The 72,089-nt window shown below is 46.2% G+C and overlaps 1 protein-coding gene across 1 annotated transcript; it reads left to right on the top strand.

The window, feature by feature from the left end:
* Positions 1-14,803: 14,803 nt before the first annotated feature.
* On the top strand, positions 14,804-65,771 carry LOC125942124 (uncharacterized). Its single transcript, XM_049660220.1, has 6 exons — positions 14,804-14,978; positions 19,006-19,236; positions 35,814-35,957; positions 38,117-39,331; positions 40,118-40,328; positions 64,983-65,771. Exons 2-5 carry the CDS (start codon positions 19,029-19,031, stop codon positions 40,252-40,254), a joined length of 1,704 nt encoding a protein of 567 aa, XP_049516177.1. The 5' UTR covers positions 14,804-14,978; positions 19,006-19,028; the 3' UTR covers positions 40,255-40,328; positions 64,983-65,771.
* Positions 65,772-72,089: the final 6,318 nt, after the last annotated feature.

Raw genomic sequence — 72,089 nt, 5'->3', positions numbered from 1 at the left:
TTTATATTTCTGGGACACGAGACGCAAGGATGACACTAAAGTCTTTCGCGTTGGGGGTGACACACATGCCAGCGATCCGCGCACAAAAATGATTAGCCACCTGAAGTTGCATCTGGCAGTGATGTAGGGCTAGGGCCATGAAACGATGTCGCTGTTGCGGAGACGAGCGTAGGCCACGAACAGTCCTCCAGATGTATGACAGTGGTTCCTCGGACGGAGCTCTTGAATATAGAGTGTCGAACTGAACCCGAACCACACTTTTGGGCGGAACTGAACCCGAACTCGAACTGCAAAAATAATAACTATTAACGGTTCGGTAGGATATGGTTCTTGCGTATGGGGCGACAACGGGTGCCCAATAGTTTGCATAACTGTTCGAATAGCTACTTCTTGAATGGTCGCACACAGCTAGCAGATTGTTACGACTCTCGAGTTGCGCTTAGTACAAGAATGGGGATAGACTACGGGTATGTGCTGGTAACTACGCCACTTCGGCAGAGACGCTTGCACTTCTGAATTCGGCCCTGCCTGTTGTGTTCCGCGGCTGAGAAGTTTCAGGGGCTAAGCAGAATGAACACTTCTGGTGACGCTTCCGATTTCGTCGTCAGGTCAACTTCTTACTCAAACTCGATAAAATAGATAAACATGGAGGGCGGAAAAAACAATTTCCTCGAGCGGGGATATCAAGGAGCATGACTTAATATAACCATAACACCATAGATAGACAAATTCAACCAGAGTGGATACTTCGAAATAGCCCCGTGGCGGAATTGACTGTAGCGGACCCAGCGGCTGATGTGAACACCGGAACTACACTTCCGGTTTAGGTTTTTGGCCGCGCGCAGTTTGAACGCTGGCTAGTACGCGTTATGCCGGCTGCACTGATCGGTGCAGCATTTTAAATGCGTAAGCGTTTTTACGCCTACCCAACGAGGAAACCCGTCCGTATGTCGCGTAACACGATCGCTTTCAAGACAGGACCCGCAGCAGCGAGCGAACTGACCTTCGTGCTGCCTCTCGCTTCAACGCGAACTAAGCGGCGTACCCATCGCAGATCGCTTTCAATATAGGGCCCGCGCGTCACACTTCAACGCGAACTACGCGGCGGGAACACAGCTCACACGAAGCTATCAGCACTCGCCGCACTCTGCCCCCAACGCAGATCGCTTTCAAGATAGGGCCCGCGCGGCCGCTCCATACGCAGCCACGGCCGGAGTACGGTTGATCACTGTTCATAGTGGTTCGAGGCCGATGGGCAATGCGCTAAAGAGCGATAACGGCTTATAATGATTGGAACGTCATCAGCGCACCTGGCGCCACCACATGCAGTAGTTTGCTTGCATCAATTCACCTTGCAGCGCCGTCCGCAGCAGCTCGTGCCGCCGAAGTGCGGTCATTAATACTGGTCGGATCAAGTTTCATAATATTGATAATGATACCAGAATGCGTGGAGATAAGCAAGTGGCACAATGTTTACGCATACTTAGACAACTCCCTGATAAGTTTCGGCGTGCACCTTGTTTTTTGCTTCCACTGCTCAGCTGCGCGCCGTCTTGGTGCGGAATCGATTTTAACGCGATAGCGTTAAGGACCACCCCGTGTCGCAGACAATCCGGCGTCGGCGTCCGTGTCGGCGTGGGCACGGGCTCGCCGGCGTCGTTGGCGGAAATTATCATCCTGAACTATCCCGACCACGCAGGATCTCCGCGTGGCGCAAGGCCTTAGTGAACAAAATTTATTTTTCTCAAAGTATAATACGTCAGAAAAATCGTCAAGTACGACCTAACCACAACCTACAGACGTGATAGCGTCGGATTGTAATTTTATTATAGGAGAAAATATAATTATCTTACGCGGAAACTGAAACACAAACCCCCTTTCCAGCATTTCTACAATTCATACAGCGGCGTTCCGCGGTAGTATATGCCAAAACCACCATCCAGATGGCGCTTCCCTCCTTAGTAGCCGCGCGCTGAGGCGAAGTTGGAGGAAAAAGACTCCGGGACTCCGGACTCCGGGAAGCCTGATAAGCAGCCACATATCTTTGAATGCTATCGTCTTCCACTCTTAAAGGCAAAGCTTAAGCGCCCACCACATTTTTTTTATTTCGTAAAATAAACATGATAGCGAGCGATATTTACAAGCCTCCATCGAATCTCTGCAACGTGCAATTTCATAAGGTAGACGCAAGACGACTAGTGAAATGAGTAAATGTTTTTATTTTGCTCTGTATAAATGCTCGTTCCAGGTTTTTGTGGCTTCATCCAAAGTTGTGGCACCAGGTAAGCAGGAGTAGTTCCCCGTACGAAGCTCCACCGGACGGTACCAGCTGAAAAATGTAAATTAAAAGCATGTGTCATTTAGGTATTTAGACCTGATAAGGAAACTCCTTGTAGAGGCGGAACGGGCGAAAGTGGTGAATGGGCGACATTACGAACAAAAGCAATTCACTTTTACAAACGTGGCGTAGAAAATACCCGACCGATGCCAAACAATGCCATAAAATATAAACATCTGATTTCCAGGCATTCTCCATCCCCGGGCGTTATTTCCTGCACTTTAAGAGCACAATTACACGAGCGACTGCTCGTTTTCGACACAACTTGGCCTCAGCCGGCGCGATGCTACACCATGTACACAGAGGTGGCCACAACGCAAGCTCGCGCCAGACCCTGCTTGCTAGACGCTCGCAGTATGCCTTCTACTCGCACTGAAGATAAATGGGTGCAAAGCCTGTCTTCAGCCGTTCCGAAGATGGAATTTTCGAGTTACAAATTCCTGGTTTTTGAGCTCCTTGCCGTTATCTTGCGCGCGTTCTGCCGGCGCAAGCAACACACTCCCATGTCGTCGCTCTTGGCTTTCGCTTGTCGCGTTTTCGACAAGCGTGAGTACTGAAAGCCTGTATATGTTGTTAGGGCGGGGGAGGGGGGGGGCACGAAAGCGGGACAAAGTTGGCCCCGTAAGATGCAGTCAATGCGAAACTAACCACCGTTAGGATAACTGCGCTGCAGCAGCCGACGTGTCTTTCGCTATATAAGTGTGTCACAATGCTCTGTGCGGTCACCGTGCTCGAGAAGTATCCCAAAAAGTGCCGAAATAAGTTACCACAATGTTGGGGCTAATAGAAAGCGTCCCATACATTTCCTAGTAAGATTCATTACATGCCAAAGTAACTCGACACAACGGCTGAGTTGTTTTCCGCTAACTGCGTCAGGACGCCCCGTGCCGTGCCCTAAGAAGCCTAAACTGCTTGAAATGCAGCGCCAGACTGTCAAACAAAATTTCCCACCTTGCCGGGATCCAATAGCGCAGGAGCGCCGTGTCAAAGTGCAGCAGGAGCTCAAAAAAGTGGAGGACGCTTAAGCTTCGCCTTTAAAAGTGGAACGCCATAGCGTTATCGGGCTCCGTTCGCACCACATTTTTCTCTCAATATGGGCTTCACTGCAACACAGAACATGGGAAAGCCAGCTTACGAAGACGAAGCTTACACCGATTCCCTTAAAGTCGACTTCACTTTTAAACGGAAATGCGTTGCTGGGAAGACGTTTTTCTAGGGGCAATATAAGTGGTCATATTAAAATTTGAAGGCCCTAGCACCTTTTTTATTATTTTATTATTGTTTGCTATTTCTCCAAAGCGCGTGCGTGTCCAAAACGCATTAGGCAGGCGAAGTCCCAATTTGACCTGCCGTAGGGTGCCTCGATGCCAGCGCCGCCGTTCAGGGTGGTGCGAACCTTTGACCACCCCCGCGCCACCGCTTTCTCGCTGCGACGCCATATTGTGTCACAGCGAGCCGTTGCCATTGCTTGGTGCCGGTGCTGAGTTCGAGGCACAGTGCGCGCGGATGCTTCGCGGACGCTTCTACTTGCTAGACAGTGTTCAGCCACATGACTGACAAGCTATCAAGTGCATCGTGTCGACATGACGGGCTGTTGTGTTCCCAAGTGCGCCGGATCGACGCGTAAAGGACTGCGTTGTTTTCGGTTCCCCCGGGACCCAGAGCGACGGAAGAGATGGGAAGCCCAAGTAAAGCGCGATCACTGGAAGGCAACGGATAACTCCTGCATTTGCTAGGTAAGTGTCAAGAATGTTTGTACTACCGCACCGTGTTTTTCATTTAAATAAGAAAGTATTCTCTGATCCTCGCTCACGTACCTACGTTCGCTCACGAACTAAGTAAGCACTGCACCGATGCTGTCTGAGTAGCGTATGGTTTGCGAGCGCGCGTCGCATAGGCTTTTTTCGTTTTGATGGGCGCAGTCTGTACCCTTATTTTAAGGACCGACGAAGATGCTTAGCCGCGAAATAGTCTTACATTAGCTACGAATCGTCACGTAAGCCACCTATTTTCCTTTTTCACGGGAAGCACACATCGTGTGTGTCTCTTTTTTCTTTTTTTTTTCTTTTTTCGGTACTGGTTACTTGGGACTAAAGAACGCAGTGCTTCGTCTGGGGAGAGCGGCTGTTTTCTACGTGGTAAGCGAAACATTGTGATTTTCTCTGATTTCTCAGGAGATATCTTGCGGACCTCAGGGTGTTACGTTACATAGCTGATTTTTTAGACTTGTACATATTTGTAGCGTGGTGATCGTAAGCTGATGCTCATTCGTGCTCATTCCCGATCGTAGTGGGTACTGTGATGGTCTTTAAATGCCTGTGCACGGTATGCCCAGGTGTAGTAGAGTTAAGGGGCATCATGGGACCAAAATGTTTCGGCGCTTTCTGGCATGGTGTCTGTTGTAGCCTGTGCATTTCTTCGAAACGTGTGAAGCGAGGTAATACAGCATTGCTTCTGCTAAAATTTATTTTTAAGCACTGTAATGGGTTCTCTGTATTTACAAGGCAACTTTTCATATCAATAATCATTTTTGTTGTTTTACCTGTACTTAGAAACACTTTGAAGAGGACCAGTACGAGGGAAATCGACAGGATGGGCGCCGTCTGTTAAAGTCAACAGCCCTACATCATCATGGACTATAATTTCGAAGTGAAAAACATTGCTAATTTGTATTTGACTGTCTTAGTTTCATTTACGGTTTTTGTACGTGATATGTATGCAGTGTTGTTTATTTTTTCAATGTAGTTATCAGTGTTCTAATGGTTATTTATGAAATGTTCTGTACACGCCATCGATCGATGCGACGCATTCGATGGTAGCTGATGTATGTATTCTGGCTGGATATCTTGATTAATATTACCCGCGGTTGCGTTTTCTTGTTTGCATTCTTGTTTTCGATTTATATTGTTTGTAATAAGGTTGATGTACTCACTTGAACCCCCCCTCCCCCCCATGTAATGAATAAATAAAAAAAAAACTCTCTCTAATCCGAATTGTGTGTCGAGCCTACCTTGCGAATTAATTTTTTTATCTCGTCTTTCAACATAACCTTCAGGCGCCACACAGTACATATAATTTTTCATGTACATATCTCTTTCATGATTGATTGTACTAGACATTATAAGTAAATGTATTTTGTGCATCGTTTGATTTCTTGTGTGTACTACGCAAGATTGACACAGACAAGTTACGTTACATTTTTCTCTACAGCACTAACTAAACCTTATTTTCACATCGCAGTTATTTTTACACCAGCTTAATCCTGTCAGCACACAGTTTTGTGGGCAAAAAAAGCAAAAATTGCGCGTAGATATCGTCAAATAATTGCAACGAACGCGAAGAGCACGCGCAACGCAAGGGAAACTAACCGCCGTGCGCGAGTGGCGGGCTACGGTAAAGGAGGCGTGACGTGTAAACCAAAATACAACAGCGAAAAAGAAAAACTTCCACACACAGGGGGTCGCAAACCTTATATACCAAGCATCGAAGCGCAAAAAAAAATAGTGCGTATTTTAAACATACACACGGCATATTAAATGTGATTGAATTAGGCAACTTGGGGCATGTTCCCGGCGCCATACATTTACGTCTTCGACCTTCGACGAGTTAACGGCTATTGGTTATAAAGATATGCAGATGGGACACCGATAAAAAAATCCTCATCAAGGCAAAGCACTTGGAAGCGCGCCGCGAGTAACACTTTATGAACGCAAGCGTAGCTGAGTCTCAGCTCGTGTGACACAATATGGCGGCGCCAGCGGGGTTGTCTCCACCCTGGACGGCGGCGCTGGGCATCGAGGCACCCTAACCTGCCGAGGATACCAGCGCCATCTGGATATCATTTCCGCAAGTAAACTACCAGAGCGCGCGGCTGTAGGTCTGTAGGTCGCAGCTGTAGGTCGCACCAAGCACGGGTAGGCCTTGGGCACTAGTGAATTTGAATCACACCTTATACTGTCGCTCTCAGGAGCCTTCAATCGAAGACGTTGTTATTGACACCATTCAAATTCTCATTAAATAGCTATTAACTGCATGATACAACTAACTGGCAGAGTCCAGTCACTAGTGATCACTAATGACTTACTATAGTCAGGTCAGTGTTCTCGCTGTTTTAAGCACCATAACGTCATGGATATCGAACGAAATGATATAAAACTAGATTCAACCACACCTATTAGGAACTGGTTTGCTTAATCCGCTAGCGATTATGAGTCACCTATTTTCTCTGACATTGGCAGTTTTGGCATGGCGTCATTGGTATCAATCAAGCTGTTATAAAACGAGCAATTTTTGGTATCATTGCCAAATGATAACGCTGAGTCATTAGTAATCACTAGTGATGAGCTCAATCCGGTGTTCTTGTACTTTTATGCAGGACAGCATCATGGATGTCAAATGAAAGCTCTTATAAACAGCGATTCAATTAATTGATTTGCGGCCACAAGCAGCATGTGCTAAGTTGTGCTTCTTCCTGCCCTAGGTTGACTCGTGCTTGCCGCCGTGTGCTGCCTGGCCGCGCATCATCAATCACCGAGGCTGTGTATTATCTGAAGATTATCTGGGTTCAAAAGCGAACTTCACTGAGCCTGCGTCGCGGGTATCTGGAGCAGCGCCACCTAGGCTTATAAAGCCACCATGGATCGGCTCGTTGGGACTTGCGGCCACAAGCAGCATGTGCTAAGTTGTGCGTTTTCCTGCCCTAGGTAGGCCATACTTTTCAGTTTGTTCAATTAGCCTTGGGCGATTTTTGTGGCCGTTGATCCCCCGTGCATGTGCCTTTTTTGATGTACAAATGGGTGTGGATCTATGCACATACCGCGCTCGCATCGGTTTGTTTGCATGCCGCCAGCCCAGTCACAGTAGGGTTGAACTTTGCCATGACAGTTTGCGCTTTATTCGCACACTTTGCCCCAGACCCTCATTAACTTTGCTGTGCATGTGTCTTGCTCTGCTCTTGCTTCGAGCTGGAGACGTGGAAAGTAACCCCGGGCCCAAGATCGAAGATGTCTATACGTTTCTGAAAGAATTTGGCGAAGAAATGTCATCCGATTTAAAACAAGTGAACCAACAAATAGCAACCTTAAATACCCGTGTCACCGCCATAGAGAAAAAAATGAGTAATGTACCGGAAATGAAAAAGCACTTTGACGCCGTCAAGAGTTCTGTTCAGGAAGTTAAGATAAACACATCTAAAGCAAACGAAGAACTCGTTGATGTTGTAGATGACATAAGTAACAGAATGAGGCGCAACAACCTCATAATCAAGGGTATACCCGAAGAAGGCCATGAAGGATATGTCGAATCTGAGGCCATTGTGAAGGAATTTTGTTCAGCTCACTTGAAGGTCAACGTTTGTGACATTGAACGCGCCCATCGTATTGGTCAGCGCCGTCAAGGTTTTCATCGTCCTGTTATCATTAAGTTCCTCAACTTTAAATCAAAAACAGAAGTGCTGCAAAATGCCCACAAACTGAAAAACCTCGAGTCACCTAGAGTATGGATAGAGGAAGACTTCTCTCCTAAGGTACAAATGGCTCGCAGGAAGTTGCGCGACTTTCCAAGAGCAATCGTGAAGAAAACGAACGTTTTTCTATTCGTTTTACCTCTCTGTACTTCAAAGGCTCTGTTTACCGGTATGACACAGCTTCTAATAATGTTGTTCAGGTTGTTGCAAGGAACCAACCTCCCAGTACTTGACCCAAACAAGCTGAAAAGCGTAAGTTTACGTCCGCACATGCAGTCTCGTTGCTCTTGGCAAACTTCCGCAGCCTTTATTACAAATTTGACGCACTAAAAGCACTCATGCATTCTTGCACCACAGACATAGTAATAATTACGGAAACGTGGCTTTCCAGTGACATCACAAGCAGCGAACTTGCACTTGACCCATCCTTTTTAACCTTTCGTAAGGACAGGGAAGGCTCTAGAGGAGGCGGAGTCATCATAGTCATTAAAAAGGTATAACAATCATGCCTCGTGAAAGTCGACTCTCCACTTGAAATAGTCTGCGTCTCTGCACGCATTGCGCATGCGCAATGTGTCCTTGGCGCATGCTATCGTCCACCAGATAGCCGTTTGGAATTTGTTCATTTTTTAATGATGCCGTACAACAGATTACATCCCAGTTCCCAAAATGCATATTGATATTAGGGGGTGACTTTAATTATCCAGGTATCGAGTGGTTAACGTCGACCTTGAAAACAAACAGCAACAGATCGGAATGTCTTCATTTTCTACAAACCTTGCACTATCATCAGTTAACTCAGCTCGTGCACGAACCGACACGAGGTGACCACGTACTAGACATTCTGTTAACAAATCATCCAGATCTTGCTGCGACGCATGTACTAGAACCAATAAGTGATCATAGGGTGGTGCAAGCTTCCTTTGCATTGAAAGCTGTCGAGCAAAATAAAGTAAAAGAATGCATTCTCAACTACGCACGCGCTGACACTGGAAGAATGATTGCCATGTTAGCCTCATTTACAGCCGACTTTGCAAACACTTTTCAAAACAGATCGGTAAATGACAACTGGTGCTTATTCCGCGATAAAGTCAAAGAAGTTGAAACTATTGGTGTGCCAAAGATAACGATCAGCTCAAGGCAGAGTCATCCGTGGTTTAACAGCGAAGTTAAGAAATGCATAAACAAGAAAAAAAAGAACATTCAGAAAAGCTACCCGAACAAATGCTCCAGAAGACTGGCAAAATTACAAAGCCATAGCGCACCATACAGAAACTGCAATTCTCGAAGCTAAAGACAAATTCTTTAATTGCACCCTTCCCAATATGATTAAAACTGACCCCAAAAAGTTTTGGCAAATACTTTACCCAAAACCAAATAGCCCTGCTCCCTTACTAATTTCCGAAAACGGAGCCATGTTTAACTCGAGAGATAGCACAGAGCAATTAGCAAATGCTTCTCAGCAGCTTTCACTAACGAACTGCCGCTTGATAACACTCACATACTTGAACAACCATCCATTAAATTCGCTTTTTCTTCCATCTTGGTATCGGAACATGGTGTCACTCGTGCAATTGACAGGCTTCCTCATAAAACCGGCCCAGGTCCTGACGGTATAAGTGCTAAGCTTCTAAAATTCTTAACCTAACCTAACCTTACCTAAGGAATTCATAACCAATTGATTTCAAGTAATCTCTTTGAACAACTGTTTTTCTAACCGCACTCAGGTGACTACGGGAGCTCCTCAAGGATCTGTTCTTGGTCCGCTACTATTTTTAATTTACATAAATGACATCGCAACTAATGTTACTTCACAAATACGTCTCTTTGCAGATGACTGCGCCTTGTATATGAAATAAACTGCCCGGCCGACACCACTGTGCTGCAGTCTGATTTAACAAAACTTACCGAATGGTGTGACGTATGGCAGATGGAAATCAACATAGCCAAAACTAGACACGTAAAATTTGCTCCTTTTACTCGAGTTACCTCTGTCCAGTATAAAATACGTGGTATTACTATTGACACATCTTCAATCAAATAGTTGGGTGTCTTGCTTACTTCCAATCTAAGCTGGAATACCCACATTGAACACATTACCACAAAAGCACGTAAAAAACTCGGTTACTTAAAACGGCACTTACACCTTGCGAACACAGATACCAGGCTCCGCGCATACAGTTGTCTTATCAGGCCCTCTTTAGAATATGTGTCCATAATTTGGCACCCCCATCACTCAAATCTCACGAACCTAGTTGAATCAGTTCAAAATAAAGCTGCGCGGTTCATCGCGTCTTCATACTCTCGCTATCAAAGTGTGTCAGCCTTAAAGAAATCACTAAATCTCTCTTCTCTTGACATGCGCAGGAAATTAACACGGTTGTCGTTCTTCCATTGCCTTTTCCACAGCAATATCGCATTTTCCGGAGCCCATATTCTTCCCGCTGCTCACATATCGACGAGCTCAGACCATGTTCATAAAGTAAAACCTATATTTGCCAGGACTAATCTTTATCAAAATTCGCCTCTAGTTTTATATATTGCCGAATGGAACTCACTCCCTTCAAACATTGTCTCGCTTACGGAAAAACGTATCCACAAAATTTTAATGTTCCTTTCCTCCGCGATTAGGTGGCGCATTCGGCTGGCCTTCGGCGTTCCCAAAAATATCGGAGGTGACGTGCACGCTTCGACTGCTTAGTTGCTATTTAGAGGATGCAAATCAGATAATTACACATTTACGAGCAGTGCAGCTTTACGAAGATTGCTTCTGAAGTTCACAATACTCATTTATAACCAATTTGAACAAAGTTCGATTCGTTTTAGTGTTACCCTATAAGGATGAAGGGGAATATTGAGTTTTATTTGTGTGATGCTGGCGCTGTAAATAAAATAACGTGAGACAAATACAGCGGCCCTATTCAGGCGTTAGCATTCCTAGGGTACTATCTATCTATCCAACCGTTTTGCCGCCTACCTGGGTCATTGAGTAGCACATGGTCGAATGGGTTGCGCACTGGGATGCTGTGATGAGGGAACCGACTTCGAAACCAACGGTCGGACAAACTTGTGTGACTGAGTATGTGCCAGTGGATGAACGGCAAGCGAGGGAACAATTGCAACACCGTTGAGGCTTGGGCCAGTCGGTACATACTCGATAGGGGAACAAGTCTTAGCGTTCGCACGCGCCGGCAGGACACGCTTTTCGTCTCGTAGGCAACGCGATGACTTCTCGGCAGCGCCACCGGATGGCGAAGCGTGTTCAGAAACAAGCGCGAGAGAGAAGCCCGGTCGCCGCATGATGCGTTTAATATCAGAGTTCGCACGCAGCGGCGTGCCATGCATAACTCCTTTCGATGGTGGCACTACGTTGTGTCGCTAGATTGATTAAATGCTAAACGCATTACCGTCGACAGTTATCGTAAGTAGGGCTCTGCCGGACTTCCATGTAGCGATTAGGTTGTCATAATAGGGTAGTCAAATTGAACAGGCCAACTAGAGCTGCAGAAATGAAAAAAAAAACAACGAGGAACGTTTGAAGAGCTATACTTGCGGATATTACGGACAGGATTTGGTTGATTTGGGCAAAGTGTCCTATTCATTTCAAGCATTGGCAGAGACGGCCGTAAAGTGGTGGCTAGACTAATGCCTCTAGGTGCTTTTATGATGAAGCTCTGGAAACCGTTTTTCGAATGTTATTGAGATGTAAAAGCATCGGAGCAAGCTCATGGCAGGTGCTGTTAGCTCATGAAAGGCAGCTTAACACTGCAATTGGAATGAGAAGTACACAGTCAGACGTTCTCTCTGCACTAGTCCAATTGGGCTGATGCTAGGAGTATAAGAAAAGGTCTTGAGAAGCCAGAGACCGTACAGTGAACAATGGAACGGAAAATGATAGGCCTAAGTGACAGAAAGACGGCAGCGTAGATGATCAAACACGAATAGCTGGTGTTCTTCGACACGATTGAAAGGAAGAAATAAAGTTGAACCGGTCATGTAATGCGGCAAAGACATAACGGGTGGCATATTAGGGTGACAGAATGAGTGCGGAGGGAAGGAAAATGCACTCCAGGGCGACAGCAGAGCGGTTTGTGCGTTGAGATTAAGAAATTTGCAGGCTTTCAGTGGATGTCCACTAGCGCGAGTAAAGGCGAAAAAAATTCCGGCAGCTCATGACGAACGTCGACGGTAATGTGGATAGCACTCAAGCAAAGTAGCGACACGCCGCATTGGCCACGCCAAACCGCGTCTTGTATAGGGCGTATTTGCCGCTGGGCTTCTCTTTCGCGCTTCCCTCTGGCCACTCTGCGTCATGTAGCGCCGCCACCGCGAAGTCAACGCACGGCGCGTGTGTGAATACTTGTTCAGTGAAGATTGTCTGAACATATATGACGCGCGTTCTATTTCGCCCAGCACCAGTGAAATGTTACATGTTCTTTAGTCATTGAAGAGTGGCACATACCCAATAGCACATACACGGTGAGCCAAGTTGACGTCAGAAAGGTGCATTGAAGAGCGGCACGCGTCCAGGGACTCAAGTTGGCGTCTAAGAGGTTGGTTGAACAGCGGCACATATCCAGTGTCATATACCTAATGATTCAAGTTAATCCGATCGTTGGTTTCGAACACTTTTCCCTCAGCACAGCAGCCCAATACTCCAGTCATCCAACTTCGCGGCAAAATGGTTAAAGACATAGTGCAGCAAATAGACGGACAAATAGGAACCGGCGTGAAGGATCCTAAGAATGATAATCGCATTAAAGGTTGGCTTGCAAAGGTCTTCGTTCAACAATGGGCGTAAAAAAAAGGCTGATGGTGGTGAGGAGAAGGTGTATCATGGTGAATGTGATCATCATGATTTTGATTATTTGGAATCTAGCCCCGTACGGTGTTAGGATGCTCCCTTCGACGCCATTGTGGTGTAATTGGGACATTCAGTGTGCCGCTGCCGTATAGGAGTAGGTGGTCTCAGACACATTCAACTATAGCCAAGAGACTCTCGTACTCGTATGCATGATATACCTCATTTTACAGGCGCGCTGTCATCTGAATGAGTTTTCATCGTCAATTAGATCTAAATGGCGACAGTCGCGCTGAACGAACTTACATAAGCAGTGTCCTTTTCTGACATTCCCGTTTACCATACATGTATAATATCGTGATTTTCAAGTGAACACGGTGAGAAGATTTGAGTTGTCGGCCCTACTCGACAGCAATGTCCGGATGCGAATTCTGAAAAAAAAAAAAGTTGCGGTTTCACCCGAAAGCCGATGCATCGATTGCGATAGCAAATTAGTGGACAACTACCGAAGTAAGGATATTAGTTTCATTGGTCATATGCACTTGCAAACAATCGCTCATTAACTAAATTGCCAACGATGGTGTCAAGTGCGCACAGGTAAAGATGAGCGCATCTCACTTGATGACCGCGGATCCTCGCTGTCAAAACTCTGGCATGAGAAAGCGAGCGAATGGACCTTCATGCTGCCTCTCGCTTTAACGCGAACTAAGCAGCGAGAACACAGCGCACACGAAGCTATCAGCACTCGGCGCACTCCGTCCCCACCGCAGATCTAATTCAAGATTATGCAGCCGTATTACGCAGCCGCCGCCAGAGTAGAACACCCCCGCCCCGCAGCGTTGGTGCCTTGAGCTCGATAGAAGACGGTGCGGTTCCTCCCCGCCTTCCTCCCTTGTGCGCGTGAGATCGGGCCACCATCGTCGGCTCACCCTCGCACGCTTTCACTCACACAAACAGCATACGGCGCGCTGCCACTTAGACTTTATACGGAACCTCACGGTGGCACCGACGGCGACGGCGATGACGACGCCAGAAATGCGCCTGGGGTGCCCATATATGCGCTATCGCAATAATGTCAAAACTTTGTTGTCGCGCGAGCATCTGCTGATTTGGTGGGTGACAGGGGTGGATAGAGAAATTTTAGCAGCCCTCCGCGAAGCCGGCGCCAGCATAATTACTCACTCGCACGAACAACCCTGTGCGCGAACGAGGCATAGGTGCTGTGAACGTCTGGCATGTGTTGCACGCAGCGTTTTTCGTGTCTCGGGCGCGAATAGCCTGCGCTTATAGATAAATGAATGTCTCTGCCTCAGGCTTTTAGGAGTCGGAAAACATCGCATGCGAGCCTAACAATACATGTAGCGATGGGCGGAAAGCCACTGTGAAGACCCGACGCTGTGCAAGCGCCAGCCCGCACAGCGCCGGCAAAACACAAAGTATCGTTGGTACATGTAGCGATCATCATCCGGGCAAACCACGTGCTGAATCGGCTTACTTCTTGCACGAGCGGAGATGCTTACAACATAAATCGGTACATATGATTTCTTCACAAATTAATCGATACATCGTGGAGAAGTTATAAAATATGCATGCGAGGTAAGACTGGGCGAGGAAGTTCTAAACGTCATAAGTTTCAGTTTCATTCAGGGAAATATACATATGGCTGCGAGCGCTAGTGAAAAAAGTAAGGAAAATATATAGGCTTCCGACAAAATATTTTGTCGAAAATAAAAACTAGCAAATTCTTTTCCGCGAATCACTGACTCAAAGTTCACTGAGAGATTGATGCGGCTAGTTTTCGAACTGCATTCTCCATGACAGCACTTGGATGTTTATAGCCCCGTAAAAGATGTATTAAGTAAAGAGTAATACACTGGCGCATCGAGCCAAGTCTAGCTAAACGTTAATCAGCAAGGGCACGCCTAGTACAAATCATGAGGTACAGAATGTTGGCAAAGCCGGCGACCTCGTGACAACCGAAGCCCCGTCGCTATGCTGTCTGTAAAGGTTATATACTATGATTTTCGCTTTTCTCTCTTTTTCTATTTTTGTAGAGAGCACAGCTTGCATAGAGGCAGCTGCGGCCATCTGGCCATCCTTCCTATCTTTGTAGTTTGTTTTTACCATTTTTTTTGTCACACAACTTCACCCCTGAGGAGTGGAAAATTTGCCACTCGCTCAGTGTCGGTGTGCCGTAATACTCGAGGTTGAAGCACTGGCGACGTTATAGGCGATTTCGTCTCCTACAGTTACCTGTTGAAGCAATACAAGGCTGCATCAACGTGCTTAATATAAATGTCGAGGATTAGTTTCCTGTTTAAAATCGCGGTTTGACGTTCCGCATGCGCCAGCTCCGGGCATACTACTGCGTTCTGGTGAGTAATATGCACTAGCGACTTCTCCTGGTGTCGCCGATAGGAGAACCACTGAGAAAGGGGCGTGAAAAAGATAACTATTTCTGTCTGATGCATTTTATTACAAATGTATTTTATTATTTATATCACCAGTGGAAGAAAATGAACATTGTATTGCAATAACTGAAAAAAAAAACCTGAGCTCTATGTGGTATCCTAATACGATGAGCTTCGAACAGCTGATATATTCATGCTGCTCAATAGACCTGGAGTTTGAAATCCTTTCATCAACAAGGTATACATAGTGTCCGGCTCAAATTTCGCCAAATACTGGTAAAATACCCGGTTATGAGACCTACAATGTTCGGTCATCAATGCTCTTCCGTCATTAATGTAATTTGTGTGCGCTAAATATCAGGCTAATCAGAGAAGATTAATTAAACAAGATTTCCTTTGGATGCAGAAACTTCCAATAGGTAAAGTGATATTGCGTCCTAATAAAACCCATGGTGGTGGTGGAAGTGGACTGATAACCGTTTACCGTAGGTTTCATATGGCTATGTTGCCCCAGTTTTTTTTTCTTTTGACGAACAGATTATCTAACATTAGCTGGGACACCCTTTACAAGTACAGAATTTCACTACAAGAAACGTGGCTCATTGAAAGTAGATAGTGAAAAGTTCAAGTTCAGAAGCATTCAGCCAATATATTTTCGCAAGGGCTGTTCACGAAGTGTACAAAATGCATGTCTTTCTATATTGAAGTTCCTGAAGACAGTATAGCTAACCAGCTGGGCTATAGCTGAAGCGGATTGAGAGAATGCATTCTAGAGGAACGATGACTAAAGACACAGACACGACAGTTCTGCCCTCTCTGTCTCTGTCTGTGTTTTTAACTGCTTACTAGATGAATGCAGTTCTCATCTCCAAAGAAACGTTACACGGCAGAAAAAAAAAAACATCTGCCCCAGGTAGAAGGTCTGTGAAGACCAGACAACTCTAAAAAAATTTACCGAACAGTTGACTAATAATGCCGCCTAAACATACAAGGTTGGCTTATTTCAAGCCAATGAATATACGATGCTAAGACACTGAATGCAACGATAACGCGCATCCCGATATTCTTTGTTAATCTTGCTACACTGCCAAGTCAAGCACGCGAAAATAATATTCAACGGGAACGAAATCCCCCGTAATGCCGTTTAGAGCGTAGCGCCAGTGGATTTAATTACCTTTTTTATATGTTTCTGGTGGAGCCTCCCGCGAGATAAAGAACATGGAGATCGCGTATGTGCGTTTGCATGTGATATTGCCCTAATTTAATTTTGCAGCACGTCATACTCTGTTTCATGCCGTTGCTGTGGTGCAACGCATGTAACTGCGAAATCAACAACATGACAATTGCGTTTGGCAATGGATACGCTTGAGCACACCAAGAAGAAAAATGAACAAACTCTGTTTTGCCTGACGCAACAACTAATTACCACTATAAAGAACGCTTCAAACACAGTAATCAAGAGACTCATCTCAGTTCATCCCATCACAATTAATCTCAGTTGATCATACCCCCATGTGTCGTTCTAGCGTGCCTAATCACGTAGCCGCTGCAAGGGCGGAACATCAGCTATAGATGCCACATCGAACTTTCCGCTTCTCTTGGGGGCTGAAAAAAAAATCTGAGTCATCATCGATTTCTTTCGATAGATGATTAGCACTACCGTTTGTAGCGACGAAACAAATTATAATTCCCGAACATGCATCACATTTATTCTTTATTTTAATAATAAGCGGCTTGAGGGTGTCACACGTCTTGAAGCCGACATTTCTTGAGCACCGTCTACTATATGAAGGTCATGACCGCTGTGCTACACAGTCTCTCAAAAAATTACAACATTTCATTATGCTAGTGCGCTGAGCTGTTTTCGTAGAACTTTTGCGCCAAATTCACAAAGCTTTTTGTTCGTAAGCGCTCTTTTACTTTGGCGGACAGCCTGCGCTAATAGTATGTTCAATATAGCTATAGGCTGCCATGATCAGTTCTAGCGTAAGAAGGTTTCTTTTTTTTTGTGAATTTATGCCTTGGTTCGCATTTGGTGCGTCCACAAACAGTGCCAAGCAATCCCTTATATTTTGTTGCATTAAACGCGATGCTGACACACTTTGACGATGTCAGCTACGTGTTTTCCACCCGCCGTGGTTGCTCAGTGGCTATGGTGTTGGGCTGCTAAGCACAAAGTCGCCGGATCGAATCCGACCGACGGCGGCCGCATTTCGATGGGGGCGAAATGCGAAAACACCCGTGTGCTTAGATTTAGGTGCGCGGTTAAGAACCCCAGGTGGTCCAAGTTATTCTGGGGTCCCCACTACAGCGTGCCTCATAATCAGGTCGTGTTTTTGGCACGTAAAACTCCACAATTAAATTTTTTTTATGTTTTCCGCTTGCATTATCGCATTCAGTCCATGAGAACTTAAATATATCAAACAGTGCCGTGTAAGGCGGATGTCGTAATCTTATTGTTCATGTTAACGACGGGATGTTTTTGCACTGAACGATCCGCTACAGCAAGCAGTTGCCGTAAGACGTCAAGTGTGTCTGTGCAGGTGCCTCGCGAACAATTTCAAATGCTCTAGTACAGCGGCGTGCGGGCACGTCATAACGTAAGCATGACATGAATGGCGACATGAATGCACTGTGAGAAACACATGTCGTAATGTCGATACACCATGTTTAATTTATTTTTCGTACTTCTTTTACGCGTGGTAATTGGCTCGAACGACGCCACGCCACCATTATTGCCGAAATGAACGACACGAAGCGACGAATTATACAAAAAGAAGTATGCAAAATAAAATTACTCGTTCAAGACACGGCTCCACATATTTCATTTCGTGTTCTAGGACGGTAACGGTAAGAACCACCGGTAACGAAATTATAATCTGGAGCCCTCCCCTACAACGTCTCTCCCATAGCCTATGTGTTGCTCTGATACGTAAAACTTAACGAATCAATGAATAAATAAGGCATCCTGGTTGCCGTAGATTCTACAAACAGTGTAATAGAAATCAGAAGGTTAGTTTTTCTAGATAAACCTTGCACGCACTGGTTGTTAATGGGTTTGTGCGGTAATCACAACTTCTTCAGAGTCAGAAACACGGTAATTAGCATTTCCGCTAAATACTTTACTTTTTCGTCATTTCGATTGCTCCCTGCGCAGTTCACCTTGACGCAGCTGTATCGGTCTGCCCTCTACGATATTTTTTATGCTTACACGAAACAAGCCTGTGACCTCGTAAAGAACGGAAACAGCTGCAAGCGGATGCTCGGCGAGGTAGCACGCCACAGCACAGAGTTCATTGCGTCTCTACACAAACAGATCCGGACACTGTTTAACTGTTCCTACGAGAAAGCATCTGGCGATAACACACACACGCGCGTACACGCACGGACGCACGCAAACACACACACACACACACACACACACACACCACACACACACACACACACACACACACACACACACACACACACACACACACACACACACACACACACACACACACATGCACATGCACAGTATCTGGTGTCGTTCTTGCTCCCTGCAAATAAGTACGTGTCCGAAGTATCAGCGTGAACAGCTGCTTCATAGAACTATAGTCAGCTATCGACCAAAAAAAGTTTACAGACCAAGGGATCTGACAAAAAGCTGAATATCTCCGCAGCCTCCGAACGCAGCCTGGTATTCCCATTTCCAGCCTCTACGGGTATATGCCAACTACATTGTGATGTACGGTTTTACTGGCTTCTTTTAAAGGCTGCTCGGATATTTAGCGTTTTCTGACATCCCGTGGTCCGTAAAGTTTTTGGGCGATAGTACATACGAGCGCCGACTCTACCTCTTGGTCATTTTCTGCACATGCCTGCGCGTTGTACTCGATCCTGCCCTGGCAACCGACTAATTCAAATCTGGGCCGCATACAGCCGAAAAATTAAAACATATCGCATTGATATGACTCTTATTGGGGTAAAGTGGATCGGTGTTAACCCGCAGGCTAGCGCCGCTCTCAGAGCGCCATGGCTGGAGAAATTCTGGGACTCCGGAACGTCGTGGTGGACAGCTGCTGGACGCTGCTGCCGTTGTCGGCGCTGCTGGCCATGCTCGCAGCAATGATCAGCAAGAACAGTGCCCTATTCTACGTGGCATTTATGGACGAGTTCGGTGCAAGCCACCAGACTGCCAGTTGGCCGATAACCGTGCACGCACTGATGGGGCATCTGGCTGGTACACAATTCTCTCCTTTTCTAGAGCTGCTCTTTCACGTACAAGTACATTGAAATTGAACTTTCTCGCCTGCAGTTCTACCGTCCTACCACTACCGCAAAGGCTGCCAGATGTTGCAGTTGAAAAATTCCGTAGCTACGGCGATTCGCGGCATTTCGTTTGAGGAGGAGGTGCTCGCAATGGCGTTCTCTCACTATGGTAGGCAAATGCATGACAACTTATCTGACAACTGCCAGTTATAATAATAATTGCACATGCCATTTAACGCATCATACTATGCTTAAAGCTTTCATCTATTTTTTTTGCTGGAGCGATTTCGGGTTTCTGGCAATCACCGGCTTGGACCTTTTGTGCTGAACAGCGCAAACAAAACGCATAAAGTGCACCAAGTATCACCACCGGCAACAAAATTAGGAAAAGGAGCGAGAATCTGACATTGTTTACCATCAGCATAATTATTAACCCCTAGAATTATGCAGATGCCTGTGGTGTCGAGGAGGATATATACCTCCTGAGCCTGTCTTGAAAATTGATAAACGGCATCTGCACAGTTCTCAACCTGCTAGACGGAATACCTTTCTCATTGGATAAGATTTCGGACACGTGTCATCAAATATCACAGCTGCAAAGGCCACGAAAGCGCTGCTGCGATTTCTGAAACATACCCGACGGAGAGCGGCCATTCGTGATAGAGAACTGAGAACTGTCACTATGTCGTAGACATCAACAAAGGGCCTTTCTCATCTCTACATCTTTTCCTCCCCTTTTCCCCTTTCTTCAGTGCAGGGTAGCCAACTAGGCTGCGTCCTGGTTAACTTCGCTGCCTTTCATTTACCCTTCGTCTCTCTCTTTAACCTCAAGTGGCTGACTCGCAATTGCATTGGCCCCACAGACAAGTATTCCCTACAAATGCTGGTTTACGCTTATAACATAATTGTAGACTTTGAATATGTTGCCGTACGAAGCACTACCTCTCGTTTATATATATATATATATATATATATATATATATGTATACAGGGAGTTTCAGCAAACACTTTCAAAAATTCTTAAAGGTTGCCTGTGGCAGATAGCACAATTCTAGTTCATGAGCTGGTCTACTCGAGGAGGCGAACATTACTTGCACAAGAAATTGAAATGCATAATCGAATAATTAGCAGAAATTAACTGATTAAGTTTTTAACTAATTATCTGATGGCCTATATTGCAATTTACAAATTGTAGCCGTGGAGTTTGCAAGGCGGATGCGCTTCGAATTATTTCTCAGGATGACACCAGTTTCGAGATATTAATTCCCGAACTTTGCGGAGAAATGCATTGGCGTTCCAGTTAATTTTGAGCTTCAATGCATAAAGCGACGTTTTGTTAAGAACCTAACTGGAACGCCAATGCATTTCTCCGCAACGTTCGGGAATTAATATCTCGAAACTGGTGTAATCCTCAGAAATAATTCGAAGCGCATCCGCCTTGCAAACTCCATGGCTACAATTTGTAAATTGCAATATAGGCCATCAGGTGATTAGTTAAAAACTTAATCAGTGAATTTTTGTTAATTACTCGACGATACATTTTAATTTTGTGTGCAAGTAATGTCCGCCTCTTCGAGTAGACCAGCTCATTAACTAGAATTGGGCTATCGGCCACAGGCAAACTTAAATAAATTTTGAAAGTGTTCGCTGAAACACCCTGTATATATATATATATATATAATTTTACTTCTATTGCTATTTTTGAGGTTGTTTGTAGGTTAAATATAAATTACTGGTACAATTTTAGATAAACGTTGCCAGCTATTAACTGTTTTCGTTCCTCCTACTAGAACACGAAGCCAGCAATTAACGCGTGTAATTATATAATTTAAAAGATTATTCGCTTGAAGTTGTGGAGGAGCAGATATTGGCAGGCTGAAATTATGAACGCACTCAAACATTGAGTAGTGTTTAATCGCTAATACAGTGTTGTATGCAGTTAAATGCTAAGTATATAGTGTATGACAGCTCACATTACTATGTTCGCGACTATATTGGATGATTTCACACGGTAGTGTTTTAGCGACTAAGGGCTCAAGTGTAATATTCAATTTATATACTCTCTTGTGTACAATTACGTTTCAATGTTTAACTTTCGCAATGTTAACACAATCAAGTTATTTTATTTGATTTCTGTATATCAGTTGACCACAAAAGTTCGTGAACTTCTGCTAAACTCGAAGGCACTGCATCGAATAGCGGCCTCAGCGGCCGCATTTTGATGGACTGACAATGCAAAAATGCCCGTGTACCGCACATTGGGTGCACGTTAATAACCCTACTTCGTCAAAATTATTCCGAAGTCCCCCATTACGGCATCTCATAATGAAATTGTGGTTTTGGCACGCAAAACTCCAGAATTTGTTATTATTGTTATTATTATTATTGTTACTATTATTATTTGCGTGAACTTCGACGTTCTTGATTCAAATGTCAGCAAAGCATATATTGCGAAAATCGAGTGATTGGTGTCGCTGTAACGCCGTCTATGTTGGTTTCCACAACGCAAACACAGTCGTGTTACAATGAATGACGCAAAATTCGACCACCCTAATAAAGTCATGCTTGATTATTTATAATTTTATTTCCACAAGCGCTAAATGTTTAACTATCTTGCCTTTATCTGTTGTACTAAAATTTTTTCAGATGTCACAGAATGACCACAAAAGAAAGCAACGTAGAATGTTATCTCGCAACAAAAAACACAGAAGGTTGGGGACAAGGCGACAGCTTGCCTAAAGCTTCTGCTCACATGTTAGATCGCAAATTAACGCGTAATGTAAGAAACGTTCTTTTTTTTAATTGTCTAGAGGGAGAGAGTGAGAGATGAAAGAAAGGAAGGGTAGGGAGGTTAATGAGAATTAGAATCCGGTTTGCTACCATACACTGCGGGTGATGAAGGGGGACTTAGAAAGTTACGAAGGAAATAGAGACAGATATATGTCAGACGTACGCTTAACGTTATTAAAGACATGCCCAGCGAATTGCTTAATATCTCTTTCTGGGTGCATCCAATGTACCCTGTTTACCGTTTTAAAGATACGGCAGATCCATACGGCGACAGCTCTTCAACGAAGCCGCATCTCGCGAAGCTTTACACTACCTTCATAGTACGGCGGTTAGAATACATACGGAACTGTTCCTCATACACGCATACCTTGCAGTCATCAAATGTGCTAAATGGGATTCTGCGCAAACAAGAATAATCTACGTGCAGTAGCTCACTTCGATGCCGGCGCGGCTGAGGCTCGCTTTTGTAATAATAACAAATGATGCGTTGAGAAGTGGTTCTAGGCATTAAATACATTATGGATAAAAGGTTAGAGTATAATTTACGTAAAGTGCACAAGAATTGAGCTTTAGAAACCGATGAAATAAAAGAAAACTTATGTGGCAGAAGCAACAGCAGTTTGCAATCACTGGTTATAATTACAAGTACCTGCCCGGTGGCATGAAGTGGAATCGTGTTCCACGAAAGTTTCTTGGCGTACCATTAGAAGCATTTAAATCAGGCGTGCACTATTGGAAACAACGAGTTTCGGCCGTTAAAAGTTACGCTCAGGGTTGTTTTTTTTCCACACAGTCTTTCTATTTTCGGAAAAAATGAAGCCTGAAAAAAGTTTTTGCCGATGAAAATTTACTACGTTGTGCAGGGGATTCCCTGTGCAGGCATTACATGCAACGTTCTCATAGATTTTTTGCCGCTTTCGTATGGTCTCCCACTTTTGAGCCCATGAGGCGCGACAGTAGTTTCATGCCACTTAGTGCGGGACAGCGGGACTTAGTGCATCTATACTTGCGGCAAATGTTGTGTTGTTTTTTTTTTTTTCGTGATACTTCGCGCCCCATAATCCGATCATTCACCCAGGTTACACTTCAATACTTTAGCTGATTTAGTTGTTTAAATTTTTCTTCACGCTCATGCTTGTGAGGGTTCAGGAATGAAGTTCACTTTGTGATTCGTTTTTTGCAGTTCGGTTTTTCACTGAGTGCTCTTGCTCCATGTCGTGTAAAACATTATACAAAAATTATTGTGCATGCTTCTTCCGCCTACATTTTACTGATCATTATACATTGATTGACCAGGTCACGATGTTCTAAAGTGTGATCGCAAAATGTATACGTAGATACCCTTGCGGCAAAACGTTCTTTTATAAACTTCATGGTGAAACCTTATCCGGTTAGGACATGGATACAGAAAAAATGAATCTTTGTGTCTTCCCTTAACTGCCGTCTTTGTGATATTCCAGAGACAATTGAAGATTATTATTTTTTAAGCTGCAAACACGCCATTCCGTTTTCGGATGTTATCCAATGGACTCTAAAGAGAAAATTCGACATCGATCCTCATACTATGCAATATACCGGCTGCCAACCTCAGCTGACAATGTACCTTTCGACATGTTTTTTCTCATGGGAAGGCACAGTTTGTGGAAAGCGCAAATGATAGGCTGCCACGCCGAACTAATTGTTCCTTCAAGGCCCGGCATTTCATTGTAATAGATGTAAATTAAACGTAATTACGATGAAGGTGACATTTGACCAGGCGGGTACTCCATCTGGGACAGGTGCTTATTCTTAACATGTGCATTTTAGTCGAGTCATTTCCACTGGAAGCATGAACTCTGCACGTGTTGGTGCCTCTTCTGTGTTTTGACTGTCATTGTGGCCGCCATATGGAACTATTCACATTTGGTGATTGTTTTATTGTGCTACTTTGTCGGTCATTATTGTCACTTGTTTGCTAACTAGGTACTGTTACTTTTGCATGTTAATACAACAAGTACGTTTCTTGATAAAAAAAAAAGCTGTTAGCGTACGGTAGAATCTCCAATTGTTTGACAAGGGTATCAGGCTTCGATACCACATTACAGGTATTCTTTTGCTTTTCGGGGTTTTTTTTCGTTGTGCCACAGTTTGTCTGATGTGGCAAATACATTTCCCCTCGGTTACCTTTCTTCTCGTTCATTACTTAACGAGTTTCTCGAGTCCGGCAACATTGATGCCTTCAGGTAGCATATTGGGTTTATTGACCAGTTGCCTTCACCAAAAAAATCACGTGCTCGTTACGCCTGCGGCAGAAAGGATGTTCCACATCCGCCGCCAAGGTTTGCGAGTTGTGGCGCTGGCTAACACTGCCACGGTTAGTTCTAGTAGTTAAACATCAATACCCCACAAAGTGGATGGAAAAACGGCGCCACGGTAGCTCAATGGTAAGAGCATCGCACACGTAATGCGAAGACGTGGGATCGTTCCCCACCTTCGGCAAGTGTTTTTTTTTTCATCCACTCTCATTTCCATCAATTTATCATGTCTTTAATTCCTTTAGTGAGTACAAGTAATTTTCATTATGTTGTCCTTGGTGTCTATGTTTGTTGGCTTCCTAAAATACCTTTCTCGCCACTTACATCTGACAATGGCAGGATCACTACAAGCAGTGCGTCCGCGCTACAACTCGACAGGCCACATCTATTGTACTGTCGGGTGTTGCGCTTAAGTTCGTTTATTGCATTGTTTTTCAGTACATTTATTTCGCTGTGTTAACATCTGCTCTCTAACACTTGTAAAAACAGCGCAATAAACTTAATTAAACACGCGACCCGATCATCCGATTGATGTGGCCTGTCGGGCAGCAGTGAGGATGCACTGCTTGCTGTCGTCTTGCTCTTGTCCGACGTAAGGCAAACTGCCCCAGAGGAAAAAAAAAATAAATACCATCACAACGCAAAGCACGAGCAATTCGCAACCATTGCTCTACTCGTAATATTGACCACTGACTGCAAGCTATTGAAGTTTGTATCACGCAGTTGTGTTTCGTTTCAGCGTATCCTAAGGCCAGTGCTTGAGGATTTACGTCCATTCTCCTGTTACATTTCATCTCTAATGTACTGCATCCTTTAACCCACTTCTGCATGTCCATTTTGTTAAAAAAGGGAGCCCTCAGCCGCGCTGGCACTGATTTCCATCGAACTGACCTATTGCACGTAGACTCTCACTCGCGCCTTGTGCAGTACCCTACCGACATCATTCGCTACTTTAAGTGGACGAAGCAGTGCAAGTTGATACGGAGACGGCCGAGTATTCTTTTAAACGTATGCAAAATCAAGGCGCCTCATATGACGCGATTACAGGCACAACCAGTTTCCAAGTATTTATTACCGGTCTGCATAATCTTAGATTATAGGATGGCCTCCCGAAGAAGCATAAAGAAGGAACTGCTTGTGAGCGACAAAACAAATGGTACGACAAGGGTCACTCGCACCTGTTCGCGAACAAACACTCAAGGTAAGTTGAAGAGCGCTCACGCGGAGCCACCTGTTCACTGAAAAGTTGCGCTTCACTGCTTCAGGTTAGCTAACGTTTCGGTTACTTTGTGGTTTGCAGAGTTGACATCCACATGCTCGTAATTTCGAGATATGAGAACAACAGCTGCAGCGCGGACGCATATCCACCAGTCATGCAAGACGATTGGTAGCGGAGCGTAATTGCATCATTTCTCCATTTCCAAGAGGGACAGGTTGTCATAATATTAGGTCGAGAGACAACGAATGGAATGCGTTTTTCTTTCTGTGAAAGCGCGAATTAATCCTATGGAAGCAGATGCGGCAGTTGTGGCAGCAGTGACGAACACGCCATTCTGCGTCGGCTATGCTCACTCTGGCGCGCTATATCGCAACACACACTCTAGGAATGTTGATGCGTGTCAAGTAATAACGTGGACCGTCACGTTTGTTGACGTGTGCTGCGGTGAGAAAAGACTCGAATACGATAATGGGACGCCTTGCACAGGCGGACATATAATTCACACGATTCTCTTACACAGAAACAAGCAAGATTCCCTAGCACAGATTATCTTCTAGCGTCTGAAGTCCTGCGACGCGGCATACTACAGAGTTTCAGTCACTAGCCCACTAACGCCCAAAGTCTGAGCGTCGCGGCATACGGCCCCCCAGTGCTCGCTCACGTGTGGCAGGAACCTTCGTTGTCACGCCGTATGCGGCGGAGGCGCCTTGGGTAGGCAGTGGCGCTAACGCGGCGACAGCCGCTTGGTTGGTGGCTCAGGATTCCGACGCCGGAACTCCGAGAGCACCAGACTCCCGAGAGCACAGGTACTGCAAGATCTCATGAACCGGCGAGGCACGGAACACGGGCAGGACCTTGGTTCGGTGGCTAGCGATCCGTCACGAGGCCGCCCAGCGGTACACCCGGGTAGCCTCCTTCCACGAACCTCGTTCGGCTTGTTCGATCGGCCCTCGAGGCTGCAGCTTTGGTTTTGTTTGGTGCGTAGACATAGGAGGTATGCTAGAAAAGTATCCGACCTTATTTTTTTGCCAACACCTGATGGATATGAAATAAGCGCGCTTGCAACAGCCGTCCTTGAACCTTCGTGCGCATGCGCCAATTTTTTCCCGCCTACCGATAGCGTGAGTCACTGGGACTCAGCGTTTGAGTGAGGTAGTGCGCAGTGCTCTCGTCAGTTTTTTTATTGCAAGGAAAATGACAAAGCGACTGGAGCAGCGAGCGCTACTGCATCAAATTTTGCCAGAAACTGGGCGACAGCCAAGTGGAAACCATTCGGAAGATTCAGGCGGCTTTCGGTGACGATGGTATGAGCAGCACACAGATTAAGGAGTGGTAAAACCGGTTTAAAGACGGCCGCATGTCGGTGGAGAGCGAGCCACGCTCCGGTCGGCCATCAACATGCTGAAATTACCAGGTGATTGCTGAAGTGAACGCTGTGGTGATGCGAGACCATAGTTTGATTATCCGAGAAATTGCGGAAGAGGTGGGCATCAGCACTTTTTCTGCGCATTCCATTATGACCGAAGATTTGGCCATGAAGAGAGTTGCGGCGAAATTCGTGCCGAAGCTGCTCACAGTGGAGCAAAACCAACTTCGTGTTAAAGTCTCACAAGACATGCCGGATTCCACAGTGACCCCGACTTCATGAACACCATAATCACTGGTGACGAGTCTTGGGTGTACGGGTGCGACCCGGAACCAAATCCCAGTCGTCACAGTGGAAGAATATTCCACGTCACCAATACCAAAAAAGGCCCGCCATGTGCGCAACAACGTCAAAGTGATGCTGACTGCTTTCTTTGACTCCCGCAGTGTGGTACACTACCAGTACGCACCACAGGGTCAAACAATCACCAAAGACTACTACAGGGATGTCCTTCGTCGCTCTACGTGATGCTGTGCGTCGCAAGAGACCAGAGTTGTGGTCAACAGGAAATTGGCGCATCCATCACGACAATGCTTCTGCACATTCCTCGCACTTGTTTCAGACTTCTTTGGCTAAAAACCAGACTGCTGTAGTTCAACAGGCTCCTTATTCTCCTGATATGGCCCTCTGCGACTTCTGGCTGTTTACCAAACTCGAGAGGCCATTAAAAGGAGCGCGATTTCAGACAAGAGAGGACATTATTGCTGCAACGACAGCTGAGCTAAACTCCATTCCGAAAGAGGCCTTTTCGGAATGCTTCCAACAATGGCAGCACCACTGGGAGAAGTGTCTGAAATCCCAAGGAGACTACTTTGAGCGTGATTAGGCTTCCAACGCTCCAGTTATGCTAGTTTTTTTTTCTTCGGGCAAAGGTTGGATACTTTTCTAACAGACCTCGTACAGCACAACCCACTACGGGGGATTGGCCATGAATCGGGCGGCAGTGGGTAGAAAGAGGAACAATACTTAAATAGTATTTTATTATTTAAGAATGAGATCATAAATGAATTCTAATCGTTATTATCAATTTTCATGCAAAATTATCCTAAAATTTGAAGTTAATATTTTTGTTTTCTTGATGTGGAAAGTGAAACAAAAAATTAACATGGAAGCCTCCATGTTTCCATTACAAAATTAAATATCGCATCACATACGTTCCTATTGCAGTGTCCTAGTGCCGATGCCCCCAGAGACAGAATGATAGGTAGCGTATTGGCTAATACAAGTTGGCGGAGGGGACCTTCTAGAAGTCATTTTCTATGCACGGTGAACCTACGACACTCTATAAAGAAATGATCCATAGTTTCGGGTTCATTGCAATAAAAGGATTGAGGGGAAGGTGCCAAACCAGACCTATGTGGTTAGAATTAAGCCTTGGTATTTGGCAACGCATTCGCGTAAATGAAACTTCAAATTTTCGTGTTGAAGACCATCTGCTGTGCCACGGAAATCTATGGTGCTGAAAATCGGTGTTATTTAATACACATGATTTGGCATGTTCTTGGACGGAAAACTTTTTAAATCTTGCAGAAGTGACGTACGCCGAAGGTATTAGGATCCTCAGTACCGGGCCTTTAATAGATGCCACTGCTAGTGCGTCTGCTCATTTACAGTGAGACCCACGTGTCCTGGCACCCATACCAGATGGATGAGGCGTAAATGTTGGGGGATGAATGAATGAAATTCTCGGAGAATGATATACGAATTGTGTACTGATAAAGCAGAGCAAACAGACAAGGAGTCGGTTATGATTACAGCTGAAGAAATAGATCTGGGAAGTTTTCGTAGAGCTTGGATGATCGCCAATAACTATAATCGCCAATAAATATTGGCGTAAAGTCGGGTACTCGAAGAGAGAAAGACCAATTTATTGATTCCGAAAAAATGCCCACTCCTGCCTTCTCTTCACTGACGGAAGCATCTGTGTCTATTACTGCATTTATATGGAGTTCTCGAGGTGGTCATCTAATAAACATTTTAGGTAACGAATAGGCAGAAGCTTAGCGTTATTAGGAAATATATAATCGAATTCAACGCTTACTGTCACAGTAGGTAAACTTGGAAAAGCCACATCCCGGACTGATACTTGTAATGACTCTAATATAGCTTCTGCACAAAAACTACCTGGGGAAAATGCAGTCTGGACCATTGATTCTCAAAGAATGCAGTCAGTTCTCGAATAAATATATACTAGGAGCGTCTCTGCGGAGAAGCATAGGTGTTCAGTAATGTTTGTACTGTCACTATACGAAATCGAGTTTGAAGAGAAGGCAGGTGAGTTTCATGATAAAGAATATTATTCGCTACAAATTTTGGATGGCCGAGACATAGACGCAGTGAGTCACGTTCTAAAAGAACCAGAGGGCGTAACTTATAAGTAGAACCTCCAGAAAATAGCACGCATCCAAACTCTAGAATGGGGCAGTCTTACATACAATAAATCATCAGCAGAGTCTCCCTGCGCATTCCAAAACGATTGCTGCTGACTCTTCGTAATAAGCCAACAGCGCGTGCTCCTTTAGATGCGATGTATTCTATGTGTGTCCGCCAATTAAGTTTTTCTGTGTAAATCATTCCCAGATATTTTAAAGATTGTGCCTGCGGAATAATCTCCTGGCCATACGACAGTGTTATTCGGATAGGAAAAGTTAAGGAAAAAACAATGATTGCACTTTTGTTGACATCTAGCGACATTTGTATTCCCTTCAGCCAACTTTCAATCTCATTCAAATGCGATTGCAAAGGTTTATATAGGATTTGTATATCATTAGATACAGAGAAAAATGCGATATCATCAGTGTATACGTATACCTGTACGTCATGCTGCGTCGGGACGTGATTTAGTAAAATAATAAATAATACGGCGGAAAGTACTGAGCCTTGAGGAACGCCCTTTCTCTGTTTGTAACTGTAAGCAGAAACACCGTTTTGATAGCAATAAAATGTGCGCCCACTTGGAAAATTTTGAATCCATGCGATTATATACTGTGGAAGATTCACACTTTCAATTCTGTTCATAAAAGTGCTATGCTCGACACTGTCATACGCCTTCGCAATGTCTAATGTCACTAAGGCCGCGTACTGGTTGTTGCGGCGAGCGAGTTGAATTCGACTCACCAAGTCATCATGGGCACACCAAATTGAGCAGCCGGGCCTGAATCCTGTTTGAGAATCACTTAATATCTGGTTCCCGCATATCCACCTCCCCCCTCGATGTGACCATACAGAACTCTCTCAATTAACTTTACGAGATTTGAGATCAGAGAAATAGGTATAATGTTGTCTATTGTATAGGCATCGCCCGGCTTTTTGAGTAGCGGAATTACTTTGGCATCTTTCCAACCTGGATTAATCCAGGCATTTTTAATCGAAAAATTTCTAAAATTAGGCAAACCCTGGGGAGACACTTCGAATGCTATTTTATCATTGCTGTAGTTATTCCATCAGGACCTGGGGCCGAAGCTGGCAGCGTCCGCATCTTTACCACTCTCATTAATTCTTCTAATGTGGGTGCTATGGAATCATTGGCTGGTTCAGGCGCCAGTATATGATAGGGGCGAAGTGATGTGAATCGACGCTCTAAACCTTTTGCAAGCTCCTCCACTGACTGTAGCAATTCAGTGGAAGTTAAGCTAACAGATTCTACATTTACTGGTGCTGAAACAACGTTTTTAGACCGTAGAAACCTAAATATGGCTTTTTTATTACTGGACTGCGATGAGTAACTGTAATGTTTTGTTATAATTTTCTTTAGATTTGCCAACTGTTTGCCTGCAACAAATTTATAGTCATTCCAATTACGGGAACATTCATTATACAGTAACTTTCTCCAGGCTGCTTTTCTTCTGTATTCCCGTTCACAGTCCGGATTCCACCATGGTGAATAAGTACCACCTTTAGTTGGCTGCATACTGAACCTGGATTTTTTAAAAACTGTCACTTATCACTTGACACAAATTAACTGCCTTCGAATGTTAGGTCAACCTGTTAATTTAAAACTGATCGCAGTGAATCTTGAAATTTACTATATTTAACATAGGTGCGGACATGCTTTTCGACCAAATTAATTGGGCGCGTGATTTGAAAAATTATTGGGAGATGGTCGCTATTTGTGGCCGAGGTGATAGCAGACCAGGACAAAATGACACAACCCAAACTGGAAAAACTTAGGTCTAAAACCGAACGCGATTTGTCGGATAAATAATTTGGGGTTCTCGAATTTACACAATTAGGATTATTTGACGAAGTCCAATCTAACAATTTTTTATCAGAAGAGTGTGACAGATAACCCCATGATACGTGGTGAGAATTATCCTTCCTGCATGCTGTAACCGTGGCATCAAGAGAACCTGTATTGAGATCTCCTGTAGGGAAATAAACATCGACTATCGAAAATAGGGCGCATCCGGGTAGCATTACGTCCAATGCTAGAATCTCACTTTCAGCAGATAATGACTGATGACTAATCTTAGCTCAATGACAAATTTTTGTTGAGATGAAAAATGCTAATCCCCCTCTACGAGAAGAGCGATCTAGACGAAAACTGCGATTATTCTTTAAATGAAAACTCTTTTCTGCGGATAACCAAGTTTCTTGAAAAATAATCAAATTAGGAGAAAGTTCTTCGCAGGGATATAACAGATCAGCGGCTGCAGCAAAAATGGAACGACAGTTCCACTGCAGCACTTTCAAGCTTCCTATGTTGACGATATTCCGGCAGTATTAACTGCCGTCTGTAGAATGCTATCCTTTAGGAAATCATCCTTTGATAAGTTGTCATTTTCACTATTTTTAGCTTTTAGTTTATGGAGGGTAGTAGCTCTCGGGGAGTGTGGAGAAGCACGACGTTTACACGTTCGAGCATCCAAATCCATGTTCTCAATGATATCTGAACTGGACTCGTGACTGGTAAAGCCCTCGTGTTCGGCATGAGTTGTGGGAGCTGCGGTGTCATCAGTACTGCAAGGCGAGGCCTCTGTCGATAGGTATTTGTCTCTATGCTCATCAGAAACTGTGATCGCAGAAGTAACACTTGGTCGTGCAGTAACGTGCAAAAGTTGCGACAACTGAGAAGTGAAAACTTGCCTGATGGTCTCTGAAAGGTTCGCAAATAAACTGTCAAGGGCTTTTGCCATAGCTTTCTCTACAGCAGCAGCTACAACATCACCAAGAGATGCATCCATAGCTTATGAGTGACTAGCAGCAGCTTCAGCATAACCACATGATATAACTAATGTAATTACCGGAGCTTCACGACGCGAACACGGCTTCCGTTCTATAATTTGTAGAATTTCAAGCTCTTGGTCTCTCGCAGGGCATTTTGTACAGTCGGCAGTGTGGGAACCTTCACACAAACAACATCGCTAGCTCTGAGAGGAACACGTTTTTCCATCGTGGCCTTCTCCGCAAATGCGGCACCGAACATCAGATCTACATCCCTTAATACTGTGGCCATATCGCCAACACTGAACGCATTGCACTGGGCGGGGAGAAAGTGCTTCCACCCTGTATAATAAGGGCCACGCCTTGATCTCTGACGGCCTAGTTGTGCCTGCAAAGGTGACAATGACCGACTCTGTGGGGACTCTTTGATTATCAGAAACGCGTGAACATCGGTAGACGGTACCTGCTGTAGAGAACATCTGCAGGACCTCGGAAGCACACAGACTGGCGTCGACTCCACGAACTAGCCCCTTAACGCAAGCTAGATGAGCAGGTATAAAAGGCCTCACCGGGCGATTCGCGAACATTTCACACTTCAGAAGGTCGGAGACACAGGTATGTTCCGGCGAACAGCATAGAATGCCCCCTCTGCCAAACTGTCGGACATCGGTTATGCTTTGGAAATGCAGGGGTAGCTTTCCGCATTGGTTGGCACTAGGGTCACTGGAACGCTGTGACTGCCATTGCGCAAGAAAGCTTCTATAGGAATATCATTAGTGGGAAGGGAAGCCGTCCAGAGGAAAGACCTTTGGCCGGCAGAAGAAAGAGACATTAGGAACTTACAGTGAGATAAACGCCACACTAAAAGGAAAGTACTAAACAAAACAAAAAGAAAAATAAACCGCCCAACACTGGACCCGCAACACGACTCGAACAGCAGTGACGTTCGATCCCGAGCAGTTGGGAAAAACAAGCAGGGAAGCTGCCATCGTCGTCTTTCCCCACAATGCGAAGGAAGTGCATATTTAGCTGTTTTGTGCGCTTATGCCAGATGTATCTTAATGTAAAGCATGTCATAACCAACGAGATATTTCGGACGTAGTTTCGATTAAAAATAATAAAAAAACTCGGGGCAGCTTCACACTAGAGGTGCGAAGACTTGGCAAACAGCGAAGCTGGCAACCCCACCTAGCTTTATCTCGGTTCTGGAAAGTTTTTGCTAGGTTATGCTTCGAGACTCAGCCACATTTTGCGCAAGATCACCCCGGAATTATCGAGAGCCCAAGGAACAATGAACACTCGGTCGCTAAAGTATTGAGACGCTTCTGGACGCTGAAAAGCGATTTCACGGGCTCGTAACTCCAGATCCTATACTAATCGCCCCCGTTTCGCCGCCACTTTGGCGGTGCGATACTCGGGATATTCCGTACGGCGCCGTGACGTCATGGCTCGGAAAAGCTAAGGCAAAGCGATGCGGCGCGCGCGATGACGTCACAGCTCACGCAGCTGTGGCGAGGCTTAGCGTGGTCGACGCAGCTGGGGCGAATCGTTGATAGACGACGCATGGTGACGTCATTGCCAGGCGAAGGTTTTGCGGCGTACACTCGACGTACCATCCCCTAACTTAAACACCTGCGCTAGTTCACAGGGATAGGTCCCATTGCGCTTGGAACCTTCCTGCATTACCGCCAGGATCGGCCAACATTTTCTGTTGGTACGAAACGGACTTGCAAAAAGCTTATCAGCTCCGTTGTAAAAAAGTCGCAGTTTCGCTGGAAAGGCGAAGCATCGATTGCAATAGCAAATTAGCAGAAAGCCATAAAAAGTAAGAATAGTACTTTTATCGGCCGTATCGACTTGTAAACATTCGCATGCTAACTAAATTAACAAGCATAGTGTCAGCACGCACAGCAAACATGAACACATCACTCTCGATGACCGCGTACACTCACTGTCAAAACGCTACCTTGATGAAATATGGCCGCAGCCGCGAGCGGAGTGACTTTCGTGCTGCTGTCTTCGCTTCAACGCAAACTGAGCGCCGAGAACGTACCGCATGCACAAACCTACGATCCGCCGACGCACCTATACTCTGAACCCAACGAAGATCGCTTTCAAGATACGGCCGCGCGACCGCGCGCAGCAGCCACTTACGCAGTTGCAGCGGGAGTAAAATGCCTCCCCCCTCCCTCCCCTCCACCCGATGCTTCGCAACGTTAGGTGCCTCGTGCGGCGAAAGACAGCGCACTTCCTGCCCGCTTTCTTCCCTTTCGCGCGAACGAGATTCAGCCGCGCTCGTAGTCTCCTCTCGCACGCTTTCAGTCGCACAGACAGCGTAAGCCACGCGGCGACGGTGTTGTCGCCTTTGGACTTTATACGGAACCTCACAGCGACGACGACGATGACGACAGCGGCGACGACGGCGATGACAGAAATTCGCCTAGAGTGTGCATATAATTGCTATCGCAATAATATACTGCCGGCTCTGTCTAACATATCTGTAAAAGAGTATAAATGATGCATCGGACGACGGGCATCGGAAGACGGGCATCGGACAAGAAAAATACGTAACACGAGAAACACAAGGAGCACGTCCGTAAATTTCGCCTCTTCTCGTGTCTTGCATTTCAGCGCTGCTGAATCGTTTAGTGCTACCATCAAGCTAAACAAGCCGCTGCTGCCATGACAATGGTCATGAAGCAGAGTTATACAATGTTGAATCTAGTCTTTGAATTAGCTACTGAAGTATGCCCAGTGCTTTAGGTATTGTCATTGAATTCTAGATGGAAAGATGATCAGCTGTTTCTCCCTCCTATAATTGAGGAGTGTTGTATAGAACACCATGAGCAGGAAAGAAAATATCATCACTCGAGCCCAGCAAAAGCGTACAGAATGTATGAAACCCCAGGTCCTGCAACTAAGTACGCGGCATAGTGAATGCTAGCCGGAACGACTAAAGCAGACGCTGCCAGATGTGCACCCGACGTTCACTAACTAATGGTGCACGTGAAGGGCTCGCCACAGCAACCATAGGTGCAAGTAGCATACGTGATGCACACATACGAACTGTTCTAGAGGCAAATATGACGTATAGCGCATAAGTAAAGACATCGTGCACTACCCCCAAAATACATAGAAGTGGAAGCTGCTGTATTTGCAAGATAAAGTACAGTGCAAACAACACACACTGCAGGAACACAACGAATCGCTTCGTCGTGTTGCTTGCATATATGCCTTCCTTTTGTCCAAAATTTTCCGATGTACGTCATCATAATGGCTGCACGGTTTTAATACTTGCAGGACTTGCATTGTTGTAGTCTTCATTAAGGCTTTACCATCCACAAGCTCGCTATTCCAAAAAACAGCTACTGCCCATGGACCAAGTGATTTCCTCAAGCGGATAGTATTAACTGAAATCTTGTGCGAGACGTTTAATTGGCACATTCAGAGTGCAGGCGCTTTGAAATTAAGTGTGTTGCTCATTGCAAGGCCGATTCTGAAAGAATGGATGCCTTGTATGCAAGTGAAGAGATTAAGACGCATATCCTATAAATTTATTTAATAACAATGACTATGCAGATCATTGTGTAGGGCATCATGCGCAAAATTATGAGCTGATTTTGTAGAGCACCATCAATTTTTGCCGCAATTCCCAGGTCTGCTTGTCACTTTACTCCAAAAGAAGCTGTCAATCTACCAAATTGCTGTCTCAGCGAGTCTACTCAACTTCACGGCAATGGTAGCCTCGGCCTTCGCACCCACCGCTGCTTGGATGACAATTACTCTGGGCCTCGTTGGCGGTGAGACAAACACCCTTTCTAGATAGTTGTCCAATTTCACATTCGACGTACTGTGGCTATCGGAAGCAATGGTTTTAGAGTACCTCGGCGTCATTGTGCATTATTCCTTGGGTTGACGCTGTGCTGACATTAATTATTTTGTAAGTTAAGCAGCTGCTCATGTCGAGACCATACCTGGTAAGTCAAAAGTTAATCTAATCAGCCTTTCGAGCAGTTAAGAATAGCTATTATGTACTGTGGCTCTTGCCGCGCATCCTGTTTTATGATTTGTGCTGTTGCTTCATCAATACACTTCTCAAGCCTGCTGCGATAAGCTAACATGATGGCACGCCACCCTGCTTGGCAATGCTATGCTGCTAATCTCTCTGTGTGAATATTTCGGCACGCTCCCCCCCCCCCCCCCCCGCAATGATGTTCTGCGGCATGTTTTAAACTTTATTCATATCATAAAGAAACCAAGGCAGTAACTACTGCGAGACAAGCTTGAGAACATTTACATACTCTTGATACCGGTCTTCACGCACACACTAAGGGCAGTTCGCTCAGAATTCCTCTGTGCGAGAGAACTCCGAGGCAAAGTGCGGCACCGGCTAGTCAGACTCCTCACTGGCAGGCAGGAAACAAGTCGTCAAGGGCTCAGCGAACCAAAGCGAATCGTTACGGATAATGACATACGTTTAGATTAAATGCGGCGATACTGCAATGGCGACCTCTTTTGTATTCTGTGCTCAAGCTCACTTTTGACTGTCCCTGTGCGTGCATTATTTCATTGGTGTGTATTCTTCATCTGTTCATTTGTTTACCTGCTCATCGCACACTTCATCGCGGCCTTATGTGTGTGTTCGTGGCTCTGCAAACGCGTTCGGGTACGAACTCAGTGTGGCGCGACTTGCCTTCGCTTTTAAAGCGAAGCTGTTTATGGCTAGGGTTCCGTGGATTTTGGATGTGCGCAAGTAAAAATGTGGGCCGATCCTGGTGATAGTGCAGAAAGGGTCGAATCGCAATGACACATGGCGCTGTGGACTCCAGGTGCGCTCCGGGACCTGTAACGTGCCCTTGAACTACCCTTGTCACACCTAGGACCCAAAGAGGTCCCAGGCACAAGGGTAAGAGCAGATACTACGATCGGATCTTGGCCCAGAAGGATGACCCGCGTCGGCCATGTCTACGTTCGCACCACCGTCTCTTTGTCGGCGTTCCAAGCACTTGTGTATCTAGTTTCCTTTCCTTCCGCTCTCCCGTAGTGGCGGTGCCGTCAAAATGTGACGCGTGTCTAGTTTCCTCCGGCTCCTCGGGGCGGCGGTTGCATTCTTGCATCTGTTCCTGCCGTCACTCATCGTAGGCGCGTTGCTTCCCGGGAGTGCGGACTATACTCAAATATGACGGAAATAATACAATAACAGGTGATAGAGAGTGTGTGTGCGTGCCTACCGTCACGATGACCACCCATCAAGACAATAAATGTATTCCTACCTTTGTTCAAAATTCTGTGTCACCTCCATGTTGTGTGCCAAACAGCTTCGCTGGTCATCAACCTTCACAGAGTGGAATGACTCATGATTTTTGTATCTATATGTTCTTGTGTGTATAGGGCTCTACGTGCTGTGACTGTTTGGCCCTAGGTCGTTTTTTCTTATTACATATATATTTTTAAAATTTTTGTTTCTGCTATGCGAAACTGAGTAGCCGTCACAATTATAGGGTGACATATCTGTCTTTTATTTTCCTTTCAATTAAAAATAAGCAGCCTGTCGCCAGCTATGTGAACCGTATAATGTTTTTTTTTGTTTCAGTGTGGATGCTCTAGAAATTGAGGGTGCTTAAGTGCTTTTTTACTTCTGTACTGAGATCGCAAGAAGAATGAGCTGCTGACTTGCACACTTGCCAGCAATTGCTGACGCCTATCTTTACACGTGTCGGCTACCCTGGTATAGAAGACAAGATCGGTTTTACTGCAATTTATTTTAGCCAGTGTACGATGCCGATATAGGGAACCCTACAGTACACTTGTATGTGTTGACCAACTCAGCCCCCTTCTTTTTGCCGTTTCCTCTGTCTTTCTAGAGCACTCGAGGATGAATGATACAAGGATGTTTTTCCGAAGCCCTTCTCCCAGTTGCAAGCATGCAAAGCTGATTCACTTCTTTTACTCTTTTCAGGTACGGGGTATGGAATGATGGTGCTAACATTGTCCATCTACGCTATGGTATACTTCAAAAAGTACAGGGGTACCGCAAGTGGCTTCAAGTACACCGGAATGACGTTGGCACCACTCGCTTTTCCTCTGGCCCTGTCGGCACTCATCCGAGAGTACAACTTGAGTGGTACACTCCTCCTGCTGTCAGCTGTCACACTGCATACTCTGCCTCTTGCCATGCTGATGAACAATCCGCGACCAGTTACCTTTTGCTGCTCAGAAAAACGTCGTGGGGCCTTGAGAGACAATTTTCGCCAAGGTTACGGTACAGAAAAGGAAAGCGCCGCAGTTACGCCTGGGAAGCAAGCAGCCCCAGTAGTCATTTCCAGACCAGTAAATTCAAGAGAAGCTTGGCAAGAGGGTGCCTGCAAATCTTCCACTGGACGTCATGCCCACAACGCTCCGACAGCAAAGCAAGCAAGTGTCTCCAAGCCAACGAACCATGCATGCTTCGTTTCTTCTGCTACGGTGGGTTGTTCTAAACAAAGCTTTGAAGATGAGGACAATGGCTCCATCCCGAAAGCCCCACTTACCATCACATTAGGAGCCATTGAGGACGAGAGAAAATATCTAGCTTGTTTTTCTGCTTCCGGTGAACACCGGCAAAATGAAGACTTCAATAGCTGCTGCGCACGAGAAAACAATGCTGTTGTGGTAGAAAAGAAAGAGCGTACCGTTCGCAAAAGTGTGTGTTCGAAGATAGTATCCACCGATATTCGGAATCTCTTCAGGAATCCACTTTTTTATCTCTTTCTGGCCACGTTCACGACTAACGAGTACACTGCAGACACTTTTGAAATGACCGTGTTAGACTATACCATAGACAAAGGTACTGAAAGGAGTCAGGCTGAACCTATCATTACGTACATAGCTGCAGCCCAATTGGTAGGACGGCTATCATTGCCACTTCTCTGGGAGAGCGTGGGACTTCGTCGTAGCGTCCTCTTGGCGCTATGCCTGGCGGCCGCAGCAGTCCCCCTGGCCGTTATGCCGCACGTCCACAGCTTCACTCACGTCTTGGTTACGTCTTTGACAATGGGATTCTCGTCTGCGTGCGTGGTGGTGTTGAAGCCTGTGATCTTGAGTGATCATCTTGGAGTTCAGATGCTCCCATTCTGCTGGGGTCTCGCCGGCATCGCCTTGATACCATTCACTCTCGGAGGGTCACTACTTATAGGTGAGCTTGCTTCTCCACGCGCTCAGGCGAACCAACTTGTCGATCTTTCCGCGTAACAGTAAGCCAGTGGTATCGGAGTTCGAGGGAATCTGCAGTGGTATGATATTCAAGCGATTATGCTAAAGAAATCACCGGCATGTTTCTTATTCAAAATGCGAAGATATGCTGAAGTCTTCATGGGGTAGGGAGTTGTTTCCTGCCACAGAATATTCACAAAAGGGAAGTATAGAAGGAATAATTGAACAAAACAATCAAATGAGTGCAGTTGCATAGCAGACAGCGCGGGAACGGTCTACATAACCAAAACACCAAGAACCTAGAGCGCAAATTCACGCAAACATGCACCTTCAGGGATTCACAAGTGTAGCACTGAGGTCGAACAATTTCGCACACGATGAATACTCCTGTAAAATTTTATAACACAGGTAACATGCCCCGTTCGTGTCATTTTCTAAAGCAAGACAATAATAGCGACAAGCGCACTTCATTGACGCATCCGATGACTAGGCGCCTCTAATATTTTTTCGACAGAGGAGCCGGTAATACAATGCTTTTAAGTTACGGAGTCTGGTTCTTACCGTATCGTGCGGACAGTGCTGTATAGAAGCAGAATGGACATTAGTCGCACGTGGAATATCATTAACATATCTGTAATGACTTGTGTTTAAAAAAAGGTATCTGAGAGCAAAATTGTCTTGTCGTGCTTTACAACATTTTCATTTTTCATCTGTGCAAGCTGCATTCTTGCGTTAGCCTTTATTCCATATACCACCTTACGAAACGCAGGTCTATTCCGGGACACCATGGGATCGTACGATAATCTGTACAGGATGATGTCAGCTTTGTACCTCGTCTTCGCCATCATGCTGTTCATCTTTGCCTTCTTCGAGAGGCGTGCACAAAAGCGCCTCGGCCTCACCTGAAAAATGGAACCGAGCGGATGTCACCCGAAACATTCCATGGTCCAAATATTGTGCACACGGCTCAACTGTGCCAGGTAACTACTTCTGAAACAGCTTCACTGAGCGCAATTGCAGAGCAGCACATTACTCACACACTACATCGGGTCGCTTCTTTTTATAGCAGCAAGCACAGCTATGCACTGAGATAGGCTGAATGTAGTATGAATGTCATGTTTACGAGAATAATAAATTACTCTTGATTATGAAAATGTAGCTTCTAGTACTGAGAAGCAGGATCCGTATTTACAAAAAGGTATTACGCTAGAATTGCTCGTAAGAGTAGACGCCTGCCAATCGTACCATCCGACACAATATTAACAAAGGGGGTCAGTCAATAGTAAACAGCACTTACGAAAATATATATATATATATATATATATATATATATATTTGTGAATTGAGTCCGAGTGCACTAAGTAGGTCAAATACGTATATTTAACATTTTGAAGAGACGAAAAGTTTAGTGGTATTTTTTGTTACTGAGTGTTTACGAATGAAAATGAAATATAACTATAGTTAGGTACAAGTTACGAAGGCAGGAGAGGTCCCGCCCAGATGACCGAAGCATGGCTGCTGATTGCCTCCGCGGCTAAAGAAATAGTCCGCCAAAACATTGTGCTTCTACAACGCGTATTTCTCGTTATAAATAAGACTTTATATCTTGATGACTCGTTTGGTAGAGCTGCCGTGATGAAAATGCTACAGTACATGCCGGATAGCGAGCGAAAAGGAACCCAGTGCCTTGTACAACGGTGCGCGACGTTTGGTACGGTGCAAGATCGACGGCCGCAGGCGTCTGTTTACAAAGTGCAGTAGCTGGTTTAATCCACTCGTGCGCTCTCAGGCGCACCGTTCTGCAAATATAAAATTGAAATGTTTGCTTTTAATGTAAAAAGACAGTAATTTATGTAGGATATAGCTTCGAACGTTGCAAGCTTAGCACGAGATCGTGGGCTCGAATCCGGGCTGCGGCGGCCGCTTTTCGATGGAGGCGAAGTACAAAGATTGCCCATGTGCTTGCGTTATACCTATAGTGCACGTTAAAGATCGCGAGGTGGTCTAAATTAATCCGGAGCCCTCCAATACGGCGCTCCTCACAATCACAAGGTGGTTTTGGGATGTTAAACCCAATAAATTAATTTTTTTAGCTTCGTTGCAAGGGACAAAAGTAGAAAGAACAGCGCTGCATGGCTTTTGCGCAGGTTTACATGTACACGGCACATTTACTACTCGTTTTGTGAGCTTAAAATGAATCAGCTGGTGTTTAACAAGTACTGAAAAAAAACAATGAGCTCAGCGAAACCATTACGAACCTTCGGCGAGAAGACGAGGCAGTAATAGTACACAAAATGCTTAATTAACCGTTTTATATAAATATACAGATGCTTTTCTCTCGGTTTTAAATAGCATAAGATTTTTTTTCAGAAACTCATTTTCAAGAATGTGATAAGTTTTTTTTTCGTTCCTTTTCAAGATTTTTTTTTTCAAACATGCAATCTCATGAGTTCGCGCATGGCATTCCGTGCGAGTTTTCCGCCACGGAGCCTAGCGATGGGACATCGGAACGTGAGTCTTTGTTGCCGAACGAACCTTGTGTCGCCTCGACATCCACACCAAGGAGCCGTGGCAAGAGAACAAGAGCGGTCACATCCTGAACAGATATTCACTCAACATGATCTTCCACTGCTACACGTACATGCGTAACAGGGAGCCTGAAGGCAGCGTGGAGGACACGAGCAAGTTTGTCGCCGAGAGACTCGGTTTCAGCGAAAGGACAGTGTTCAGGATGAGGAAGGAGGGGAAAACTTCACGTTTTTCGGGTGGCAAACTGTCGACGCCTTCGCCAAAGCGCCCATGAAATGGGTGCTTGCGTCAATTTTTCAATAAGCAATTTAAATAGCCATGTTGTTACAGTGCGTCAAAGGTAGTGGAGCAGGAGCATCAACAGCAACAACATTAGGCGAGCAGCGAGAAAGAGAAGGACGACGTGCATTATTGGCACCCACTTGCCCTACGGCTCCCTTAAAATAAACGCCTTCTACACACCCCGTAACAGAGTGGTGGAGGTGCTGGGTATCTAAGCATCCAACGATAGAATCACTACAACCTGAACCTCGTCGCAGTCGTCGACTGGCGGGACTTCCACCATCCTCAACAGCAGGCATGTCTCGAGAAACTGAAGGTCCGAGGCCGACGGGCTCTTCGCAACTGTACAAGAAGCCACCAAGCTTTGCTGGGACTGGCGGGGAGTTGGAGGACGAGTGGTTGAAGCTGTACGGTCGGGTGAGCAAACAATAACGGCTGGGACTCCGCCGCTCAGCTGTCAAATGTTGTGTTCTCGTACGACAACTATGAGAACAGGCTTACGACCTGGGATACGTTTGTCCAAGAACTGAAAAAGTGCTTTGGGGACTCCGCAACGAGAAAGAAACGAGCTGAACAGACCCTGTCCCAAAAGGCCCAACTCTCTGGCGAGACATGTACCATGTACATAGAAGAGGTCCTCAAGCTATGTAAACTAGTGTATTCTAGTGTGTCCGATGAAGATAAGGTGGGTCATCTTCTTAAAGGCATAGCTGAAGATGTATATCAGTTCTTGAGAGCCAAAGAACACCTGACATCTGTGGCCGACATAATACAACATTGCCATACGTTTGAAGCACTGAAGATGCGTCGAGTGGCACCAAAATTTGGCCGTTTGGCGAATGTGCCGACATTGGCCTCCCTTGACGTGAGCACACCATCCGATCTGTCGTCGGCGATACGACAGATAGTCCGGGAAGAGCTCCTCCGGTGCCACAAAATCGGCCGTTGTGGTAGCGACGACTCTCGAGGCAATGAGCCCGTACCACCACCTGCGTCGTGGCAACCCTCTATTAATGCAGCGAACGTGGACGATTACAGAGCTTTGCTTCCGCCTGAACCCACGAAAAGGCCTCGCTTCAACAACGAGCAGCAGCGCCGCACTTCTTATCCGGCGCAGCGGTACCGTACCACTTATCAGGGTACAGATAATACGACGATCATAACAGATACCCCATGCGCGCTGGCGGAAATGAAGGCTTCGAGCAGCACCGTGAATTTAGGCCTCCTTGTGTGTGCAATAGTTGCGGTGTCCCCGGCCACATCGCCAGGTTTTGCGACCGCCGTCGACTTTTCCAAGAAGAACCTTCACAAGCGACGTACCAGTCAAATTATCGACACTTTTCCACTGTCATGGTCTCTACGCCCGCCAAATAATCGTGGACTTCGTCAAGGTAGCTTCCCGAACCCATCACCAGCCTCCGATCGCAGCTTAACGCCACCGCCTGCTCCACGTACTCGGTGGTCTCCATCGCGGCGGCGTCGCCTGCTATCCCCACCACCGGAAAACTAGGTAGTTCGGCCGATGGGGGTGAGGTCGCTGGATAGCGTTCGCTGCCAGCCGACATTCCTCCGCCAGTTTTCATGCTGAAAAACAAAGTTCACGTGTCTGTTGACGATATACCTACATTGGCTCTTGTGGATACTGGGGCAACGATTTCCGTGGTGAGCTTAAATTTTAAAGCCCTACTGGGACAATAAGTGATGTTTTCTTGTAAGAATATTTGCACGTTTCGTAGTGTTAATGGAGCCCTATCGGTGTTTGTACTGCGGATGCGTGTTTGTGGGGCAAAGTATTTACCACTGAATTGGCCGTTATTCCACGATCCACGCATGATGTTATTTTAGACATCGATTTCTTGCAGGAGTGTGGTGCAACCGTTGACTGTCGAAGGGGGAGCTTTCGGTACAACACGAGGTTATGAAGCTGAACATTTCGACAGAATTGCCTGTCTGGTTGGGAAAATTGATTAAGACTTAGAGATTGACGCTCTCTCCCCCTTCCTCTTTGTTACGACGGACCTTTTAAAAGCGGCACACCGCCACCTCCGAAAAATACCCCCTGAAGAAGGAGCCGAATTGGTTCCGAAACGTCGGGCTAGTAAATTTCCCTTTTGGTTGGAGTCAATCTCTAAGTCTTAAACACGAGGTTATGACAGGACTCGTCGTGAACTCGCCGTGTGAAGAAGGTGCCTTTTGTGTTTCGGAGGCCATCGTCATTCCTCCACTATGCGCTGTATGCGTTCCCGTCATTTGCTCTGGTACCAACCCCGCCACATTTGATGCCGCAACGGAACCTCTTCCTTCGGCCTGTGTAAAGAAGAACGTTTTCGTTCCGCATTGTTTAGTGTCGGTAGTTGAAGGACACTCTGGATTATGGGCAATGAACTACGCGGCCCAGCCCATACTTCTGGCACGAAGCTCGCTCTCTTCAAAGAAGAGACACCGGCGTTACTGGCTGTACTCGGAGCTGCATATGAGTCCCTCCATCCCTGCCCATCGGACTCGAAGCTACTTCAGATGTTGAGAAAGTCGCTCAGCACGAGTGAGCGCTACACGTTAATGGATGCTCTATCCAAGCACTCGCAAGTGGTTGACTTTTGCCAGACTGACACGACGTCCCCAATTCCGACGTCTCGAATACACCATCGTATAAATACCGGATCAGCGCACCCTATACGACAGAAGCTGTACAGAGTATCCCTGCGACTGAGCGCAAAATAATTGGTTAGCAAGTTCAGGAAATGCTGCACAAGGAGTCCGCGAGTCCCTGGGCTGCACCTGTCATTCTTGTTAAAAAATTACACCATCTTCCCGTAGGGGAACCCTGAGTAGTATGCCAAGCAGCCATGGGGTCGACTCAAGGTAGTTTTATCAGCGGTATAAATTTGGACATGCAGCAGCACCAGCAACGCGCAGAACTGTTGTCGACGCCGTCGGCGTTTTGCCCGCGTCGCACCGAACGCGCGCGGCGTTGGTGACTGTTGCCGGTGCCTCTCGGGCGCCTACCGTCGCGCCTCTAATGGCCTGTACACGCTCGAGCCACCCATCGCCGCAAGCCGCACCGCACTCGCGCGGTCCACTTAAAATGACCGCTCTGACGTCACGAGAGGCGGTCGTGAACTATTGCCAGTATGCAGCATGTATGCGGCGACCACACAAACATGGCGCTGGTTCGAAGCGAAGCGAAGCGCGATGCCTAGGCGCCTAGGTTGCTGTGGCAGTTTGTTTTTTGTGGTTTTTGGGATCATTGCAAGAGTTATCGAGCACTCGCAGAGATAGTCGTCGAACGCAGCAATTCGCTGTACCCTGCCTGACATCTTCAGTGCGTGCGATCGTCAACGGCAACAGACGGAAATGTGTTGTGTTTACGCGAGGGTCGGAAGCAATGAAACCGGCGATTTCGTGTGTGTTGGGCCGTATTTCGCTTGTGCAGTCAGTACCAGCAGTACAAACGCGAAGGCCATCACATACATGTGCATTCTAAGCATGACACATGCATTCAGTACGCGCCAGAATGAAAAATTACACCATCTTCCTGTAGGGGAACCCTGAGTAGTATGCGAAGCAGCCATGGGGTCGACTCAAGGTAGTTTTATGAGCTGTATAAACTTGGACATGCAGCAGCACCAGCAACGCGCAGAACTGTTGTCGACGCAGTCGGCGTTTAGCCCGCGTTCGCACCGAACGCGCGCGGCGTTGGTGACTGTTGCCGGTGCCTCTGGGGCGCCTACCGTCGCGTCTCTAACCTAAGCTGCTTCGCATTATCGCGCGCGTAGCCGCAAGTGTTGCCATTCGTTGCGCAATCCGAAGAGGAGAGGAGCGTCGGAGAGGCGAGGAGGAATGCCGAGAGGAGAGGAGATGAGAAAGGAGAGGAGAGGAGGGGGAGGAGGATGCGCATGAATGCCGAGAGGAGAGGAGATGAGACAAGGAGAGAAGAGGAGGGGGAGGAGGATGCGCATGCGCAGTAGGGGTGTGGATGCACGGTGGTTGGATGGATGGAGGGAGGTAGGGAGGGAGGGAGTGACACAGCCCCGAGAATAAGATGCTTCGCATCTAAAAGAAAGGTGGCAGCTGGCGATTCTGTGTTGATTATCGGCGGCTAAACAACGTTACCAAGAAAGATGTCTACCCACTTCCGCGTATAGATGATACCTTAGACTGCCTTCATTCAGATTCTTACTTTTCTTCGGTAGACTTGAGATCCGGCTACTGGCAAATCCCGATGCATGCCGAGCATAAGGAAAAAAACGGCGCCGATAACACCCGATGGACTTTTTGAATTGTCATGCCATTGGGCTTGTGCAACGCACCCGCCAGCTACGAACGATTCATTGATACTATTCTGGGAGGTCTAAAGTGGGAGATATGCATGTGCTACCTCGACGATGTTATTATCTGCAGCGATTTCGGCGCACATTGCAAGAGCAAAACACGCGTCTCGGTATTGTACTCAGCTGCATACAGAAGGCTTTGTGTTGTGCTCTGCTCTAAAGAGTGCCATTTTGGTGAGCGCCAAGCCTTGGTGTTGGGGCATCTTGTGGACAAAGACGGCGTCAGGCTTGACCCTGCGAAGACAGAGGCTGTTGAAGCATTTGAACCACCTGAGTCTGTAAAACAACTTCGCAGCTTTCTTGGGCTCTGCTCCTATTTCCGGCGGTTAATTCCTCGATTTGCTGACGCCGCTTATTCCTTGACAAGCCTCCTGCATAAGAACGCCGCTTTCGATTGGACGCCTGATTTTTCTGCTTCCTTTCGACAGCTGAAGTTTCTGCTAACGTCGCGACAGATCCTCCAACACTTCAATCCTTCCGCGGCAACAGAAGTCCACACAGATGCGAGTGGTGTAAGTCTTGGTGCTGTTCTGATTCAGCGCTCGGATGACAAAGAACACGTCATCGCTTACTCAAGTCGGTCATTAAGCAAACCCGAGCGTAACTACATGGTGACTGAGCAGGAATTTCTTGCTGTTATTTTTGCGGTGCAGCGATTTCGGTCGTACCTGTATGGGCGTCACTTTACGATCGACACCGATCATTATTCTTTGTGCTGGCTCGGGAATCTTCGCGATCCATCTGGACGCCTTGCAAGGTGGGCCCTGCGTCTGCAAGAGTACAGCTTCACTGTATCCTACAAGAGCGGCCGACGACATGCTGATGCCGATTGCCTTTCCCGGATGCCTCTTAGTACAACGGAATGCGACGCTGACACTTTCGACCACCTCATCGCATCCGTACACCATGATTTCCCAGATGCCACAACCTTCGCAAGAAAGCAACGTGATGATCTGAGGTTAGAGCCACTTTTCTCTGCCTCGAAAGAGTCGACATCATGTAGTTTTCGTGTTCGGGAGGGACTGCTGTAGAAGAAGAATTTCTTGGCCACAGGGGCACGGTTTCTTCTGGTGGTGCCACAAGCCCTCCGCTCTTCTGTTTGCGCGTCGTGCACGATGATCCAATTTAAGGTCATTTAGGATCCACGCGGACACTCCATCGTGCCAAAAAAATATTTTACTGGCCTCAAATGCGGAAGACAACGTAGACATACGTAGCCACTTGCGCCGAGTGTCAAAGTCACAAGAGACCTACTGCAGCTCCAGCCGGCTTCTTACAGCCTGTGGTGCCGCCCAGTTCCCCCTTTGAGCAAGTAGGCACCGACCTCATAGGACCGCTCCCACGTTCTTTCAAAGGCAACCGCTGGATTATAATATGTGCCGACTACCTGACTCGTTTCTACAAGACGGTAGCACCCTCTGCAACTGCACTCGCGATTTCACAGTTTATGCTGCATTGCAATATACTTCGTCATCAGTGATCATTTGCGACCGTGGCCGTCAGTTCACAGCTGATGTTCTTGAACAACTTCTACTTTTGTGCGCCTCCAACCTGCGACATTCAACGCCTTATCACTCGCAGACCAATGGTCTGACAGAACGCACGAACAGAACACTTGGGAACATGATATCCATGCACGTAAGCTCGGATCACAAGAACTGGGACGAAGTATTGCCGTTCGTCACTTACGCATACAACACCGCGCAACATGAGACCACTGGATACAGTCCGTTTTTCCTTCTTTACGCTTGTCCGCCGAGGTACACATTTGACACTATCTTTCCTTTTGGTAGTCACGAGGACGCTTGTATCGCGGAAACTCTCTGCCGAGCGGAGGAGGCTCGGCGCTTCGCTCGATTACGTACTCTAGCTTCACAAAAGCATTACAAATCCCGATACGATAGTCGGCACTGGCAAGTCACTTACGATCCGGGTGACCTAGTGTGGCTATGGACTCCCATGCGTAAACGCGGTCTATGTCAAAAACTGCTCGCTGACAATGTTGGACCATTTATTGTGCTTGAGCGTCTCAGCAAGGTGAATTATGGAATTGGGCGCTTCACTTCCCGTGGAAGATGTCCATCCAAGACCAACATCACGCATGTAGCCCGCGTGAAGCCGTTCACTCAACGAAAGCCCCACTAACTTCTCGCCCGGAGGGCTTCATCTGCGAGAGGAGCCATGTTACAGTGCGTCAAATGTAGTGGAGCAGCAGCATCAACAGCAACAACATTAGGCGAGCAGTGAGAAAAAGAAGGACGACATGCAGTATTGGCACCCACTTGCCGTACGGCTCCCTTAAGATAAACGCCTTCTACACACCCCGTAACAACATTTCAGAATATTTCAGAATAAAGTAAGGTGAAGTGCAGTGACCATAGGCTAGTGAGGTCTAGGATTTCTCTCAATTTGAAGAGAGAAAGAGTAAAATTTGTCAAAAAGAAACACGCCAACCCAGACGCAGTAAGGGTAAAAGCAGACCAATTCAGATTGGTGCTTGCAAATAAATATTCATCTCTAGAACAGGAAGATAAAGACAACATAGAGGTAATGAATGAAATCGTGACTAGGCTGATCTCAGAAGCTGCAAGTGAAATGGTAGGTAAGGCACCAAGGCAACCAGTAGGTAAGCTCTTCCAAGTAATAAAGGACAAAATAAAGAAACAAGAAAATATGAAACTGGCAAAGTGAAAAGATCAGATAGAATTCGCTCAACTGTCAAAACTGATCATAAAGAAGAAAGTAAGGAATATTCAAAATTATAATGTGGAAAAGATTCAGGAAGCAGTAAAACACGGACGCAGCATGAAATCAATAAGAAGAAAACCTGGCATAGGGCAAGGCAAGATGTATGCACTGAAAGATAAGCAGGGTAATATCACCAGCAATTTCTATGAAATAGTAAAATCAGCAGAAGAATTCTATACTGACCTGTGCAGTTCCCAGAGCAGCCAAGCTACTTTCATTAGAAGTAGTGATGAACAGGATACAGTGGCTCATTCTATAACAACCGATGAAGTTAGAAGGGCAGTGCCCAGGGGAAAGCAGCAGGAGATGGAATAACAGTCGATTTAATCAAAGATGGAGGAGACATCATGCTAGAAAAGCTTGTCTTGCGGCCCTTTATACGCAATGCCTCACGACTTCAAGTGTATCAGATAACTGGAAGAATGCCAACATTTACTAATCCATAAGAAGGGAGACGTTATAAAACAAAAGTTATAGACCCATTAGCTAGTTTTAAATACTGTATATAAAATATTCACCAAGATAATTCCCAGTACAATCAGGGCAACACTTGACTTGAATCAACCAAGAGAACAGGCTGGCTTCAGGAAGGGATATTCTGCAATGAATCACATCCATGTCATCAGGTAATCGAGCAATCTGCGGAGTACAATAAACCTCTCTGTATGGCTTTCATAGGTTATGAAAAGGCATTTGATTCAGTAGAGATACCAGCAGTGATAGAGGCATTGCGTAATCAAGGAGTACAGGAGGCATACGTGAATATCTTGGCAAATATCTACAAGGATTGCACAGCAACCTTGGTTCTCCACAAGAGAAGTAGAAAGATACCTATGACGATAGAGGTCAGGCAAGGAGGCACACTCTCTCCAATGCTATTCACTGCACGCTTAGAAGAAGTATTCAAGCTATTAGACTGCGAAGGCTTAGGAGTGAGGATGAACAGCGAATATCTCAGCAACCTACGGTTTCCAGATGACATTGTCCTGTTCAGCAATAATATGGATGAATTACAACAAATGATTGAGGACCTTAACCCAGAAAGTGTAAGAGTGGGGTTGAAGGTTAATATTCAGAAGACAAAGATAATGTTCAATAGCCTGGCAAGGAAACAAGAATTGAGGATCGCCAAGCAGCCTCTACAGTCTGTAAAGGAGTACGTTTATCTAGGTCATTTACTCACGAGGGGACCCTGATCAAGAGAAGGAAATTTACAGAAGAATAAAATTGGGTTGGAGTACATATGGCAGGCATTGCCACATCCTGATTGGGAGGTTGCCACTGTCGTTGAAAATAAAAGTGCACAACCATTGCATTTTACTGGTGGTAACATATGGGGCAGAAACTTGGAGGTCAACAAAGAAGCTAGAGAACAAGTTAAGGACCACACAAAGAGCGATGAACACGAAAAATGTTAGGCCTAACGTTAAGAGACGGGAAGAGAGTCGTGTGGATCAGAGAGCAAACAGGGATAACCGATATTCTAGCTGAGATTAAGAGAAAGAAATGGAGCTGGGCAGGCCATGTAATGCGTAGGGTAGATAACCAGTGGACCATTAGAGTTGCAGAATTGGTGCCAAGAAAAGGGAAGCGCAGTCGAGGACGGCAGAAGACTAGGTGGCGTAATTAAGTTAGGAAATTTTCAGGCCCAAGTTAGAATCAGGTAGCGCAAGACAGGGGTAATTTGAGATCGCAGGGAGAGGTCTTCGTCCTGCGGTGGACATAAATATAGGCTGATGATGATGACGATGATTTCAGAATAGAAAGAAGTTTAAGCTCTTGTTACTTTTCTATCAAGTACGCAATATTTTTTTCTACATCAAGTTGGACACTGCTTTGTTCGCACACATTCCTAGCGAACACGCGTAGTGCCAGAAAGAATAGCATAGTTACAATTAGCATACCGGAGACTATTACGGGCCCGACTGAGGCCTGAGCCGGACCCGAGCTCGAAGGTCCCGAACCCAAGCCCTTGTCGGGCTTGCGTCAAAACTTGTTTACTCTGCCTCAAGCCGGCCCTCGGGCCCGACCGGGCCCCGGCTTCCGATAGACCCGATCCCGTGAAACGTTGTACTGTCGCTTTTCTGTCGAGTACTGCATACTTACCGGCGCTGCTTTTCACAAACGATGCGTTCATCTACGTGTATGAGTTGCAAGCTGGACGGAAAACGATGAAGTAAACATGACCTTAATGGCCAAGTGACGTTTGGCGACGCAGCATACTCGCAGCAGTGAAAACAGTTCGCACGAATGCGACAGCATTGCGACCGCATTGCGCAATGCTTTGAAAAAGCCGCCCTTTTACTGAATGGTTGGCGGCACTTGCGTATCCTGTCGTCTGAAACAGATGAGGAGGAATACAAGTTATACTGTTGCTCAACACCTGTGACATGCTTACTCACTTTACAATTTTGAATTCTAATAAAATTACTGCCGACGCAATGCGTTTTATCTTAGAGGGGCCCTGAACCACGTTTTATTGAAGTGGAGAAAGACATTTGAAGTGAAAATAGCCTATTTCAGAATCACTTTGTCACAAAAAGTACTTCAATGCGTTCAGCAGAAGCGGAGTTATCGGCAATCAAACACGGCCTTCATTGTGTTCCCCTACCTCCTTCAATGCCTTGCACTGCGAAGGCTACGGCGGAGTGGGGCGGCGCCACAAGGCTCCGCCTCCGAGACGTCACTGTGGCGCGCAGTTCAATTTCATTTTGGACTTTCGATTTTGGTGCGTACGAAGCGCTAAACGTAAGCCAAATGCGGTTGTCTTCAGCAAACCGCATTGCGCTTAGCCAGTGGACTCGTGGCGGCTCTCCGCCGCGGCTGCGGTGTAGCCGACCGCCGCGACCAATAGCAGCGGCGTATTGGAGTGTGCTTTATTACAAAATAAAGCACATAGAAATGAGCGAGGATCATGGGGTTTTTGAAACGAGAGCGTTTGAGAGAAAGGTGACTTCGAGCTCCGCTCGCGAGCTCCACGGACCACGTACGACATCAGAACTTCGCTGAGATGTTCACAACAGCGTATGCTACCCGCGGACTGTGTTATTTCACCAAGCCCGAGGGGTGGTTCAGGGCCCCTTTAATGCCTGAACCACCCGGTGGAACAAAATAAGTACCAGATGCCCGGTGAACTATGCCGACACGTTCTGTCGCAGTGACTACTACCCAGCAAGCAGGGCACAGCATGTCCCGGCGAATCAAATGAAAGCGCGCCGCGTGCCCGTAATTCCTTGCAAAATAGTTATTTGTGGGTGTCGCTGAATCTGTGCGAGTGGCAAAGTGGCAAACAAGTGCCTGCTAGCAAGTGGAAAAGTTGCTCTTTATCACCAGTTATTTGCTGCGATCTAAGTAAATTTTCAATCTTATCGATGGATCTCGGTCCTCCTAAGTGAAGCACAGTTGTTTCTTATCTTGTATAGCGACGTCTGCAGATTTGCCTAATTTGATGCATTCAGACATCAAGTGGCTGTAAGTGCTCACCGCTGAGAAATCAGTGACACTGGACGCTCTTGCGCTAGTAACAAAGGAGAACGTTCATTACTGTGCTCTCGGCCCGCAGCACGTTAAGCTTGGGAAGACAGGAAGAACAGGACGCAGTGTCCTGTCAAAATTTCTTATGTGTATCCAGTTGCCACCGAAAGCTACATTAACAGAGAAATGAACCTATTGTAATGGCCGTCAGCAAGTAGTATGTTGAATTCTCTAAGCTGATGACGTATAAGCCTGTAGCGTTTCACCATTTCGCAAAACGAACAGAACACCAGCCTCTCAGGTCACTTAATGTTTTATTTAAATTAGAATTTTAACCAGAGGTCAACGTACGTTGGCGCGCATGGCACTGCGTCGCCTTAGTTGACTAAAAAATAAGTGAGTGACACGGGAAATGAAATTCCACTTTATCCTCTATTACATCGGGAATGCATTTTTAAATTACATAAAAGAGCATGCCAATTGTTCATTCAATGGTGTTTCTAGGGCAAACCTTAGTGCAGTACAGTTGGTAACTCATCACAGAATGTATAGCACTGTACATTACAATAATGTATCACCAATGCCATCTTGAACAGTATCTATAGTCAGCCATTTGAATTGCAGTCGAGCTTCAACTAGGTAACCGTAGCGTAGGAACCTGAAAAATGAATACAGAACTTCTCCAGAACTCGAAACGCGGCACATTGCTTGACGTATTAGAAGTTAGCGTGCGCCGGCACGCTGATTTGTCTTCTCGAACAGAAGACAATCACTTGTATTTCTTAAAAAAATGCACAGCAGAGCTGTCTTTAGCCGAAGTTCCATGTCATCGCAGAGCAGCGCCGAAATGGGCTTCCCAGGAAACACATTTTGAAGACGGGGTCTTCTTTGAAGACTTCAGATCGATTTGAGATTTGTAAGATTTGGCTATCTAACTGGAAGGGACACTTTCTGACCACTTTCGTCAAAATAAGGCGATTTTAAGCATCTAGTAGCACGCAAGACAACCAAAAGGCCGTCAAGATGAAGCTGTGAACAAAAAATGTTCACCGAGTTAGAGACGAACTATGTACGGAGCTGTTATAATGCTTAATTAGCGCAAGAAGGCCGCAATTAAGCATGCATTCGTTCAAACTTCGTGGGCCTAAAACCGGAAGCGGAAGTGTGACATTACTTGACAAAAAATATGGGCTAATTACGGAGAAAATGATGGCCGATCTAGAAGGCTGTCCAGTCTAATCAACAAGCTACATGGTACACAAATGCACCCGAGAAGACCTGGTCCTTCTTTCATGTCAACCGCTGGACCAACCGCTCTACCAACCGCTGTACCATGTCAACCGCTTTCACGTCAACCGCCTTATAGCACATGTCTCACGTGACTTTTGCCAAAAATTTTAATATGCAAGTAAAGTCCAGGTTCTTCTGTACCACTCCTCTACTTGGGCGTCCGAGACGCACCGCCAGAGCCGGTCTACGCAAGTAGAGGATGTACTGCCGCTAACGATAGCGGCGACGGGTTCACTGGGCGCTTCTCGTAGATTAAAGTAGACACAGATGACGAGAAAAAAAACATTTTCTATTTACAACTATTTACAAAAATTTACAAATACAAGTACACATACAAGGCGGAACTGGTACGCATAGGGCGACCCTATATCGACATAGGCGATGGTGCATAGCAACGCGTAGTTTGTCCAGAACGCTTGGACGGGGCAACGGGGCTACGTTTTCTACCCTTCGGTGCCCCGCCCCAAGCATTTACCACCCAATCGCCACCAAGTGGCTATGAGTGATCCGCCGACGCACCAATCACGAATCATGTACTAGGATCGTCTTGTTCGCTGGCACTTCCAGTATTACGCTTCTCCCAAGCGGCCTTTTCTCTATCACCTTTTACGGTGTCTTTCTCCCTCTCCCTCAAAACAACATACAAATAGAAACAACGCTCCAAGAAAGGGGGGGGGGGTGACAGATGCATAGCATGCGTGCTCCCGCGCAAAGCCACAGCGCCCAGCACAATGGGTTCAATAATAAAATGTCACAGTTTCGCCCTAAGGGCGAAGCAATGAATGCGATAGCAACACAGCAATGTCATACGATGTAAGGTGAGCGGCTTTGGTAGCAATATAAATTGTAGTAAACATGAGCTGATCAAGTAAGCAGGTGTGCTGCGGCGTACGTAGACCGACATGAAGAGAGACTCGATGACCACGAGAAGGTGCGTGTGAAACGGTGGTGTTGATGAGAAGCGCTTCCCGTGGGCAGCGCGTGCGAAGGGACACACCTGTAGCGCTGCACTGCCTGATGCGGGCAGCATTACATGTGTAGCGTGCGTTGGAAAATGTGGCCCGACTATTACTAACTGAATGAACAAGCGTGGTGTGAGCGCGCACAAACAAACATGAATAGATCACACTGAATGACTGCAGACAACGACTGTGAAAACGCTGGCAGCAAGCCCATACGCTGCAGCGGGCGAAGGTACGTGCGGTATATCGCTTCAACAGAAACTGAGCGGCGGATGCACAGTGCATAAAGGTCAGAGCCGTGTGGAGATAAGAGACGGTGCGGTCGAGCGACGAGCGCGGTTGTTGGCAGAGTATAAGTGCGCCCCCCCCCCCCCCCCGCTCCCTCCGGCGCTGGCCTCCCGCTTCCTCGCTTGCGCGTGGGAGAGATAAGAGACTGTGCGGACGAGCGACGAGCGCGGTTGTTGGCAGAGAAGTGCCCCCCCCCCCCCCCTGCTCCCTCCGGCGCTGGCTTTCCGCTTCCTTGCTTGCGCGTGGGAGATTGAGGGCGTTCGCTCTCCGTGATAGCGCGCGTCCCCGCACGCTTCCGCTGGGGCATACGGCGCGCGGCGAAGATTTTATCTATACGGAACCTCACGGCGACGGCGACGGCCGACGGCAGAAATCCGGTTGAAGTGTCCATATAATTGCTATCGCAATAAAATCCTAATAAGCAGGTAGTACCTGCAAGCCAAAGTGGTTGACCTTTGGTGTGACCCCTTCCCCACTCGTACTTATTAGAAAAAACGACAGCTTAGCTGCGGGTCATACGTCAACTAAAGCTGTCAACCGACACTTCAGGCTCTGTTCAGTAAATGCTTGCTCAGAGAAGCTTTTCACGACGGTCTCCGAAACGGGTTGTCAAAGCGGTTATAATGTGAAAGGTGCCCGAGTACTGCGTTTACCCTTTCGGTGCCGATTACACGCCCGGAACGCGCACATCCGTAGACAGCGGCAGTCAGGGACCTCTTAGCTTTTGATGTCAGGACGACCGCACGCGTTGTATGTGACAAAGCACCGATATTCCCTCTTCTTGAGGTCCACTTTGTCCACTAATGGGCACTAAACGCGTCGTCGTGCGCCGCCCCGTCATTGCTCAGAGCCAGTCGGTCCGCAAGTACAGCTGGCCAACTGTAATCGCGTCCGTCACGTTTGACACCACTTGAAAGCGTGTCCCCGAATGAATTTCGGAACCGTGCGCCACAACCGACAAGGGTCGTTGACGCGTCACGACTTGCGGTCCACTAATCGCCCCTCCACGTGCCGGGTTTAACCTGGCTGTGTCAGGAGCCGTTCGCCTGCTCATCTCGGTGCTGTCACCATGACAGGCATCCGCCGCCGACCAATTATCCTATTGTGCATTGCCTGTCGAGCAAGGACCATCGGCAACCCACCGCTAGCCATTTCTCTCCCCTTTCTTCGCAGCCGTTTCGTTTGGTGAGACCAGGTTGAAACTAAACGCCGATCTTAAGCCCTCCGAGCAGCAATTAAGGAACTAACTAGCGCTTCTATAGCAGCAGGCTTACAATGCAAGTGCCATGTAGCTGGACAGAACCAGAGTAATGTTGTATGCCGTCGCTTGGAACAAGTTAGACTAGTTTTTGTATTTCGCCTTTTTACAGAATTAGTTAAATAATCAACTGCTCAAATATTACATTCAGAGCATTAGTGTCAATGGGAAACTTGGATGACATCTTGAAAATTTCTGGATTCAGGATTCCGTTGCGCAATTCGTGCTAGAGAAAAGCTTTTTTACATGCCTGAAAGAGAGCCCGAAAATACAAAATAAGTAACGCGGGGAATAATCGCGCTGCAATACTTTGCAGTAGCATTACAGGGTACATTGTTGTGATCTTTATCTGCTGTTACATGCTGACGCGCGTTCATTAAGACTACTGACTCATTTTGTCCCTTCAAGATTGTCCCTCTGTATTCACGATCACCATACATTATCAGCCCCTTACAAATTATTTTTTAAATTTTCTTTCTGTGCCGAGGTGCATCTGCATGTCCTTTCTGTAGTGAAGAAGAAGAACAGGGAGCAAGCAGTAGTGGGGTGCTCTCATAGATGTAGGGCGTGAGCGCAGATCACGAGCTCTTGGCGCCGAGACCGTTGCTCTCTTGCGACTATACTTGTTTTTCGCCTGCCGCTTGCCGTCAGTAAATCTCCTTATCAAAGTGATGGAGGCGCTGGGTGCCCTCTTCAAACCTGGAACTCCGAAGCCGGACGTTGCCCACCACTGCTCCGACAATGCCTGATGACGCCACCCAGCAAGACTCTGCCCAATCTCCGTCGGTCATCGTGTCAAGCGTGCTGCGCCAGCGCGATCCCGCTTTCTTTAGCGGCACCGATTACCATGATGTAGAAGATTGGCTATCGCCGTTTGAAAGAGTGAGCGCGCACAAGTGGGACGACAAGACGAAAGTACGCAACCTCCTGGTCTACCTAATAGACGTCGCAAACCTCTGGTTTCGTAACCATGAGTCGGACTTCGCCACTTGGACCACTTTCAAGACGAGCTTCGCGGAAGTGTTCGGTCGACCCACAGTGCGCAAGCTTCGCGCTGAACAGCATCTACGAGGACGTGCGCAGCAGCAGGGCGAGAACTTCACCAGCTATATTGAAGACGTCATTGACGTGCAAGCGCGTGAATCCTTCTATGATTGAGCAAGACAGGATAAAACACATCATGAAAGGCATAGACGACGACGCCTTTCAGTTGTTGCTGGCCAAGGACCCACGCACCGTGTCGGAACTCGTGACCTTGGGCCAGAGCTTCGACGAACTACGTAAGCAGCGCGTCCTAGCTCGGCGGCAGACGTCAACAGACGATTACCTCGCTGCGTTGACCATCGGCGGCGCCCTAAACGGCGCTCCTGTCACAGATTAAGGAGCTTGTGCGTGAGGAAGTCGCTGGACAGCTTTCATTTTTTCCGACCGCGCAAGTGCCTACGCCCTCTCTGACTGCAACTATCTGACAGAAGATACAGGAGCAGGTCACCGAGGCTTTGCCGTCTGCCTTTCAGCCTACTGCTGTCACCGCACCGCTATCATTTGTGGTGCCGTCTGCTGCTCCGCCGACTCCTGTTGCCGCGCCTCTGACGTATGCGGATACCGTCATGAAGGCACGTCCTCAACCAGTACTGACCCCTCCACCACCAATTCGACCACCAGCGACGGCGCTTTTCGGAGCGCAGCCACAGTGCGCAAATCCGTGGCGCACTGCAGACAACCGCCCGATCTGCTACGCTTGCGGAATTCCGGGTCATGTTGCGCGCCGACGCTACGCGGCGACCACAGTGCGCCGAGATATCCTGACTACTCCTTCCGACCTCCCTATCGCACGCAGCCAGAACGAGAGCCTGAAACATACGCCCGTGATCACCAGCCCACTTCCGATGCCTATCCTTTTGCTCCTCGTCGGCCCCCCTCACCGCGCCGCCGTTCTCTTTCGCCTATGCGTCGCCGGTCCAATACTGGTGAGGCGGAAAACTGACTACCGCAGCTTCTGCGGCACGAGCTGCGCCGTCGTCAGTCTGTCTAAGTCCTCGCTTGTCCCCCGCCAATGTTATTGAAGTGTTTCTTGACGGTGTACGGACTCTTGCGCTTGTGGACACTGGCACCGCTATTTCTGTAATGAGCCATACGTTTTGCCGTTCTATCCGTAAAGTGACGACGCCACCTTCAGGGTTTTCTCTCCGTACTGCGAGCGCACAATATATTCAACCCGTTGCAGCATGTACGGCCAGGGTGCTCATACAAGACGGGATCTACAGCGTTGAGTTCCTTGTGCTGGCCTCGTGTTCCCATGACCTGATCTTCGGGTGGGATTTTTTGTCCCATAACCACGCTGTTATCGACTGCGCTCGTGCTCAGGTAGAGCTCGCTGTGTTTCCTGAGACGCCTTCCACCCATGTGGCTGGTCCTGGGGATAGAAAGCTTGTCGTCACCACCGATATTGACCTGCCATCTCAGAGTGCCGTCATTGTTCCCGTTTCCGGTGCCACCCTTTCCGACGCCACCGTTCTGTTCACGCCATCTGACTTGTTTCCTCGCCGCCACAATACGTCACTTCCTTTTGCCATCCTCGCGATTCATGAGGACAATCTCGGACTACTTGTTTGCAACCCCAACTCAGGCCGTCTGACTTTGTACCGAAATGAAACGCTTGGCCACGTTCAGTCTGTAGACGCTGCTGTTATCGTACCCCTTGACCCCTCTGAGCCTGAGACTCAGCATCCGCTGAACGCCCTGACCCCTCACCTTGCGTCTGACGCCGTGCTCTCGGATTCTTTTCACCATTCCATTGACAGCGACCTCGATCCGGCTACACGGACGCAGCTTCTTGCCTTTCTACACGAGTTCCGCAGTTCGTTTGACTTACCGGAAGCGTCACTAGGCCGAAGTAATGCGGTTGTTCACACGATTGACACTGGGCCTCACGCTCCTTTGCGACAGCGCCCCTACCCCGTGTCACCTGCGGAATGTCGTGTCATTACGGAGCAGGTTGACGACATGCTTCAGCGCGGAGTCATTACTTCTTGCAGCCCGTGGTCCTCTCCTGCTGTACTGGTCAAAAAGAAAGATGGCTCTATTAGATTCTGTGTGGACTACCGACGCCTCCACAAGATTACTCACAAAGACGTCTATCCTCTTCCTCGAATAGACGACGCTCTCGATTGCCTTCAAGGTGCCGAATTTTTTTCTTCCCTCGACTTGCGATCAGGATATTGGCAGGTCCCTATGGCGGAGTGTGCATGATCGTGCAAATACGGCGTTCGTCACACCGGATGGCCTGTATGAATTTACCGTGATGCTTTTCGTACTTTGCAATGCGCCCGCAACGTTCGAACGGATGATGGACGGCATTTTACGCGGCCTGAAATGGAAGATATGTTTGTGCTATCTGGATGACGTCGTCGTGTTCTCTCCCGATTTCGCTACACATCTCTCTCGTTTACGCACAATTCTACGCTGCCTTACAAACGCACGCCTTCAACTCAACCTGAAGAAATGTCACTTTGGGGCTCGCCGGCTCACCATCCTTGGCCACGTCGTCTCCAAAGATGGCATTCTCCCGGACCCGGACAAACTACATGCTGTTGCCGAGTTTCCGAAGCCTTCTACCCTTAAATAACTTCGAAGCTTTGTCGGCTTGGCCTCCTATTTTCGTCGCTTCGTCCGAAATTTCGCCTCCATCATCGCACCGCTTACGAAGCTCCTCGCCGGCCCCAGCGACCTTTCCCACTGGACACCGGCCTGCGACGACGTATTTGCGACACTGCGCCGCCTACTTACTTCGCCCCCCGTGCAACGCCATTATGACCATGCTGCGCCAACCGAACTACATACTGATGCCAGTGGTATCGGTCTTGGTGCAGTTCTCGCGCAACGCAAGCCCGGCTTCTCTGAGTATGTTGAGGCCTATGCAAGCCATGCCCTCACCAAGGCGGAAGCGAATTATTCAGTCAACGAAAAAGAGTGCCTCTCGATTGTATGGGCGTTAGGAAAATTTCGCCCCTATTTGTACGGCAGGCCTTTCGACGTTGTCACCGATCATCACGCACTCTGCTGGCTGGCTTCCCTCAAAGATCCCTCTGGTCGTCTCGGTCGATGGGCTCTTCGTATTCAAAGATTTGTACATTCGCGTCGTTTACCGATCCGGGCGCAAGCATTCTGACGCGGATGCGCTATCTCGTTCACCCGTCAAATCCGAAGCAGGGCCCCCTTCAGCGGTCGACTTTTCCCTGGATGCTCTCACCATCACCGACATGCCTTCGGAACAGCGCAAAGACCCATGGATCGCGTCCCCCTTGAAAGTTCTCTGCGCCTCTTCACCCGCTACCCAACCCCGTGCCCTTCGTCGACAAGCCAAGCATTTCCTAATACGCGATGCACTTTCATACCTACTGCCGCAACTACCTGGATGACGGACGTAAGTGGCTGCTGGTCATACCCAAGCACTTGCGAGCCGATGTGTGTGCACACTTCCATGCTGATCCGCAACATACTCATGCTGGCGGGCTGAAAACGTATCAACGGCCCCGCCAATGCTACTACTGGCGTGGGATGTACACATTTGTCCGTAAATATATACGGTGTTGTTCCGCGTGTCAACAACGGAAGACGTTTAACCATATACACCCGGTCAGCTGGAGCCTTTACCATGTCCTGCCCGCCCTTTTGAACGCATTGGAATCGACCTTTATGGACCGCTTCCGTGCTCTGTTTCTGGCCATCGCTGGATAATTGTCGCGGTGGACCATCTCACGCGATACGCAGAAACAGCTCCACTCCCTGCGGCTGGTGCTCGTGACGTCGCTTCCTTCATATTGCGCCATTTCATACTCCGTCATGGTGCCCCACGGGAACTGCTGAGCGACAGAGGCCGTGTGTTATTGTCCAACGTCATACAAGAGCTGCTCCGCTCGTGTCGTATTGTTCATCGCACATCAACTGCCTACCACCCTCAAACGAATGGGCTCACGGAACGTTCCAACCGCATGCTCGCTGACATGCTGTCGATGTACATTGATTTTGATCATTCCACGTCGTTCTCCCCTTCGTGACTTCTGCGTATAACACAGCGACACAGTCTACGGTGGGCTTCACCATTCTTTCTTTGATATGGCCGTGAACCATCCTCCACACTTGACACAATTTTACCGTACCGCCCGGACGCCTCCGAATTCAGTGCGATTAATGACGTCGCCCAGCATGCAGAGGAGTGTCGTCAGCTGGACCGCTCGTTCACGTCCGACAGCCAAGCCCTCCAGAAAGATCGCCACGACACCGATGAGCATGTGCAGAGTTTTGCCGTTGGATCCCTAGTCTAGAATCCAACGACGCCCACATCCCGGAGGACATCGCCAGTGTGCTTCGTAAAGGACCTAAATATGGACTGGAACCCAAAACCACAGCTCACGAGTTAGCCGCAGTAAATAGAAGTATGGCGGCAAAAGCGGAAATGGAACAGCGAGAAAGGTGTCTACTTGAGGGTGCCGATTGTCTCTACAAATGTGCTGCGAATCGCAAATGTGAGGATAAAATGTATTCAACTCAGCGTATTGTAACCTATTTCAAGCAAAAAGATCTGTGCCTTTTGCAAGCAGACAAAGAAGGCGGCTTCGTTGTTTTACCTAGAGGTACTTTTAAAGACAAAGCTGTCATTGCCATCAACAAGAATTTCGCCCCCCCCCCCCCCCCCCCAGGAAGTCCGCACATCCCGCGTGAAGAAAACTTTTCTTCGTTTCTGCGAAGATAACAACCTAAAGAACTTGCAAAAAAGCATAGAAAAAAGCAAAAATGACTCGTTCGTTGTGTTTTTTTAGTGCAAAAACGCACAAGCCGGATATCCCTTTCAGGGCTATCGTCAGTGAATGTGGCACTTGGCAACTCGAGGTCAGCCGTTTTTTGTTGAATTTCCTCAAGCAACTAAAGGTTGATGACCCTTTTTTAGTTACTAACTCCGACGACATCATCAGCTTTTTGCGTGATAACCGCAACATTGGTTTTGGCCTTTCCGTAGATATAGAAGAATTATTTTACTCTATACCACATCGCGGATTGTTTGTTGCCATCGAAGCACGCATAGATGCCCGTCGTGAATTGGAATTTGAGACTGCAATTGGTCTTAGTACCGACAATTTTCTGGCCTTATTGGAAGCCTATCTCAAAAGTACTTTTATTCTTTTTGACAACCAACTCTACTTACAAAAGAAGGGCATTTGTAATGGTTCGTGCTTAGCGCCCTTGCTATGTGACCTATTTCTTTCTGAAATGGATATAATCCTTGACAACTGCTTTAAGAACACGCATGCGATAAAAGTTTTAGATATGTAGGCGATTTTTTAATCCTTTTGGACGAACAGTGTTCCTCTAGTGACAATGATGAAATCAGCACAGTTTTAAGCCTTTTTAAACTTCATGGCAATGGCCTATCTTTTACGCACGAGATTCCGGTTAACAACGCGGTGCAGTTTTTAGATTTAAACATGCAGTTTTTAAAACAACATGTCTGTTGGAGCTATTCACCACGTGCTAAGAAAGAGCTTTTACCTTACGATTCTGCCCACTCGAAAATTATTAAACGAGGGATCGCTACAACCTGCCTGGGATCTGCGTTTAAGAAATCGTGCGTTCACAGGATCAGGACTAGTTTTGACAATCAGATTGAGCGGCTTTTAAAAGTCGGCTACCCTCGCTCGGTGTTGACGTCCGTAGCGGAATCTTTGCTCCAGAAGCTGAAAGGCACCAAAAAGCCTAAGGTGGGCGATGGAGTCGAGTGCAACGCTCGAAAAAAGGCACAAGTGGTGCCGTACCTTCACAAGGTTAGCCACAACCTTGAGAAGGTGGCGAACAGGTACGGAGTACCTGTGGTTTTTTCCGCCCCGAACAAGCTGGCCCATCTCTGCCCTCAAATCACGGGTGGCGCTACGAACGGGTGCACAGTACAGCACGTTCAGCGTTACGTGCATTGTTCCACTGGAGTGGTTTATTTCATTCCCCTCAGCTGTGGCAAGTGGGCAAACGGGGCGCTGCGTCAACGACCGAATGAGAGAGCACGCAAATCTTTTAAAGAAGGATACTACCGCGCACTTGTCTGCGCATTGCAGGTCTTGTCCCGACTGTGAACCGCTGTTTTTTAATGTCAGGATCCTAGGCAAAAGCAAGAACAAAACCGCTCGTGAACTGCTAGAGGCCTACCACATCCAAATCTATGGTCTAGCCAGCGTTAGTCAAACGACCGTGACACTTTATAATTCGGAAATGAGATTGTTAAGCATATAACGTGACTACGCTGCCTTCGGCTGACTGGCACCCTTTGTGTGTTTTATGCGTTTGCGCATGCTTATGTTTGTGTATATATAGCAAGCCTTGCTTCGGAATAAACAGTTGTGAGCGTAGCGCTGGTCTTTCCTTTCCTCTCGTCTTTCACTGTTGTCTTTTATTTCGAGTTTTGCGCTATTAAGTATCCTGTTCAGTAAACACCAACTCGCCCAAGAAGAAGTTATTTTAAGCAAACTACGTTTTGTTCGCCTTAGGACCGCCTACGTCTTCATTCTTTCACTTGCCTTGCATCAAATTATTTCGGGGAAATGCGATGCGCTTTCATTGCAGCTTTTACCTTTATGTTCGACGCACCATCCTTTTTAGGGACTTCTTTCGTTTGAATATTTCTTCTTTTTTGACGCATTTACTTCACACCCTCTCCATTCCATATATGACCCACTGTGGCCAGTTAGTCACTATGGGGGTTGCGCTGCTAAGTTCATGGCTACATGTTCGATCTCCGTCGCGGCGGCTGGATTACAATGGGGACGAAATGAGAAAAACCTTGCGTACTTAGATATAAGTGCGTGTTAAAGACCCCCAGGTGGTATATACTATTCAGGATTGTCTCTACTACGTCGTGGCCTTATAATCATATCCATGTTTGAGCATGTAACAGCCCCGAATTTAAACTATTTTTATTCAATATATCAAAGTAGCCACACCGATTGTGCACCTGCAGAAACATTGGTAATAAGAGAATGGTCATACAGATTCCGCATTGTTGTGGGTAGATGTCCAAACGAGGCATAGCCGAACAAGCATGAAACATTGAATGTTACTGGCTCTTACGTTGTGTACTTCAAAAATTTCGCTAATGCAGTTGTAATAGCGTTCGTCATCCTGCATTTAACATACGCAGGTCTTCCGAGAAAACAAATAAACATCTGAAGAACTATTTAATAGGATTCTAAGGAGTGAATAAGCGCTTTTACTTTTGGATGGCTGATGAACTCCTGCAATCTGTCATATTAGGGAAATAAGCTATGTTTTCAAAAGCTTTCATTGTCTCTACTACTGCGTGCTAATTAGTATATACATTTAACATAAATTTCCCATTTCTAGACGCCACAAACCTATTCCTAATAAACCTTGGCCACTGAAAGTCTGTCTATAAATCCAATCCTTGTTCACTTTCATTTTTTACAGAGTAATGTATCCCGAGAACGAACTGTGAGAGTTGACCTCTGCCTGACTGATGAAACAACAGCGATGTCGAGCCACGAGGACTACTGTGTGCACAAATACGAATGTGTGTCGTTTCTGCACTGGAAGTTTGCTACGCAATGCAGTTTCGCTTTGCATTCACTGCGTATATTGAAACCCGGCACCGGCTGCAATATTCCCATGCCTTCTCTGGCTTTGCGTAAGAGGATATGTGTTTATTTGCTGGCTTGTTTGCCGGTTGGTTCACTATACAAGTAGTCGGTCGTTGCACATCCACCCGGCGTGCAATCTCACGAAGGCCTCCAGGCGTGCAAGCATGTAAAGACGATACGTATTTTCTGATCAGACGTATTGCACTAACAGAAATTGGGAAGCGTGCCTTCTTGTTAAAGAGAGCGGGCCACAACTTCGCCGAAACCACGTAGACCGGAATCTATGGTGGGCTGCGCCTGTATTAGTAGACATCCACTCTCGTTTCGTTGAGCACACCTTTTTTTCGACCCCACCTAACAGTTTGTTTTCTTCTGCAAATGGTATGTTCTTTATGGTAAAGCAGTTGCTGGTCCGACGACAGGAGATCCGATGACAGCACTATGGTAACGCACAGCCACGCTTCTTACTTTGTACATATGGTAAAATGACAACGATGATTTTTCTTTTTCATGAGCACAATCGCCGTTATAAATGCTGTCTAATCTTTGCACAAGCTAAATGTGCCCGCGCGCCAACACACAAAGCCTTGAGAACCACATCAAGTGTTTTAGTGGTGCGACAACAGCAGAGTTACGAAACGTGATGTTGAAATTTTGGTTTGACTTTTTTTTTGTCGAAATTAACTAAATAGGCGCAAAATCTGAAAACCATTCTTAGAACATAGAAAGCTGTGAAATGCCTGTGAACTAGACTATGACTATGACAAGTATAAGAGGAATATCAAATTTATTATTATTTTTTGCTTTTATCCCTAATTGTGAGTTACTGCCCCGCACATGGTTGCCAACTGCTGAATATCTGGAACGTGTCGTTTCTTCTAACATCATCCTAGACTCAGTTCACAATTTAATGTTGTGAATAAGCTGATGAAGTAGTATACTTGCTGCAAAAAGTTTCAGTAAAGAAAGAAAGAAATACGGAAAGACAGACAGAAAGAAAGAAACCAGCTTTCATGCTGCTTTTTCTTCTTCTTGCCTCTCCACTGCACACACCCCGAAGCGCAGGAAGTTGGATGGCATCGTATAACTCACTCAGGTCACGAATAACTTTTTATTTTCAAGTTTGGTTGAAAATAGAGATAACGTCATTATGTTTCCCAGACATTAGCACTATAAGGCATATATGCACCCCTGAGTCTGCACTATCCCAAACATGAAATGTAAACGAGCAGATGAAAAGAGCGAAATGACGAGTGCTATTTTCGCTCTCGTCAGAACTGTAAGTTTAGTAGCAGCCTGCAGGGTACAACATTTGCTGGCAGTGGGGCACAGCAGACAACATTTGTTGTCTGCTGTGCCCCCATTTGTCCCGCCGCACTTTTTTACCCCTAAATTTATTCCAGTATTTGAAATAAAACAGACCATAATGCTATTCACGTTATTGACAACATATATATGCACAACATATTCACTTCGTCCATAAGTCTTGCATCCACTTACGGCAGAAAAACAAACACATTTGTAACGAGCTGACAAAATTGAATACGCCTATCTCCCCAGAGTATCACTCTGCGGCATGTCCCCTAAAGATAATAACATTGCGCAGCAGGACTTCTGCCATAGCCTGATGTAAATGCATATCTGACTCATTCTCAAGGTTAAAAGGGAGCAGTTGCAAGGAAGCACTTTATTCATTGGAATAGATGACCAAAAAGAGCAGCAACCAATACGACATTAGCTCTCCATCCTGCGTAAGCATGTATGAAAATGTTGTTTTCGTTGAAGATCGCCTATGCGCCGGTGTCTTTCCACTGGAAGTGTGGGTAGCACAAAAACGCAGATAAGCCGACCACGTTAAGCTCATTTTGTTTATACAGATTCCTAACACGCGTGAGTTCCCATTGTTCTCAAAAGAGTCTGTAACAGTCACTACGCGTGTTATTAGCGGTAACATGCGAGTTCATTCCCACCGCGTATATACTTCACCAAAATATGCACACGTCACCGGATTAATCAAGTGGCTACATTTAGGAAGTTTTGGAGGCTTACGTCGATTATCTGAGCCCTCTACCAAGCTCAGCAACGTCATCTTTTCTAGCATGAATTTTGCGAGCACTGCCGTAATGTGGCCAGCAGACGGCACTAGACATTTATAAACATATTTCTGAGTGTCGTCAGTGAACCCTCAAACCTCTTGGAATACACTGTAGTATTCACCAGCATTTTATTTCTAGTTCAGTTAGTGGAAGCAGCAATGTTTATAGCCGTGGCAATGGCGTATATTCGTGAGCCGCTTAAAGGAAAATAAAACGACAAAGGAGACCTAGAACAATCACAAAAAAGTATGGCCCGGACGCTATACTCATTCGTACACGGGCCTATTTTCTGGCACGCGATATGTCGAGTAGTCTATTTAATAAAGCGTATATCAAAGACAAATAATTAGCCAGAAGCTCTAATGAACTTGAGTTCTGAAACGTCCTTCTTTCTCTCTATCTAGCGTTTGATAAATATAGAGCAAGCTGCCGACCTCATTTCAGTTTTATCTTTTTGGATGCACTGTTTGCGAAGCAGAAACGATGATGTTGAAGTCACCAGCTTATTATTCGATTGATTGTGTGAAAGCAAATGACGACCGGTAGCAAGGAAACTAGAAGCGGGTAGAAAAGGCACAGTTGTCACCATAGGGAACTCTACACAACGACATGACTGTATTTGACGGGAACGTAACTATATTTTCATGCACTGTATATACGATATAGCGCATGCGGCTGTCGACGTTTCTTGCGGCATTTTTTTCTTTATTTCGCTGTTTATGATGATACTAAGTTCATGCAGAAAGGGAGAACTACAAGTAGGAGAAATGGAACACAGTTAACCTTCTTTACAATGTACAACCTTGACCTTGAGGAGATCAGATTTATAGTGCTAGAAATGCCAACTGATAAGTCGGCTGGATTAGATGGGAACTGTAAGGTTCGTTAAATAGAATTTTGACGCCCTCGGACCAGTTTTATGCTACTTATTTAATCATTCCGTACGAGTAGCAACGTACCCATCATGTTCAAAAACAGCTACGTTTGTTTAACTCTATAAAGGTGACAATCCCTCCCCGTGTCTCTGCCATGAGTGTAATTAAGAATAATTAATAATGTTTGCAACCATTTTCATATGTTTATTGGAAAGTATAACATATGCTCTCTCACCAGCTACAAGGTTACAGACCAAATCTTTCTACCTCCACTGTTATTGCGACCCTTACTCAAATAAATAACACAGCTTTTAATGTAGAATGACAGTTAATTACCAGCAGTTATCTTCTCATATCTGATAAATACTTTTGATAACGTTGGCCGCCAGTATACATCCCAATAAACTAACACCTTATGGTTTTCGTGAGAATACCTTTCAGTTAACTTTTAATTACCTTAAGGACCACCAATAGGCAATGATAATGAATACCACCACGTCTTCTAAGCGATATTTTCACACCGGTGTTCCACAAGATTAGGTGCTAGGACCATTACTTTTCGCCCTATATGTGAATGACTTATCGTACAATTAGAGTCTTCTAACGTACTGAAGCGCGCTTACGATACGTGCAATATAATTACAGCTGACAATCAAGCTGATGTTAAAATAAAATGAATGCTGCTCAGTGGTTCTCGCATCATATACTTAGCATTAACACTAAAAACACAGTGTATCACCTTCTTCTCCATGTAGAAATCTGTGGACACTAGAATATGACATAAAGATAATAATAAACGAAGCTCAGATTGAAGGAGCATCTTCAATGGACCTTGGAGTCACGATAGATACTTTCACTGGACACCGCAGATTCAAGGGATTCGCTCTGAATTAGCTTCGGGATGTCACGCCCTTATTAAGGCCCGTTATTTCTTTCGTATTACTATGCTATCAATGCTTCATTCTGCTTTCATTCATTGTCATTTTTCATACAATATTGAGTCTTGGCGGGGCACATACGAAAATGATCTGGACCCGGTCAGGTGGCTTTAAAAAACGCGCTGTGAAAATTCCAACCAACTCCAAGCTTAATTGCCCGAGCACGCCTTTCTTCTAGTGATCGCAGACTCTACGGTTCGACCTCTTACGTAAATTGAAAATAGCTTCACATGTACGAGTACACACTGTTATGAGTGATAATCATTCTTATTACGTCTCGTTGTTTTGAACGCCTTCTCGTAGTACCAGAGAACTAACTTTTTGTAATTTTAATAATGCTGTCACTTCCAGCATTAAAACTTGGAGTGAAATTAATTTTGTAATCAAAATTTTATAGAACTTTTAACACACTAGAAAAACACTTCTTAGAACAATTAACAGGTTTCTGACGTGAAGAAACGTTTAAGGTACGTGATTCGTTTACATTTTGATTATATGTATATGTGCTACAGTCCAAAATAAAATATAAGCTAAAGAAAGCACTATGACGTGTGGATTTGGGTACCTACAATATTTAAACAAATATGTGTTTCTTCGCTCTTTCTATATTACGCCTACACAGTGGTTATGCGTTAGCAATGTGATTCTGAAGTTTTATTTCTCCAAAGGTTGTCAAAGGAGAATTTTCAGTTCTTAATCTTAGTTCGTGTTTAAAATCATGTATCCCCTTTTTATTGTGCCATGTAAATTAACTATATGGCACGGTGAATATTGTACGCACCAATTGTGCCTTGCCAGAAATTTGTGTGTGTGTGTACAAGTAGTTTAATGATGTCTATATTGTGTGCATCGGCGTATATATACGGATTTGTGCACTTTCTTTATTTTTGTTTTTGTTTTTTTTTCTTTATAAATAGTGAAAGAAACTATTTCTTGTAACAGTTTGCATGCTGCCTGTCACGCTCTGCCATTCAAGCCTAATGTGGCTTTGGCAGGGTTGACGAATGTACTGTGTTCTCTGGAAATAATAAAGTATATTATTATTATTATTATTATTATTATTATTATTATTATTATTATTATTATTATTATTATTCATTTATTTATTTGGACGTCTATACTGCACACACGCAGAACCTGAACATCTGATTTCTGTGTATTTCATTCCTGTACGGCGTGATTTATTGTGCACCAAATGCTTGTATATAAGTTTACTGATTTGTACCAAACAAGCCTAAGGCTGTGGGTCCACTCAGTGTTTACAAACTCTGTGAGAAAGCAATGAAAACAACAAAAGACTGTAAATGAATCAACCAAGTGAGAGTTTCTAGTTTGCTACCCCGTACTAAGGTGAGAGAAAACGGGTTGAAAATAGGTAGAAAGAGAGGGGGGCAGATCACAAATAAAAACTTTCATGTGAGCGCTTTATAAAAGCATAAGCCATGCTATCTAGTCTAAATGTAAAGTGCGTTCGCCCGTCCTTAAGTTCTGGTAGACATGCCACTGTGAAGTTATGGTGAAGTCATCATTCATCCCAACGACATTGATAAGAAGGCAATCATTTGCATTCACTGTCAAGTAGTTTCCTAGCAGTTGTAACCATCTTAAAGAAACATCCTCATATTTTTGTCAAAACTGATTCAAAGATGAATTACTAAAGGAGGTTGAATCCTCAGTGGTGAGGAGTTGAACAAGGTTGCGAGAGAGAGGGATAAAGAGAGGAAGGCCATGGAGGTTAACAAGATGCATTTTTCCTGTTTGCTAACGTAGCTTTTTTTGTCAGTTGAAGAGTTAACAGTCTGCCTTTAGAGCAGACTTAGGTGTGTTTACGCCGATGCCCAGAATGTGTTCTGTGGTCAGTACAAGCTGTTTTTACTGGCTAAGGACTTGGGGGACACCTGCGACTTTGGAAAATACACAGCGACACCTTTGTCCCTCCGGTCTCATACGCCATCGGTTATGAAAGCCACCTTCATGCGTAGTGAAATTCACACGGACTCATTGCATCGCCGCTGTGCACCGGGGCCTGATGGTTTGCCCCAACAGACAACTTCACAATGGCGTGAGGAAGTGAAGAATTATCCCTCAAAATTCTTCAACCGTATCTGGGTAAGCGTAGAGGTACCGCCATGTGGAAGGAATGGCCTGGTTCGTGCCATTACTTTAAGCCTCATATTGAGTAGTTTTTCTTAATTCCTGAATGTCGAAACGGGCGCAAGAGCGTGCGTGTGTCAGGCTGACACTGGTAGATTGAACACCATCCATTAGCTTATTACAACGCGTAGTATTGGTTTCCGGCGATGTCTGAGCACTCAAGATTACATCCTCGATTTGGTTAGCCACACCGTACACCAACCTGATTGCATATTTTCTATAGAATGAATATCTTCCTTGAAGTACCAAATGCAAGATAGCGTTTTCCAACTCTCAACAATTTGGCGGCTAGTGTACATGGGCGTCGCAGATCATTCAAGTTTCATGAGTGCGTTAATCAGTGACGGGTAGATGCAGTGGAAATTATGGATGATGCTGAGTACCGGAAGAGCTCTCTCGCGAAGCGTCCCGGAGGTAGGTGTATTGTCACCCGACTTATTTAATGTTGGCAAGGCTGGAATAGAAGATGCCATAAAAAGTCAGTATGAAAGTCAGTATCGCAAGCACATCATTGCAACAAGTTAATCAACAAGTTAATCAATGAACTTGGCATTGTACATGACTCCAGGAAGTTCTGTCGACGTTCTGTGGACACCAACATTTCGTCGTTAGAGCATGCCTTAAAGGAATACGCATACTAAATCTGAAAATTTTACGAAAATGACGAAAATGAATCCTCAGTGTGTGATTACACCGAAAAGAAGTAGTCACTTAGCTCATTTTTGAGCCAATTGCTTTATTTTTGGCGTTTTTGTGAGCGTGCGCCTCGCCGCCTGGGCCGCGGGAGTTGGAAGGCGTGACGTCACGACACCCTCGTCGGATAGCCAGCCGGCCGGCCACGGTCATTCGAAGCGCGCCGACACCGCCATCGCGA

This window comes from Dermacentor silvarum, chromosome 1, assembly GCF_013339745.2.
Source record: "Dermacentor silvarum isolate Dsil-2018 chromosome 1, BIME_Dsil_1.4, whole genome shotgun sequence".
Taxonomy (NCBI): Eukaryota; Metazoa; Arthropoda; class Arachnida; order Ixodida; family Ixodidae; genus Dermacentor; species Dermacentor silvarum.
The sequence above is the reverse complement of the archived record's forward strand: the minus strand, read 5'-3'. Positions and strand labels throughout refer to the sequence as shown.

Excerpts from the sequence above, each read along its gene's own strand:
- LOC125942124 (XM_049660220.1), top strand. The coding sequence starts at position 19,029 with ATGGCTGGAGAAATTCTGGGACTCCGGAACGTCGTGGTGGACAGCTGC. Across the intron at positions 19,237-35,813 it reads ACTGATGGGGCATCTGGCTG|GTCTGCTTGTCACTTTACTC; the intron begins GTACACAATTCT and ends CGCAATTCCCAG. Across the intron at positions 39,332-40,117 it reads CGGAGGGTCACTACTTATAG|GTCTATTCCGGGACACCATG; the intron begins GTGAGCTTGCTT and ends TACGAAACGCAG.